Below are 72,089 nucleotides of genomic sequence, written 5' to 3' on the forward strand. Positions count from 1 at the left end.
TTATTTCAGGAAGATGATTGAAGGCAGTTGCAATTGCAATATTTATATATTGATGCGATACTCGAAGTGACACATCAGTGGTCTCAGATAGCAATTTTTAATACACGAATACTAATTTATTTGAAACAGAATAGGCGATTTGAATTTAACATATAGATATTATATATGTAAAATTGTATAATGATGAACATCTGTATAATTTGGACTATTTACTTCCAATATTCCTTGTAATTCAAGAAAATGTTGAAATGACGAGAAGCTTCCTGTGTTGTAAATGTACTAAAAAATCTAATTATTTTTAATGATTTCGTACAATTCATTCGTTAATTATAATATTTTCCCACATATTATACATATTATACTAATAATAGAGCAGTCTAGTGTACAACTGTGTAATAATTGTCTGCATTGGAGCCCGCATGCGCGTGCGCATGACCACTTGCGAAATCTGTCAGTGTCACTGCGCACAGCACGTGTTTAATCTGTGTGGTGCAAGTCACAGGATTACGTCACTGTTTGTAAATATTGCTCCATTTCGTAAAATAGTTTGAAATCAATTTTGTTACGTTATTATGTAGGACAGCGATACATTTCAAAGCGATTTGCAAGTGATTTCTCTGTTTCTACTAATGGTTATTTTGGAGAGAATGCTTTTAGCATAAATGTCGCCATTCGTTTTTATAGAATGTACGCTTTTTTTTACATTTGGCAAATAAGTTTGAATTACCTTTATTTATACATATTTTTTTTCAATTTTTTTTCTCAGGCAAGATAATCCCAGAGCCCTACCTTGTCTATATTTGACACTAATATTTTGAACCAGTGGTATTTTCCGTAACTTTTACGCTATATTAAAAAAAAACATTTTTATGGTCGTTAAATCTTTCTTTTTGTATGTACTAGTGACAATTTTCATGGGATTTCCGTACGCGGCGATATATGGATGCTCGCTCATTTTAATAAATCTTTCGTGTCGTATTTTCATGAACTCGCAAACAATAGGATGATAATATTCATCGTTAAATCGTGCGCAAAATCCATATCCGATACTATCTTCTAACTTGCACCAATCTCTACTCGACCTTATCCATTGAAGTTAATAACTTATTAATTATCCGAGATTCTTTGTGATTATTTGTTTACATTTTTTTATATCTTTACAAATAAATATTTATAGATCTTGATACACGTTGCTATGCATCCACAGATGTAAATATTCAACAAATTGTTTTGATTGTAATATAAAGTGTAGATTCATATGTATAGAGAGGACGACCTCGGTGGCGCAGTGGTAAAGTTCTTGCCACTGAACCGAGAGGTCCCGGGTTCGACCCCCGGTCGGGTCATGATGGAAAATGATCTTTTTCTAATTGGCTCGGGTCTTGAATGTTTATCTATATATGTATTTGTTATAAAATATAGTATCGTTGAGTTAGTATCCCATAACACAAGTTTTGAACTTACTTTGGGGCTATCTCAATCTGTGTGATTTGTCCCAATATAAATAAATATCGGTCAAACTCTAACTAAAGTTAGACTTCGTACCTAATAAAGTATTGATAAGCTTTTAATTAAAGAGAAAACCGACTTCCAACATTCTCTCGCCAAAGCGATATCGAGGAATGTTTCTAGGAATACAAAGCTGTTATTTTTATATTCCGTGGTACTTTTTATCCCGATATTAAACCAGGACGCAGCCAATGTTATACATGTGTTGTTATAACATAACAGATGATACGTGTACATTATCATACCATTTTGTGTATGGAATGTTTGTTAAAAGATAACAAAACACAATCGTATCGTCGAATGAATGACATTTGTAACGAACTTTTGATTACCAAAATATTAGTGTATTCTATATCGCGACCATCTTAACTTTAAGGTAAACAGTTATGCGCTGCGGTTTTGCAATGGGAATTTTGGAAATCAGTCCACAATTGACAGAGAAATCCTTGAACATACAACTTTTATTATAAGTGCGAAAGTTTGTGTAAATGTGTGTAATCAGACTGAAAAAGTATATTTTCTATAGTTTAGCTGAACTATTATGACTTCTTCAGGTGTTCCAGATCTTCGAATTTTATATCTCAACTGAAAATGCTCATCAGACTGAACAACTTTAATTAGAGCTTCATTTCTATATTCCCTATAGTTTAGCTGCACCATCATAGGTCTACATCAGGTGTTCCAGATCTTCGATTTTTATATCTCAACAGAAAATGCTCATTTGGCTGAATAACTTTTGTTAAGGCGTCATTTCAATATATCCTATAATTTAGCTGTACCATCATTGTTCTCCATCAGGTGTTCCAGTTTTCAAAATAATTTATAACCTATATGTTGCCCAGGCTTAATAGCTATATAACAAAAAAGTTTCATTCAAATCCGTCCAGTAGTTCCGAAGATTAGCGTGCACAAACAGACAAACAGACAGACATACAGACAAACAGACAGAATTTTTACTTACTCTGTTGCTACTCTATCGCCTAATTTTATTTTTATGTAAATTTATTCAATGTACAGGATTTTTTTTCTACTGTTTTATTATATGTATATGAATGATTGACGCGAAAGACTAACTTTCGCGTCAAAACGCGCGAACAACGAATTAAGGTGGTTTTTGGAGAGTGTCATAGGCTAAGTACTTCTTGTCGCGGGCCGTGCCGCGGGCAACAGCTAGTATTTTAACCTCAGTATAAGTAGTAAGTACTATTAGAATAAAATTCCGGTGGCTTGATAAGGGATTTCCCCTGCTTATTAAGGTTGTTCACTAGTTGGTAGTGTGAAGAACAAACGTGGTTTACAATTAGATTTTTATGTTTGAAATGTGTTGATGTATGTCTCATAACAGCTATCATACGAATTAACCTATTCTAATATTGTCTACCGAGAATGTCGCGATAAAGATTACGTTAAAGGCTATTTAATAAATTTAAACTTGTTTTTTTTATTTGGATTAAAGCGAGTACATACGGAATACTACAATTTAGGGATCTTCAAGGCAAGCAAGAGTGAATCTAGGCATTTTTTGAGCTTGCGTCCCTGCCCTCAACTTCGCTTCCCGTCAGGCTATAGATTGTGATCAAACCCACCCAAATTCCCTCTAATCTGAGCGTTATCCCAGTAGTTTCCAGCCGTCGAGCGTCGGAGCCCAGAGTTCGCTAAACACACTCAAATTATTAACAATAATAATATAAATAATAATACCGCAGGGCAGCTTGTGAGGCCCCTGTTCCTCACCTCCGCCTTCCTTCCCCAAGGTCGGAGTGGAAATCGAGAGGTAACAGGACCCCTACCTCTGGCTTGCCTTCACCGGCCGGCCAGAGTGGAGTCGCGAGAGCTATATGCTCGAAGGGTGGAAGTGTAAAATGTCATAACGCCGGGGGCGTCTGACTGGATCACCACGATTTCGCGCCCCGCAGACTCACCTCTCTACACCCTTAGCCGCCCACGTCAATGTTGCCCCTTTGTCGCCAATCACGGCGACTGATTTGAGGGGCCCATCCAGTGAGCGGCGAGTCACCACCTGCCACTGAATAGTCAGTTATCATGATTATGGCAGGTGACCGCACTCTTTGCAATAGCCCATTCTCAGTTCATCCAAATTTCATTCTATAGATCAGTACTTCTATCCATTATTCTGCAATAGTTCACACTCCCGCCGAGACCGGCTCATGGGCATATCATTTCATTGGTCCGGGAGCGGGTCTTGGCGGGAGACCTACACAACATCAAAATTCTCCAAAGGGCCTCTACGTGTTGGATCCATATCCCCACGCAAGCCTCTCAAAGGACCGGACTATGTGCCGTGAATCCCAAAAGGAGATACAAATAAATAATAATAAAAACTTACCTAGTGTGTGACGACCATTTGCGGATTAGCACGGAACAGCAACATGACATAATCCTTCGTTGTCAAGTGGACTTGAGCCATTGTCGGCCGGCGGCTACTGGCGTCATTATGATTAAGTATACTGATTATATGCTTAGCACTTTAGATATTGTCTTATATACATCACCATTTTCCTAATTTTCTTTTCCAAATGTCAACAAATTCTTTATATCGTATCACTCCATATTAAATTGCATATTACAAGACAAAAAATAAAATTAAAGACACATTAAATACGACCGCCGATTGCTTCTAATGTTGTGTTTCAGCACGAGGCGGTCGGTGCGCGAAGACCAGTTCGCCGAATATGGCGGATTCGTCGTATATTGATGGTTTTTCATTGCAGTAAATAAAAGCATTTAAACAAACTACGTAATGTTTATGCATTCGCGTCGGCGTCTATCCGAGTTAGTATACTGTTCCACATAGGTACGCTGCTGTAGGACGCGGTCATTTTCGGTTCTATCGCGTGAAAGCCGAAAAATAATCCCAATTGAAATAAAATATTGTTCCAGAGGAGCCACTTCAGACAGACAGCGGTGGGTGGATAGATACGAAACTCGAAATAGCCTGGATTATTCCACGTTTAAGAGACAAGACTGATATTTCACTATTATTTTTGCTTCATTTTTATAGACAATTCTTAAGAATTCTTGGTAAGTATGCCTATTTCTATTTCATGCTATTAGCTGGGATTCCCAAGAACTTGTACTTCACTCATTGAATAGTTAAATTATGAACACAACAATAAAAAAGTATAATTCATCTAATTCTGATTTACACTTCTATACGGAATCATACACACGCAAGTTTTACGCTTTGCCCAAGCTTGATAATTTTCGCACAGGATTAAAATATTATAATGCGTACGAACTAGTGGTATTTAGGTTAATCCCTATCGCATTATTATACCGTGATTCGTCTAATAAATCAAGGTTTTGTTGATAATGTGTCAGCACTTAAGAGGAACTTCTACCGGCCACGATTAAGATTAAGATTTATCTGACAAAATTATAACGGCCTATTCGCTTGTAATTATAAAAATCATTGGTTTTTGTTAAAGCGATACCTACAATAGAATATAATATATCAAAACCAAAGAAATTTGTCATGGCTTAATTAATGAAAACCATTTTCACCAGAAACGCAAATTTAATCAAAAAATAACTATCTATCAAGTGACGTGTGTTTTTTCTAAATAAATATTTCTTAAATGTTCATCGACAGACTCTAGTCTTAAATTTTTATCCTTAGCAACGGATATTTTTTTATTATTAGGCACAGAAAATTAAACATTATAAATGGTATATTGACTTTGCTTGGTTCTTGGAAATAAATTGATCGTTAAAACTAATTTTATAAACAAACACGTTTTCATACTTTTTTTATTACTAGGTACTTAGAATAATTACGGAGAAGGATGACATGGAGAAATATTGATGGGATAAAACTACATAGCATACATATAATTTAAATTTTATGTAATCATTTTAATAGTTGTTAGTCATATTTTATTTAAAATATGAAAAGAGACAAAATATGAAAATATATTCACATATTCTTCTCACAGGGTCAACAATATCATTTTCAGAATCTCGATTCCACCAGATTTACACTTAAAAGTGTTTATTAAAGTTTTAGTTATAAATAAAATGTTAACCTAATCTTAACTTAAGCATACATATGTATACCAAACTTCATTTATATATTTATATTAAAAAATAATCTTATAAATAAACTACATTAAAAATATAAACTTTTAATAAACTTTTACGAATAAGACGATTTATTATAGTGCTCAATGTGGCATTTGTCGTGTATTTGCAGTTGCCTTGGATGGAATGCACTGCTTAAAAAAATTACAGGTGACTGTCCTTCGAGTTTCGAGTACCTTCGCGGGTTGAACAAGGCACAGACCAAAGTATTATCAGACACGGGGATTACCTTATCAGGTCATAAATCTGTGAATCACTGGCATTAACTTCGCATGCTTTGGCGAATACTACAAACAATCCGTTTTGCTAACGTCCGGATTTTTCTGGAAAATTTTCATTTGAAAACATAAAAAATTGTATATACCACTTTGTTATTTTTTATATTTTTTGATAAACAACTGTCTTTTATATATATTATTATTATTACACTTTGTATTTTTAACAGATTTCATTGCAATTACTTTTTCTCTACAGAAATTGTATTTTTCGTAATTTTGTTTTTTTTTTAAAATGCCATCCTAAGTTGTTTAGAGAATTTCAGTAAACAAAGATATAAAGAAAATAATTCTTAATTGTAGATAAATAAAAAAAAGGTACGCGGGGGTGACCGCTATCATGAAATGGTTTATAGAAATTATTTATAGGAAAAATGAATTATTTAATTTATGAAACTCATTTATTTATGTCAAGGCTGAGTAAGTAGACAAAAAATAATATCCTTTGTCCTAAAAACGGAAAAGAATAACTTTACTTTTAACCTTTTTCAAGTACACAGGTCCATCATTGAGTAAAATTAAAATTTCCTTTGTTAGACAGCCTAAACAAATCCAAAGGATTTTTTTTATTATTTTACTTTCCCCTTCATGCCCTTTTTAAATAAAAAGTACCCTTCACGGTAGGCCTTGGCCACCTTTTTCAAATTATGAATGAGGTTATGTAGGCGGGAAAAATTGTTACTAGGTACTTAACCGAGATTTTGAAAATTGACATCGAGATTAGGATCGAGTGAACTTTATAAATAACTAGCTTAATTAACTATAACCTAACCGTCTTGGATAGACAGACAAAAAAATCTGAAATCGAGCGGGAATTGAACGCACGCCGTTCAATTCCCGCTCGATTTCATTCTTTCGCGGGTATAACAGAGAAGTATATTATGTAGCTCTCGAACCCACTAAAACACCTAAATCCACGACTGCAGGTACGACAGGGGAACTAATGCTTGTTTACCCGGGTAACAAACACTGAACACAAACAAAATCGAAATTCCCAGCTACTCAAATTTCAAAATAAATCCTCTGAATCCCAAAATGCCGAGAGCAAGACACGTGAGAGCCGCCGGAGGCTGACAACAGTCCACGTGTTGACTTGGCGACCTTTTTACGACAGACCTATTTCTACATAGGAATGTTCTAGAAAATCATGTGTTTTAGGTTTCGGTAGGATCGCAATCTCAAAAATTATGACGAAAGGAAAATAAAGAAATAACTTTGGAAACTGCGAGTGTTGTAATATCGCCTACACATGATCACAGTACAGTTTGCTAAACTTTGCCGGATTCAGTATAGATGGCTGGTTTTTCATGGTGGTAAACAAAAGCTCTTATACCAACAGCGTTATTCGCATTCGCGTCGGCGGCGTCTGTCCAAGTTCGGCGATGGTGTGTAGCCGGAATAGCAACCATAATGGCAGTGATTCCACTGAAGGAAAACGTTGAGAGAGTTTTATGCCGGCTCCACACTGTCGTCGAACAGTTTGCCAGACTTTGGTGGATTCGATATACATTGCTGATTTTGAATGTTCATTCGCGTCGGAGTTCGGCGGCAGTGGGACAGCTAGCATTAAACTCTGCTCGCAATTTACCGGTTTTTAATTGCTAATATTAAGATATGTTAATGAAAATGCTTTTAGAATTAGATTAATTTGTTTATAAATAACATCAAATACTCGACCTACAAGTAATTATTAATGTTTTTAGAAAATTGGTTGGTAATACAATCAATTACTACATGTAAGTAGGTATTTGTTTAATAAACAGAACTGCAACAATAAACCAATAAAGAAATAGGTACTAATTATGAAAAAGGTTAATAGTTATAAGGAAAAAACATTGAGATTAAATTATCTTGTACTAGGTACTCATGGGAGCGAAGCCCCGGGGCGCACAAGGCTTCATCTCATCTTTCTGGTTTCTTCCTGAGCCGCTTGGCGTCGGAGCCCATAGTCCTCTTTCGCATAGTTGTCAGACAATTTTGTTACACCTGTATATTATTCAAATTGCGCAGACTATTAATTAGTGAAGTTCTAAGAACCCACTAAGGACCACAAAAACCAGTTATTTATATATAAATAACGTTTTTTTTATCTGTGGTATTTAAACTCAGAAATTTTATGGTTTCCGCATAAAACTGTTATGTGGTGTTACACGTTCTCTATATTTTAATGTTAATATTTATACTTAACATATAAATCCTATGAGTAGGTATGTAATAAATAATTACTCATCCCCGTTTTAACTATTATGAGTTTCACACGACTAAACTATAAAGAAAGCATTAGAAAATATATAACTTTACATTTATTTTAATAGTCAGATATAATAAAAAAAACAGAAATTGTGCAAATACATCAGACAAGTTTGTTAAATGATCTGTAAGCCTCAGTTGCACCAGTCAACTTTAATTTGCGCGCAGTCGATTAGATGAATTTAAAAAGAGTCAGAACATCACTGACATGAGCACACAATTTAAAAAACGATTCCACAATTTGCCTCGTTCGCATAGTGACACTAAGCTCAAATAACACATAATTACACTATATTTCAACTGTATATTATGCAAAAAATTAACTGTGTATAAATATTTTCGTGAGACGAAACAGTAGACTCGTTCGAATGTATATAAACAGTATCTCTCTCTCTCTCTCAACTTCACGCATTTCTGATTGAATTTATAAAAATTTTGGAGATTCGACTGTAATTTTATGAATAACAAATAATCTGTCAAGAATCATGTTTGATTTTTTCACGGTAAACGTAAAAACCGACATACTACTTCCGACAATAGGAATTCCAAAGCGTGAGTCACTGTTATCAGTGAACTATTATTTTAACTAAGTATAGTTATGATCTAAAAAAGTCTTCACTTAAAAAGTCTTAAAAAGTTTGTTACTCTTTCACGCAGAATTTACTGGACGGATTGTTATACAATTTGGTACACGCGTAGATGTAGGTAACCTGGAATATATAGGCTACTTTTTATCCCGACATTCCCACGGGAGCGAAGCCCCGGGGCTCAGATAGTATGGTATAAAAATGTATGTTATTTTTGACTTGTTTCACGTCTTGTTGCATCTTGCTTTGCTTGACACAGTCACCTACGCAGTTATACTTAAAATGTCTGTTTGATGATAATGATTCAATCATCGAGTGTTGGAATTTTAATGAACTTCACACATAACAATAATTTGGACTATTGACAGTGTTGATAAACATATGGCATTCTTTTCAGCTTTTGGTAATTCTAATTGATTTGTGTCAAAATTTTTATGAATTAACGAAAATATGTTAATAATATGCTAAAATCAAGATTTATGATTTCAAGATATGTATATGTTTTTTGATTAATTAAAGAGCTACGTAAAGATTATGGTACAAAGGTCATCATGTAATTTAAGAGGCTCTTGTCGGTGGAGTTCCACCATTGGTTCCTTCAGGTACATAGGTATATTCGTGAATTACTAAAATAATTTGGGTACTCATTTTTGTTACTATGAATAAGATTTTTAATTAAAGGAAATTTTTGACACAAGCTTTTTAAGATCGTTATCAGAGAAATCTGCATGCATCTAATGCATTCAATGCGTAGAAAATGTAATCCTTGAGCATAGTCGCATAAAGGAGTTATATGTATACATAAATTACACACATGTAAATTAAACCACAAAATTGTGTTGAAGATGGAAATCTTTCTGTGGGTGTTGTAAAAATTTCCACCGAACCAGATTAAATAAGTTTTTATGTATTCAGACAATTCAGAGAAAAAATTATATATAGAATTTAGTGGAATTATATATTGTTTTCAATAGTCCTTTGTGTATGTACTAAAATAATTTAAGTACTCATTTTAGTAACATACTATGAATAAGATTTCACTAGAGCTCTTTTAAGCGTTATCAGAGAGATCTTAATGCATTCAATACGTAAAAAATGTAATCCTTGAGTATAGTTGAATAAAGGAATTGTGTACGTACCTACTAAATACACATGTAAATTAGACCACAAATTGGTGTGGAGACGGAAATCTTTTTGTGGTTGTTGTAAAATTTTCCATCGAACCAGATATAGCAAATAAAGTTTATATGTATTTAGATAATTCAGAGAAAAAATTATATATAGAATTTAGTGGAATTATATATTGTTTTCAATGGTGGAAGGATAATGTCGAAATATATTATCTCGTATCCCGGCTGTATTTGCAGTCGGTGGAACCCTCCATTAACATGTTGGTGGGTCACGATCAAGGGCATTAGGCACCCTTTAGGCAGTTAGTGGGGATGTTAATGAATCGTATACATATGTATTTAAAATTAAAGCTTTTTCAATACCTTTATGAAAATAATCTTTATGAATCACCGTCAACGTTAACTTGCCAACAATTTATAGCACCAATGACATTGAAGAATTATATGGAATCTTTTTGATGATCAGGGTATACTCTTAAATTTCTTCAAAATTAAATGTTTTATGCTATTCTAATTAATAATGATTCGGTATATGTTTTAGACATATTGAGGGGAGGGGTGAAGGAGATCTCACCAGTTCCCGATATCATTCGGAGCTGTGACGCCTCAAAGCCCAGGGTTTGCGTAAAAAAATTGCCATTAAATTTGGAGGACTTGGCTATAATTTTACAACCGGCCGCCCGCTGACGTCAACCCTCTTTGGGAATGCTATCGTTGCGTATCAGCTGTTAAGGCTTTGTGTCCCTTAGTCGCCACCATGGCTCCTCCCGTGGATGTCGTACGAGGCGACTCTAAGGAGTGGTCCTATTTTAGGGCGGAACCACGCGCCGCAATGAAGGGATGAGGGAGATTAACGAAAGGTAGAGGTAGATTATGAAGCGGAGGTAGACGGAAGAGTAGTTCAGGAGCGACAATGACGAACGTGTCGCGACAATGGTTGCGGATCTCCTACGGTAGGGAGATATTAGAACCCATAGCCTAAGCGCATGCGTGTAGAGAGTGATGAGTATAGAGGAAGCAAGTGATTTATCGGGATTGTGGCGAGTGTAAATCCCCAGTCTCTGCCTGCACGCATGAAACAGGCGTGATAATAATTATTTATTAATTCAAAGTAAATCCTAGATCGTTCATTTAATATGGGTAACTCGCTAATACAATACCTATTACACATATAAACGTTATTAGGAAAGATTAAAGTCATATAAGAAATACCTCAAAAAGTCATATAGTAACGTAACATTCCTTAGACAATGCGTTTAGTTCACGTCATGATGTATATGTTATTCACGTCACTGGCTGATGATTGTCTTGAGTGATATTTCCCGTTTTGTCGTAATAACATAAATTACGCAGCGTCACATACCGGTACTGCAAATTACGCTAAAAATTTACTCTGACCCAATCTCAGTCGTATGATATGTTAAATTGTTACAATGATATCTAAGTGGCCAATAAATGTCACATTCAAGGTATCAATTATTTAATAAATACGTAAATACGTCCTTCCGAAGACCATAAATCTGATTAAAATAAACAATGATAAAATATTCCGTTCGGTCGTTCATTAATATAATTTTAAATGATAAGTTTTAAATATAATATACGACTATTTAAAATTAAGAAAATTGATAAGTTAAAAAATCAAATCAATCAGATTTAAATTTCAAAACGCACCGGTCCCAAGATCGGATCACTTTTAGCTGACCACAAAGCCAAAAGTACACCAACACACACCGTTTATACATTAGGTATATATATGGAATTGGATTTATGAAACAAATTAATTAGAAGTTTACAATTACAATTGAAGATAGAGTCTTAGAAATATGCACTTATTTCTATCCATCCATTAAGCAAATTGAACGCTACAAGTACATTCTCTGTAAAGCGTTACATTTATGTCTTCTATGAATAGGGGAATACCTATTTATTTTATATCTATTGCGTGATTTCGTGTCACGTCCCTTCTTTTGTTAAGACGATAATTCAGTAGGAAGTAGTCATTGTAGAAGTACGTAGGTATGAGCTTCAACTTTGAATCGAGCAATACCTAGTTATAATATCTAAATTTAAAAGTTGTGTAAATGTTATGAAATCCGTGATAATATATTTGAGTGTTTCGTGATTTGCATAAAATGTAAAGTGAGATAAGGTAAATAAACAAAACATCAGCCGAATCATTGACGGAGCTCTAGTAGAGCATCGTGAAATGAATGGACTCGACTCGAGCGAATCGAGTTTAGCGTTCGTAGTAAAACCAGTCGGAGGTGGGGCGAAGCGAAACGAGACGCGGCTGGCAACGAACGGTCAGCCGTTCAGTTGTCATTCGACAGCCCTACGAGAAAGACGCGGTCTCCAAGCCTGCGTGTTCTCTTAAACTTTACGCGACTAACAACTGCAGTGATTCGGAATTTGAACTGAGAGTGTTAAGTTGCAAGTGTCAAGTTTAGTGATGACTTTAGAATGGAGCAGTCTACTTTCGTGCCTCCTGGACAAACGTTGATGTCAGAGGGAATGGAAACGAGGGACCGGCTCGCCAAGGAGATAGTGCTCCTCGTGCTCTTCTTAGTGTCGACGGCGGCCAACTCGCTGGCGTTACTGGTTTTCTGCCGACGGCCTGGCCTAAGGACAATTTCTAATAGGTAAGCTCTTTGCACTTTATGTTCGCCTAGTACTCCTAAGAAAGTTTTCGCTTGTTTAGAAATTCTAACCAGGGTTCTGAGATACACTCTAAACTATACTGGGGACGGAAGTTCGGTATACAAAATTAAAATATTTATACACATACAAGAATACTTTTGCTTTTGGTAATTTATGACATCTTTTTACATGGAACTGCATTCGTCTTTATAATTGTGAAAAAAATCTTCCAATCAGATTGCAATTAATGTTGATTTATGCGTTGAAACACAATAGAAAAGATAAAGGTCTCTATGGAAATATTCCACAGCACCATAAAGGAGAACGTTCAATAATGATTGCAAATAAGAATTCAAAACATGAGCGAAGGAACAAAACGTTTCAAAATCCGGTTGTAAAATTTTAAAAGTTCCTTTTTTGTTGGGCACCATCCCTAACTTGGGTTGGAGCCAACACGCATTGTATTATTAGACCATCGGACGTGGTTAGGCCGTCTACCTGGGATCTTTATGTTGAAGTAGTAGTCAATTCTAGATTTACGACACCAACATGTTTACGACAACTTTTTTATTTACATTGCATTTACTTATTGAAGAGGTTTCTTTGAGGAAGTCCTATCAAATCAAAGAATGCAGATACAGTTGTATTTTCGCAATCAAATTTTTCGAGTTAGCTCGACGAAGAAAGTCGTCGATATTACATTCAACTTTGCCATAACAACGCTAAGCATCGTCATAACGGTTTTTATATCACGCGAAATTGGCGCAACTAGTAGGTATGTAAACTTTTTAGATCCATCAAATCTTTTATTTTCATTTAATACTACTTTTCTGAAACCTTGGAGGAACCCTATACATTTTAAACTCTCTCATTTCTTTGGCATAAATTATCAGCTAATTTTCAGTAATTAAGTGATTTCTATACGAATTCCCCAAACAAATTTAAAAATAATTTAAATCTAGAACAGTTAATTTATTTACAAATATTTAGCACTCGGTTGACTGCAATCGTAAATTACTACTGCAGAAATTCCACGCATTAAGTGTTGGAAAGTTACACGAGTCAATTACTTGTGGTTTAAAGTTAAAAGAAGTTCAAATGGACAAGTTAATAAATAATGCCAAAACTACGTCGTAAACAATAAAACAGCCACTTTAGCCAGAACCATTTAAAAGATTACTGATTTCTTTAGAATCCATTGACCAGTTTGTTTATCTCTCCTGTCATTCTTCTAGTTCACTGATTACATCATTAACTACCATAGAATTCTTTTGTCTTTTGGACAATACATTCGACCAGTTTCTATTTCTTAAACGTTATAAAGTTTTGTGTTAGTAAACATAATGTTATTTTTATCATATTTCTCCGGTAGTAATTTGACCTATTTAACGGCCGATACGATGTTTTAAAATATAGTTTCCTAGTGGTATTCTCCGTTTGATAACTCCGGCGCGCGAGCGTGACTCATTGGATTTTGACCCCAAATAATTTGCGCCCGACCAATTTGTGTGATGTGGTAGACTTCCTTTTGCAACTGATCATTTAGAACTATTCGTGGGATATGAATTTCGAATGTTTTTTTTTATTAGTCGTATCTTATCTTAATTAGGATTTATTAAAGTTGAGATTAAGATGTCTGTCATTTTAATTTGTTCCTTTATTAGGTATTTCAAAGAATGCGGCTTGAATGACGCTTCTTATGTCGCCTAAGTCAAGTATAGCCTCTTATTTCAATTGATAATGGTTAGGTATATCTTGTATGACTGGTACGAATGATTTCTTTGTAGGTAATTTATATGAAATTACATTTTTTACCAACAGAGTAATCACGTTATATTATTATGTTTTAAAATATGACGTGTCTTTCGTATTTGCTTGTAATTATTTTGTAATAAATATAAAATATTTATATTGTTGGTTCTTGATATAATAAAATTGAATTTACAATACAATCGTCTATTAAATTTACATTAACTTGAACTGCAAGAAACTAGTTCTTTTCATTGTCGTCGAGAAAAATAATAATGATAAAAAGAAACGAGCTATTGAAAGATCAACAAGATTTTTTTTTAATAAACAGTAATTGCAATGAGTATTGAACACTGAGCAAATAGTACGCGGGACCAAATTTTTTTGACAGATACAGATAGAGGGGTATATAGTGAGACGGAAACGTCTTTCAACTATTAGTGATGTGACTGTGAAGTGTTGAAGCGCCATATGCGTTTCTAATTCCAATAATATACACGTTTATTATGTAATGTCTTGTAGTCAATCATTGATATCATCAAAACACTTGCATAGTATCATGTGGAATAATACAAGAACCTTCATAAATTCTCGTTGCATGATACAGTCAATATGAACGACGATTTTTATCATACTACACAAACACATCTGCATTAATTCGGTACTTAAAATAACAGAAATCGATAAATTAGCTGATGCAATTTACCCAATAGCTATTGATAATCCTTAGGTCAATGTTAACGGAATAAATTTAGTAGTCATCACACTTAAATTATTTAAAAAGAAACACAATAACAAATTTCCCAAATGCCAAAGTAAAATTAATATGTATTAATGTTATAATGTTAATTGATTATTGTGTCGATTATCGCACTGGCTCGAGTGGAAGAAACCACAGTCTGTTCTTTTATCAGTCAGGTAATGAGGGCTTTGACTTTGGTCACACGTCCAGCTACTGTTAATCCCTCGACTGTAGACTAATCTCAGATGAAATTAACAAATAAAATTCTATTTTTTTAACCAAGTAACGAAAGATAAAGATAAAAAATTATGACATGATTAATAAATAGTTTAAGCACTTAGTTAACAACGAATTAATGAGAAACATCGTTTTTAGATAAATCACCTATATTTTAGAACACTAACAATGAAGTCAAATATATTGATTGAATAGTTAAAGTAACATCATTATGATTACTGTTAAATTCGAGTGTTTCTTGAACAAAGACTACCGCTGACCTTGGCTGTATCCGTTGTAATAACAACAGTATCTGCTACTTTTATTTGCTCAAATCGAATATAGTAGTATATAACCTCCAAATTGATTTCTAAATATTACACTAATTATTAATTTTAAACTGAAGAATTAACAATCTAATACACAATGTAAATCTTAGTAACCAATAAAAACAAACTGGCTGACTTGAAGCCTCTGATTCATCTTCTTTGATAATAATAAAGAAAAATATGATATATGTTTTGCTAGCTGGTGTTGTGTGACAAGGTAAAACAATGTCGTGTGGCTAATGTTTAATTTAAATGTGCTCAATAGGACCTAATCCATAATAAATATTTTATTTCAATAAAATATTTCATTTCAAATCATTGTGTTGGATACACAATATTCGCCCATCTCATCGGCAAAACCAAACGGATTCAGGACATCAAATCATCGTTAAAATTTATCATTTTAATTGGTACGAGACTAATGCTGATTGCTTCAACGATTCCACTGTTAATTCTTTAATAATTATTTTTTTACGAACCATGTCTGGAAGAATATTATTTATTTCTTTATCCATTTAATTTTCAACATACAACTATTTTCCCAAATTCTATTTTATTATATTTGCGTCACAAGCATGGCATCATTCAGGCAAATGTATGGCGTCTTTGCCTTTTTCGTAACATTTGTTGGGTTTCTCGTCACTATAATAGCTTTCACTATAATAGATCCAATTTCTTATTTAAAATAACTGACACTATTGTATGAATGATGGAACCAAAAGATTAAAAGGCTTCTTCTGTCGGTATCAGTTTAGAGACATGTGGGCAGGAATGTAGCAATGTGGTGTCAGTTTTCTATTAATTCACAGCGGCGACAAAGTAAAATGGACCTTAAAAACCAGTTTAACAACGAAATTTAATACGCATTTTGCTTAAAGTAACCGTGTATTATGACAACAAATTGGGAGGTCATACTGCCATATTATTGAAATCGCATAAACTAGGTATACGTTACACGCCTTTGTATGATATATTTTCATAATCGTGACAGTCGGAAATCAATGCCAAAAACATTAAAATATTTGCAAAAATTTTGACGTCTTAATATTCTCACATCCTGTTACAAAAAAATGTTAAATACATATAGAATGTAATTTAAATAATCAACTTACCAGAATTATTTTAAAATTAATAAATTAAGCTTTTTTTTACCGCAAAAAAGCCAACTCCTAAGCCACTTGTGAATCACGCGATCACAGCGTGGGAAGTGAACATGCTAGAAAAAAAGCATAAAATCTTTGATATACTAATTGTCAAGTCAACATAAAAGATGATAATAATAACTGAAATATTTAACTATCATATATTTAAAAGGAACTAACGTGATCGTATTAGAAAATTTTGATATTTAGTAAATTTATGAAAATGCAAATAACAATCTGTTGTGTTTGATACGCGAAGTTGCTAGATTCACGTGTTAATTCATTTATTCATTCACTTATTCTTTGTAACACACTTAACGTAATAATTATCTCATTTTTATTTGGAAAGTCAGCAAGCTTACAAACCTTCAATATAGTATAACCTAGCTGCAACAAAACTTGGAATCTATACAGGTATTGTTAAAAATCTTTAGTCTATTATCGATTGTGGAAATAGAACATGATTTAAATAATTTACCCGATCTTAATTCGTTATTATTATAACGATATTAATTTAACATCCTTCACAATTACATAGTTCAGCTCGGCGATCTATGTCAAGAGCTACATTTGGTTCAAACACTTTGTATCTGGTATTGAATTTTCTTGTGTTCAATTAGCTGGAATTATGTAATAGAGTGATCGTTTTAGTGTTTAAAAGATCATACATCGATTCAGATTGCTGTTTCAATAACCACTTCATTATTATTGTATACGCTACATAGTTACTTTCTTGTAAAACGGTTGGAACCGCCGCAGATAGTTTTTGATTCACAAAATATCTAATGAGTTTTGGAAAACAATCTTGTGAATTACGTAACATGTACGCAATGTTATCGTAAACCTTATCATCGTGTGAATTTTGATTAAACATATCGCAGTTATCAATGGAAATACCAACTATTATTTTGAATAGTTGCAATTTGTTTCTTTTAAATTTTTTTATAAATCTGATTTGTTAATTAAAATTTAAACTACTTAAGTATAAAATAATCGGTCATATGCGGATACGAAAAGACACGAATCAATCTATAAATAGCCCAAATATGTCATGAAGTAACTTACGTTCTGGATATATTTTGTAATGAACCCATTGAGTTACCTAAGATTGTTTATTGTATAAGGGCGCCTACACACTAGCTAGAAAGGGTTGACCTCCAATAGGCTCTATGTGTATTAATTATATTGTGGTTAAGCACAACTAGACAAGTGATTAATCCCAGAAAATTAGACACAGGTGGTTGTATGCCCGCTTCGAGATTTTCTAACATCCTTTTTTTATAGAACGTCTAAACATGATTTGCTTATAGACGATTTATTTTTATATCCCATGAATTAATCCGATTGTATATTTATTTAATCTAGATTAGTGTCTACAGCTTTATTTTTAAGGCCTATTTAAGCAGCGTAATCAATCGCTTCAGTGGTTTGTAAAATAACTTACTCATGATCAAGCAACTGTGCCAACAAAATCTTAATAGGTTTAATGTTGTGTGACAAAAACACTGCTGCTCATAAACTAATGTAAAGTCAACAACTATGTAACTTCTTGGAAATTGGTCTAAATATTGGTGGATTTGTAGGGTTTGACATAAACCTAGTTATACGCAATATCCAAATGTGTGTCGGCTTAAGATTGTAACTAGAAAATCAACCGATGTTGTGAGTTAGAAAAAAATTAAATTCATTTGTTTTACGATGCAAATGAAAACACTTTATGCTGCGCTCAGCTCTTCTGCACCACTAAATAAATCAGGATATTTGATTAAAGTTTGAGATTACAAACCAACACCAATAAAATATTTTATATTCTTGATAATAAGCAGAAAGCTGTCATCTGAAGAATTTCTCGTATTAATTTCAAATGCTAATAGTATGGATTCCGTGAAATGTTCAAATTTTTTGTGCGCCCGCTACGTTGAGCAATTCGAGGTCCATATCAGCCACTTTCTACATTTCACGTTTCGACTATCTAAATGTGTAGAACACTCTAAAAGTATTATGTCAGTTCATTTTAAGTACAATTCTTTTAAAAGTGGAACCTCAGTTTGTCGCAATTTAAATGACTTTGAGATAAATCCAAATTTGTTGTCGCCCTATTTGGTGTTCCGCCGCCATTTTGGCTCGAAACTGGTGCTATTTCAATACATTTTACTGGGTGTGTAATTGTTTAAGGGATACTGTGATTTGAAATCGTCATTCCTGGTAATGTGGGCGATGAGTTCGAGAAAACGAAACTGCTGTGTAGTCATACGCATCTACGCTATCAAAAGTACATTTGAATCACATTAATAAAGTCCATACGTTCTAATAATACATCTTCAATGTATTTTGAAATAATATTTTGCAAACGGATCCTTGAATCAAAAATAACACAACAAAAACCATAATAAATTACAAATAGATCTGCAAGATTTATACTATGAACTTCTAAAGGGCCACAAAAATACCATGAAAATAAGAGGTAGGTATCACATACCTAACCATATAAAGAAATATCTAAACAATAACAATTTATATACCAGCAGATAAAATCCGTAAGGACTCTTGGACAAATGACTGACAGTCATTACTTTCCTTGGCGACGGTGTCCATGCGACAACTTTCTTCAGTACTCGTTTTATTCCACGGAGCCACATCACGATTAATGATATAGTCACGACCACGACAACGTATCAATACTTTTATTATTACGCAATTTCAAACAGGATTTTAAATTTAATAGAAAAAATAATCTTTCAATTTTATCAATGCAGTTTTTATCATGTATTGTAGTTATAATTAAAAAATAAGCTAAATTCAGATATTTACATGAACACCTACTTGTATTGGTTCAATTACCTCGAATGACGATTTAAATTGTTAACATATTGACACTTGACACGGAACTAAATTAGTTGTGTAAATAGTTCATTTCAATCTTGTTTCTTTGCTATGAAATTAAAACAAGCGAAAACGCGAATTTTGTTTGAAAATAATTGTTCTTTGCAGGTTAAAGTTGAAGCTGGCGCGTCTTTAAATATACAAACTCTAAATATTACTGATTCAATTGGGTTCTATTTCTTTTACACTACGCGTTTGAAAGGAAATTAATTGTATAACATACTGAGAACTAATCCACACGAGTCATCCGTATAAGAAAACAAAGAGCAATTTTGAATCAAAAAGTATGTACGCTACTTTTTAAAAACGCAAGCGCACTTATTTGGTTTCAATTTAACGACGGCTGCTAACAGTTTCATTTCTTAAATAAAATATCATTGGACCGCGAACAATAGAATGTGATGCAGGACGCATTGTTTATCTAAAAGCGGAAATGACTTAACGTTCTCAAATCACCAGCTCAATTCCGAATATACTCGTACCTATGCTATAAACATAGATCGCTATTCGCTAATGAAATATTTTGCCTTTAGCTTCAGTTTATGTTAGGCCATAGGTAAATTAAGATGGCCGACGTGGTTTTAGCCTTTCTTCAAAATAAATTGACTGATCTATAAAGTAATATTGAAAAGTAATACTTTGAATGCACTACTTTTTGCCTAATTTTTTGGAAAAGGCAATGACTTAAATTTATTTATAGTTAGGTTAGGTTAGGTTTACATCTATACATACATCAATTTCATCTAAGAATATTTACTTTTTAAGTAAATTATTTAAGTACATGAGAAATTATAGTGTAGACTAATATCAATTGTATAATTGAGATTAGTCTACACTATAATTTTTTTTGGGTATTATGTATATAAAACCCATTTAAAAATAATAATTAAAACAAACAAAGCCCCTCTATTGGAAAAAAATCTTGTTGCTTATTACCTAGTAGCAAGATTATTTTCCAAGCGTGGGTCTGTGTCTGGGATTTTTGGCATACAAAAACTTGTATGTGATTCACCGAATTTGATTAAAGTATGGCGCGTTTTTTCTTAATTTTATTCATCACCAACATTTAAAATGTCGTGCCAGTATTATACCTGTTTAATAAATATGTTTTGTGCTACAGAAAAACATTTGAAAGTAGGTGAAACTTTCAAATTCTATACTTGTAAAGTAAATAAATACCAAAAATATATTTAACACTATTTATTTTTAGATATTAACTCCACTCCACTGAAAAGAGTCTCGCTCTTAAATTACATGATGATCATGAAACAATATTTTACATTGTCAGAAACACTTTTCAATAACAGAGAATTATTCATTAACAACAAAATTAATGCTGACGTTTTTGGCATGTTAAAATATTTTAATCTTGGTAGCAGATATAACCTCTAAACATAAATTGATATTCCTTGATAACATAATGATTAGAGAACATTTGTCGAGAAATTATCATTTATATTGTAACGGCCTTTAAAGGAATACCAATAGGCCTCGTGGTTAGTAACCTTACACATAAGTGTAGTTTAATCAAGAAAATTATTCGTAATTAAAGGTTAATTAATGTAGATATCTATCGCAACATAATCATAAGGTTGGCGCTACAGAAGTAAACAATAATCAGGATTACCGGGGGCTACGCTATCGCGGGAATTTTGGGATAGGTATCTCTTATGTTCTTCAGTTTTCGTTCTATTTATCAAAGTTTCATTTCAACTTGTTCAATAGTTTATGCGTGATGGAGTAACGTAGAAATAAGATTTATATGTTTAATTTTTCTTTCTACAATACCGATAAAATAAGTATGTGTCTTTGAAACCAGTAATTAATATCAGTTTAGTCAGAAATATTTTTGTTTTCTTATTTACTTCATTCATTAGTCTATTATCTGGATTTGAAGGTACAAAAATACTTTTCTCACTTTCAAAGGTGCATGAAAGTATTTACATTCGTCATACCACTTTCCCTTCGTCCACATGCATAGAATATATTTAACGGTTGTAAATTCATACATGCTTCTATTGAAAAAAGTTTCAGAACGAAGCAGCATTTATATTTATTAATAGAATAATATAGAGACACAATACATGAAAGTTAAAAAAAGATCAATAAAATAAAAAATAATAACAAATGTTTTATCAATAATACTGGCCAGTAATGTCTTCAAAAAAAATATATTATACGTCAAAGAAAAAGTGACAGAATACGGCAAATTTAAATTCATATTTCAAAATCACAATTCACCGAGGCCTTTCGCCAGGTGAATCTAGTTTCACCTTGATGCACTGCATTTTGTGCCAACATTGACCTAATTCTCTACTGTAGCGTTTGTTTATTACCTCAAAAGGATTATTATTGTTTTGTGCCTGCTTCGCCATTTTCTAATAAAATATCGTATTGTAATCTGACAGATAAAACTAACTGCTAGATCAAGCTACCTGATGTGATTTCCCAGTAATATCCTAAACTTGTAAAACACAACTTTTAACGCTGTGTTCCTTAACTTATATGGACAATCAGATGCTTTATAACAGGCTCTAGTTTAATGAACTATTCTCATAAAATTTTATGGGAAAATTATAACTAGTGATATGTGTATTATAATTATAATTATAATTATAATAGGAAGAAAATCAGGTCAAGATGGCTGATCACTTGAACAAGTACAGCTATTTGCGTTTTCAGGTGAAGGTAATTTAAAATGGCTGATATAATTCATTCGTTGCTGCTAGAACAAAAATAAAAACTTTCTTTGATGTCTGTGTTTCTTTGATTGTTTGTGATCTTGTGATTATTTGATTAATCTTTTTGCTATCATTTAGAGATGGTAACGATTTATAATTGTATTATTTTAGTCTTGTGTTCGTACTAAATAATTAACTAAAATATAAGAAGAAAGAATGAACTAAATTATATCATAAGTAGGTAAAACCGGTAATCTATTACTACAGTACTAAAAAGTATAGTATAAGTCAGTTAATTAGCTGCTAGTAGATAGTAAGTCCCCGAATAAGTCTAAAATTATATAAAACATACAACTTGCACATAAATTGTATTCCTAACGAAAGCGTAAATAAAAATTGCGTTGATTATTTGCTGCCTGTGAGCTTAGAAACTAGTCGTAGTAATTTCTCAATATATTTAAATCTAGCGGCCCGTACCAGCTTTATTCGGGTAAATCTATAATAAATGATACACTTAAACCTTCAGAAATCACTATCTATTAAAAAACCTACATCAAATTCCGTTGCATAGTTTAAAAGATCTAAGCATACACAGGGACAGACAGACGGCGACTTTGTTAACTATGTATTGATGTTGCTACATTGTTACACGTTATTTAGATTTTTGTACACGTGTTTCTACAATTTCTTTCGCCTCATTTGAAATCACCACGACGTGAAACGCGAACGCGTTGTAACGTTATGTTTTAGCAATAAAACTATTAACTTCATTGTAGATCGACAGAAAGTTTTCATGTAAGCCTCGAACAATGAGGGACAATACCTCACACTGCACTCTTATTGTTATGACAAACGTAATAGCAACACTTGGTTCTTTCTGCCATTGTTTCAGCCAGGGGTGTAGCTAGAGAGCCATTGGCCCGGGTACAAAAAACATTTGACGAACCGCTTGTTGAAGTTTTGACGCGAAATGGTTGGTTTGGAGTGAATGCTCATAAAGTTTACATGTACGTTTGTTCCCATTGAAACACACTTCTAAACATAAATAGATATGTTTATCTCGTATATCGTGGATGATAAATGATAAAACTTGGTGCGCAAAAGTACTGGGACTTAACCTCAAGTAATCTGTTAAGTTTTATTAAAATATAAAGGATTAGTGTTCGATATTTTTTTCTTAAGGTTTAGGGAGGGGTGATTGGGTAAATGCCCTGGTAAACGCCTTCTTGTCCTTATGCAGATACGCCACTGGTTTCAGCTTATCCCAGCCACATTGTACTGTCTAAATCAAAATCACTTTATGCCTTTTCTTAACTTTTGACATTCCTTTATTTGGCATTAGGTAACTTTTTTGCGTATACCTAAATTTCTGTAACTCAAAGATTGATAGACAATATTTTAACATTAAGCTAATCTATTTCTATTTACACATAGCTACGCGAATTAATAATGTGTTTCAAGCCTACATTATGTAGGCTTTTTAAAAATATATCATGCACAATATACATATTTTAAATATTATGTAAGTACATGGTTTGTTCGTATATAATTAAAAAAATATTTATATACTGTGCACAGATTGAGTTAGCCCCAAAGTAAGTCAGATAATTATACATAGTAAACACCGGCTGAATTCACACAATATGTTCTATTGCGAGTTACTTACATAGAATTATATCAACCTAGAAAAATGTGTAAAAAATACATAATATTTCCACTTCCCATGATACGTCAATTACGTCATAAAAATGTAAATATATTTTATCAATATTAATATGGAAATATGGATATATCTTAAATTTGTGTGGACAAAATGAGTACAGTCGAACGAACTAATGTTATATTCCTTTCACTATAAAATACCAGCCTTTTTAATTACCTTGGACTATGTCCGTGTCTTTGCAGATTTTAATTTTCTTCCGTAACTGTAATTGCTAAAGTACAGTTCAACAGCCGTTTTACAACCAATAATATATATTAGCCAACAGGAATTAAATATGTACTTAAATTGTTTTGCACTGTGTTAATAATATAAATACGTAAATACCCATATATTATATTACAATGCAATAATTTGACGTTTGATGTATGTTTCTGTAATGCGAGTTGTGTGTCGTATTATTGACTCACTTTTTTTACTAGTTCTGGCAAATCGTGTACTTTTATGAGAAACGTAGTAAACTGAATTATTATTAAATATAGATTATATTTTTAGGATTCTAAAAACGATTTCGTAAATAGGTACTTACAGTAACATAAGTTCAGCATTGAGTAATGCTGATAATAATACCAGGAAAACTGTGGCCCAAAATTCAAATGGGATTTTACGATACGATCACCATTGTCGCGTTTTTCTACGTGTCATGACTTCGACTCACATAATGTCATCTTAAAAAAAAAACTTCGTCTATCATTAAATACTACAGAATGACAAAGATTAAAAAAAATTGAAGTAAAAAAATATCATATTCTTGTCAAATTTGTTCAACAGCAGCGACCGTATCATTGGGTCATTGGGTCTTATACCAGTTTACATATCTGTGTAAACTCACAAAATCGTACCGAAATACAGAACAAAATATGGTAAAAAAAAGACATTTAAAAATACGCAATTTGTCATAGAGATATTTTTTTTTATCTAGCTTATTGTCCAAATGTAAAATAGAAGGAAACGAATTGTAAAGTAAATAAAAGCTTTGTCTTGATGTACTGAAGTAATAATTATTCAACAATGAAACTATCGAAGGCCAGTCTACTGCATTAACTGTACGAACAGACAGAATTTGGTATTCAGTGCAGGCGGTACACTCGGCGCCGTTAGCTGAGAAAACAAAATGGCTGCTTACTTACAAAAATAAATGTATTTTTTATAATCTTTTTTTATATATTTGCGGCTTTGTTAATTTTGTGACTTTTTAGAAAAATAAAAACAATTTTGTTTTTATATTTTTTTGCAATAAATTCCGGAGCGGTATGACCAAGAAAATAAATTAATGTTGTACCAAAAGTGGTAGTTCCAAAATTAAATTTATGTTACTAATGTAAGTTAATCTACTGCTAGTATCAGTTTTTTTTTTTATTAAAAAAGAGTTATATACTACTCGTATGTACGTAAATCATGTCTAATGCCGCTGCTATTTGGCCTGACTGTACCAACGAGACGTACCTTGAAGAAGACAAAGACAATTGTATAAATGTAAATTGACAACCAACAATGGACTAAAATAATGATATTTAATCGTTACGTTTGAAAAAACCTAGTAGTTCGGTATATTTTTTGCTCTATTTATTTATATTCGTTCTATGTACCTTGTGCGTGATTTATATGTTGCAACGATAATTGCTTGATTTTTATCTTGTGCCAATTCGGTATTCCAATATGTATGGCATTAAATAACAGTTTTTATAATGCGATGAAAAAACGTTGCACTGATTTCATAGCGAATATTAATGTTGATTTTTTGAAACTGTAATATATATATATATATACATTATTATATATATATATATATAATAATGTATATATATATATATATATATATATATATATATATATATATATATATATACTTATATTATATACTTCATTTATATATCGATAAAAAAAGAAAACTTTTGTTTCTGGTTTCAACATCATAAGATGATAAAGGATTTCTAAGTAACTTAGAATCGAAGTACAGGTGAATATAACCATTAATTACGAAGTTTTCGGTGTTTTTGTGAGCAAATGTGGAAACATTTCGTGATAACGTCTTGCCCTGAGTGTCCGAGGGCACTGACTTCGATGAACTGCAATAAAATTTGATTTATCAAGAGGGGGATGGAGAACATTGCTAATGTACTTCTTTATTTATTTATTCACTAGCTTTTGCCCGGGGCTTCGCCCTCGTAAATTTCTCACTGGGGCTGTATTTTTTATAGGATGAAAGATACCCTATGTCCTTCTCCATACTTCAAACTACATGTGTGCAATATTTCAAGAAGATTGGTTGAGTAGATAGGGCGTGGAGAGGTAACAAACAAACTTATTGCATATTTATGATATTAGTTAGCATTAAAATTTTACTTAATAAACTGGTTACAGCCATTACATTACACAAATAAGGCAATTGAAAATATGATGATTAAATTTACTGCAGATTTCAAGTAAAACTTAAAAAAAAGCTACATAAATATATCAGTTTCATTTTTTTAGCTCATATTGTGTTTTTTTAACATCACTTCCTTGGGAGTTTTTGGGAGTAGCTTATTGTTTATAGTTATTTATTGAAATGATGCCGTCGTATTAAGTTTCGGTACAAAATTGCACGTGTTCAATATAACATAAACATTGTCGATATTACAGAAATTAATAAGAAAGTAGGAAATAAGATAATTTATTTGACATTATTTTGTTTATCGATCACAAAATATAATTAAATTAATAGTTCTCCAATGAGTTCTGCGCTTACGCATTTCCTTTGTAGAAATGGTCCGCGTCAAGCGAAAAAGTTCAATGTCTTTCGGAAGGTATCAATTTGTAATTTTAAATGACACCAGCGGAACTAGTTAAATGTATAATGAGGTAAATATTGTATTATTAACGTTTTACGTCAATTATTACCATTTTCCATCAGGTGTAAAGTCAAGGGTATATATAAAAAAAATGTCGTCTTTCAAGAAATGGTGAAAAATTGAGAAATATCTGTAAAACGATAAATATTTTTAAAATTTTTATTAATTAATACTAATGATTCCATGTTACATGACCGGGTTTTAAAAAATATCGAAATAAAAACTCGGAAAAGCGATAAATCAAAAATAATATTTACAAACATCAATTTTCGAATAACCGACTCATACAAAGGCAAAGTAAAGAATAATTTATGTTTGGAAGGTACATATTTATAATCATTAATCCTTTTAACAATGGCTACAATATTTAACACGTGCCTATTGATTGTAATTAATCATTCAAATCAATCAATTGCATATTTACCGCCCAATAAAGTAACTTTAATCACTTCACAGCCTTGATAGATTCTGATGAAACATGGTGACAGCAGTACGGTTTACTGAATGGCAAATGTGCGTTGTTCAATGCCAATTCGCCTTTATATCTATCGTTCAGGGTGTTTTTGAAGAGACTAGATGAATTTCCACAATTTCCTACACGGTTTCTATAATCAATTTTGTAATTTTTGCTATTAATTTCTTATTTTTGCTTATTCCTGCCTCTGATATGCGACTGCTGTTTTAAATAAGATAACAATATTATCAATTCAAGAACAATAGGCCTCAAAAAAACCTCTGTAACACTTTTATTTGTATTTAGAGTACCGCTATGCGACAAAATTGGTATTCCATAACTTTTATCTCACAAACCGTTAACTTGAAACCATTTCGGACCTTATCTGTTAGATTTAATAGCTTTTTAAACTATAGTTTAAGCTTTTAAGTTTACAGTTTATTATCTTATAGTATGCTAAAACCTTTGATTGTGTATTTGTATTAGCCTTCACCCGCAGCTTCGCCCGCGCTCATCCATTTAGGAATGGGATCTCAAAAAACCATTTCTTTAATTAATTTACCTGGCAAATTTCATGTTACGTGGCGTTGTAGTTTTAGAGATATTGTGGTGAGTGAGTTGATGTTTTTCACTTTTATAAATATAGATTTAGCTAGATATAGGGCAACACTGCAGTTTACGCCCGGGAAATATTTCAAATATTAGCCAACAGTTGCCATCTAATTCGAGAAAATATCCCTAATCGAATACTTAAAACCTGTCGAAATATGAAATATTTTAATTCCAGTCGTTTCAAACACATACTGATGCATGTAAACCAGATGAATGCGGATGTTCCTTCAAATAGGAAAATCCTTTAGGTACTCCCACCTGTGCAATGTGGTCCTATTAATTACTAAGCTGATCCTATTGTTTCTTGAACACTTTAATTAATACCATAAAATATTAAATTACTTCCTGTCGTCCTAGTACTCAATACTACGCAAATTTATATTTAAATTTGTTCTTATATTTTTTATTTTCAATTTTTTTTCTAAAGTCTCCAGTATGGTTTGCCTTTATTCAAGTGTACTGTTATCGATAAGTTTAAAAATAGAATTGTCATCTGTTATGTTTTTTTCTCGATGGCCAGTAGGAGTTGCGAATGCAGTTATGCAAGGTCACATATTACGTGTTAAACGTTAGAAAAACTAAAAGTAGAAAGTTAGCTAATATTAATTATATCACGATTTCTTTTAATAGACACGTAGGGTTTAGCCGATAGGCTCGATAGACTACATTATTACTTCATAAAATAGATAATATGATCAGTCAAAGAAAGTACCTTTGATGCGTTATGTATTTCTTTTCATTCCATATTTAAAATGTTTTTTTTTTTTTAAATAATGAATGATACAAAAACGATGAACAAAAAGCTCCCAATATGAAATACTTTATCGAAGGCATATTTTATTATTGTGTTTCATTGAAAACATGATCATAAACTGGTTTTCAATGATATCAACCGTGGGGGTTTCCCCAACCTTGAGACAGCGTTCAAATCAAACGAAAAAAAAGATTATATCGATCATATCGTGAATTTTTTGTAAAGTAAGTAATATGCGTAGGTATATCATTAAATAATTTAAAAAAATCCTTAATGACGTGTCTCTTTATTCTAAAGAAAAATATTAAATACCATACAAGTTCCAAGATAAAAAAAAATCGTGCAAATTCTTTGAATGTAGCCAAAAAGAACGAAAATTATGTTCTTGTTCCTTCTTATAATTATGAGGCTAAAAATTAGGCCAAGGCAACAGTGACGTAGAAAACTGGAATGTTAAGAATAAAGCGGTTAATTTCGAAACGAATGAGGATATAAAGAGTTCTTTTAATAGTCGTTTTAAAACTGAATTCGATGAAAATGATCTAAACAATTAAGGTCTTCTTGCATAAGGGCAACCTTCAGACCGACATTGCGTTACCCACGTATAAACATATCTGGAATGGTTACAAAAAATAAACAATTTGTCTAAATTGAACACGTTGACATGTAAATGAAATTTGTGTGATTTTAGTGTAATCTTTCAGGAAAGACTCATCAAGCTACGAAACGTAACCAACCATGCACTAATAATTGGAACAACATTCAGTTAAAAAATTACGGATTACTAATTGTTCTTGAAGTTTTAAGCTCGAATAGAAAAAACATAAAATTGATTACAATTCAATCACATTTTTTACAAGAATATTACTTCAGTTGAAATCATTAGATTAAAACTGGTCTACAGCAAGATATGATAAAGTTTAGTTCATCTACTCGTACATGAACTTTGCTAAAAATTCTTAGTAAACTTAAAGAAAACTCGTCATTACCTAAAATTTTAACAATCAAAGAAGAAAACAGTATGGCGTAAAACACGAAAAACAAATTATTTTGCAAATATATGTCTTACATGTGAGCACAATGATGTCAGTATCCACGTCACCAGAGTAATGTAACATTGTTGTAAAATATCTTATTTCGCATAACTTAGTCCCCATAGAAACGAATATACCTATAATGTTTCAAAGCATACAGCGTGGTAACAGCTTCTTGGATCAAATTAAACTTTAATGACAATGCGCATAATTCATCTTTTAAAATCTCGCTCAGTTGAATCAGATATAAGAATTTTCTTTACACATCATAAAACAATGTCATCTCCGCCACTCTCCGAATTAAAATGGCATTGGCGTTGAAAATTGATGTTTAAATGTGTATGTAACTGTCGTAAAAATACTATAAAAAAACTTTATGACCATCGGTTGGAATATTATTATATGTGAGTGAAATATTATTCAGCAGTTTTTAGAATTACATTTTTTTTTAAATAAAATTGTCGACGTGTTCATGTTTCTTTTTATCTGCGGCCAGAAGATTTTATCTTTTTTACGAATTGTTAACAGATTTGTTCGAAAGTTGATTTACAAAAATTTTGGTTTATATTTTTGTTGCTTCCATGTTGGCACTAGTGTAGTAACTTTAGCTAGCTAATTTCCAAAGTCCACGGAAGTTTACAGTAGTTTAAAAAACAGAGGTCAGCCGAGCGTCGCTCTCGTGGGCCGTGGGCATATGTTATGGTCATAATCAACCTCGACCCACTTGCCAAACGATTGCCATTGTTCACCATTTTCATTTAAATTACCAATGTTAATTGCAATTGCTTAAAATGCAGTCGTTCTTACGAGGTAAGTAACCATTCTATTGACAAGAATCAAAGCTAGTTCAGTCAAGTTATGTATTGTGATTACCAAATGTCGACAAGTCAACATCTTTCAGTATTTTAAGTTTGTATAATGAAAATATTGGTTTTACGACTGTCATTTCTTGACATTTCTCCGCCTAGATCGATTATGATAGATATCATTTATAAGACCTCACCTCTGAGGAACTAAATGAAAAAATAAATGTAGTCATTTATACTAACGATAATCAAATGAATAACATCCTTGTACATTTCATCCATAAATTCATGGAAATTGCAAAAAACGATTCCGCCTCTGGAGAAAAATGCATACAGAGCATGCATACAATATCAATCAGCTATTTGATTTTCAAATGCCAATCTGCGATGCCTGAAGGTCGGCAGACAATGTCACAGATTATATATATTCAAGGCCATTGATTATCATTAATGCTGATCCGGGAACATTCTGGACTTCACAAAGGTCTCTTGTTATGGTTGCAGACTTAAAAAGAACACCATGATCCATAAATAAAGATCAACTCTGATTGAATGTAGTAATATATAATGCTATTGTTTTGCCTCGAGCTACATAACGTTTTATGACAGCGAAAGTCTATTCCAAGAAATGATTCTTTGGGTAATTTCATTTGAGAAACACAAAACAATATTAGGAGTTAATTAACGGACCTAATTACCTTCAAAGATAATGAATTTGTTATTGAAAGTTAACAACAACATTTTAATTGGTGATTGTAAAGTTCATGAAACGTTTCTATCTTCACCATTAAGGTTACAAATATTTTCTTCACACATTATGAACAACCTTCCCTTGAGGTCGATAAAACTAATAAAAGATCCCGTGGTTCCGTAACTCAATGATTCTTATTCTTGGCCAAATGTTCAATAACTAAATAAAATACACAGTCTTTGAAATCGGAGCACTCAATTACATCAACGGAAAATTATAAAGTATCTTTTGAAATGACAAAAAATAAAGAAACCGTTTTACGAGGAATTAGTACGAAGTCCGTCGTCTGTTGACGATACTCGTGAAGGCAGAAAATAAATAAAAATCAATGAGTCGTTTTAAGAGTATTGCCTTAGATTATTCCGTGTTTGTTTTTCTCATAAGCTTCATGAATGTACGTTGATTATTCCATAATAATGGAACTATAGGTAAACAAACAGACACCCTTGGATGCGTCAGTAATATCCCACATAACGCGTAGTTGACAATAACAATGTTTTTTCGGACAAATCCGGAGGTCAAGATTGAGTAATTGACGTCAATATAGGAAGCAGTTAATAGGAAGTAGCAGTAACTAGGTATAAGGCAAAAGACAGATAATAGTTCAAACTAAAGATATCAATTTTAATTACGAAGAGACTGATTCATCTCTGGCACTAAACGATCGTTGGAAAATGCGATGTCACTCGGTCACGGTTTATTCCGTTTGGAGAGCAAATATCCAACCCTGTAATGGCTTGGACCTAAAAGCACGTCTGTTGCGAACAGGGTTAATTGAAGTGCAAAGAAACGGGGTAATGCTCGTCTTGTGGAACTTGCCGACAATTAGACACAAGTGGAAATTGGGGCAGATTTAGTACCTGTGTGTAAACGCAAACAGGCTTCTTTGATGGCTAATTCACAAGCCTGGTTTTGTACTATGGCCCGAGTAAGGAGAACAGCGATAAGTGGAGCGATGTTGTTCACTTTTACTGTCGTTATAGGTTTTATTAGGTTTAGTGATATTTTTTCCTGGTAATACAGACTTGACATTGAGCAATGAATTTTAATGTTATCAATTTATTTATTGAATTGAATAATGAATTACTTAATGTATCTTAATCCTTTTAATTTATCTTAGGTATTCTATGTCGCATGGTATTTCCAGGCACAGATTTACTTGATCAAGTCACGATTTTATCGAGAATATCCTATAGCGGAAAATATGTGATATGTAATCGGTTACGTGAACCAAACAGTAATTAGATGTTGTCTAAGCCACGTTTTATTGATCTATGTCAAATTATATGTGCTTGCGATATTACATATGAACAATTTCACATTTATGATATAGGTACTTTATTCATAATTTGAATATTTTTCCCCTACATATTAAAATGTTATCCAACTACAATGTATATGTAGTTAAAATATAATAGGTAGTTTCGAAGAATAACTACTCAATTGTTTGATGATTAAGCCAGCAAGTGATGACTAGTAGATGCTTCCAGAAAAATCCATTTTAACCAACTCTATTTTTGATGCAAATGGAAATGTTGATTTAGGACTAGCCTCAGATGTTTTGTAAACTTAACAATGCTTACACGATCAATTTCGTACTCCTGTCGAAATATAAAATGAATCAACGTGAAATTGGATCGTCGCAACGTAAACACACATACTGCTTATACGAACGAAAGTGCATTCAAACATAGCGAATAGTTTGATGTATGTTTAACCTTGTGTAACTATAAGAACGCACCTGAGGACATGTCAACACGATCGAGTCGGTCCTCGGTCGGCAAACATGGCGGTACGTGCACTCCACTAATGTGTTTTTCTATTGTTTCAGGTTCGTCATCAACCTCCTGGCGACGAATTTGTTGACTACCTCCCTGCTTGCGCCCGCGCTGTTCGGCGAGCATTCCGCCAGGGAGGACGCTGCCTCCTGGATCGAGGCGGGAGACGCGGCAGCCTCCGCCTGCAGCCTCGCCGCTCTGCTCGCCATCTTGCTCATTGCGCTCGACCAACACCACGCAGTGACTGATCCTCTACGCTGCCATACCAGACTTCTCCAGCGGCGTCCGGCCGCTCTTTGCGCCGCTACTTGGCTCGCAGCTGCCATCGCGGCGCTCGTCCGCGCTGCCGTCGCCGTCTTCCGCCACTTCTACCCGCTCGAGCCTATCGTCCAAGGAGTCGAGCTTGCCTACTACGTCGTGTACTTAATGCTTGGAGTCCTAGTGCCTGCTGCTGTAGTCTGCGTCATGTATGCGAGGATATACAAAGCGGCGCGCTCGTCCGGACTTCGAGCGAGAGCGCACGGTGCCAGTGCTCTTCAGCTTCATGAGCCTCCAGCGAATCTACCAGACCTAATTGAAGAAGGCGAAGGACTCACACTGAGAATAGATGTTCCTGATTCATCTGACAATGCTGCGTCGGCTGAGAGTGATCGTAAATACGGTCCATTCTTGCTTCCTCCAGAACGCCCGCTTCGGTGCCCCTCTGTCGCTAGCCTTCGAAACTCGCGAAAAGAGGGAAAGTCGAATGAAGATCTGAGGAGAGGACTGCCCGCCGTCAGCTCAGCGCCGTCTCTGGCTGCTCCACTCCTTGCTGTGCAGCCACGTACACCGCAGCCCGCAAGCAGTACTTCAAGAATAACATCTATCCGGTGTCGAATTTCGAACGCTTCATTGTTTCGTTATAGGGAAGAATCTCGTGCGGCTCGTGTTGGACTATTAACTGGTGCATTAGTGATGTTACACATCCCGCACGCGGTATCTGCGGTCGTGTCGGCCGCCGTGCCGGGACTCGCTGCGAGTGCGCGCACCCCAGCGTTAGCTTTGTTGTTGCTGTCCTCTGCGGTGTCACCGTTCCTATTCGCGTTGCGATCGCGGCGCGTGCAGCGGGAGGCCCGTCGCTTGCTGCTGCCGGAGAAGAGCGCTTGGGACAGAAATAACAGCGCTGCAGCGGCTGCCGTAGCTGACGGGCAGCGGGCACGCGCTGCTTTGGAATTGCTGAGGACTCTGTCGCCCGGTAGCGGTGGTGGCGAAGCTGCGCCGTCGGGAAACGGCTCAGAAGGGGGCGCGTGCCGTGGGTCCTTCAGCTCGGGCGGTAGTACCCAGCTGTCGTCCGCGTCGGACGAGTGACCGCCCCCTCCCCGCGTGCCCCCGCACGCAACCCCGCGGGTCCACTTCGCCCCGCGGCCCACCGCTATCCTCATCTGTGATACTAGGCTAAGCCACTCCGCGCTCGGCGCGACCGTTAGACTGATTTAGTATTAAGATAATTTATTGTGTCCATGTACCTTTCCGCTGAGCGGACAATTTTTATTACCTGATATAAATGTATGAAAAGATTAAAAACTTATCGAATTGACATATGATTTTGATTTATAACTCATGACCTAGTGACCTGAATTTGTCAGCCTCAGTATTCACGAGTAAATGCTGGAAATAGTGAAGGTTGACACAAAATGGAGCAAGCATGAAATGGCTATATTACGAAAACTGTTTCGTAAACATATTCACCACAGTTACAAACGTGAGATTCTTGAAATAGACATGAACGCGATAAAAGGCATACCTACTTACCAAATGCTGTATATTAGTATTAAAACTTACATTACATTACTACTACATTATATACCTACTTGAGAAAAGAAAGTTTCCTTCGAAAGGGTTCGATTCCTCTAAAGGATTTTCACCATTGGAATAATAAGTCAGTGCTTATATTTTCTATTTTTCGCCCACCTTTACAGGATAATTTTTTGAAATATCTGACTGAAAGATAACATCAAAACTAAAATGTTGATACTTATAATTGAAATAAGCATTGGTGGATAATTAAATAGCAAGACAGAAATGGAAAATACTCCACCGAATAGAAGAAAGCTTTTGATGCTTTACATACATTATAATACAAGTTTATTTGTTAGACAAATCAAAAAAACCCCGACTTTCAATATTCATTTCGCTACAACTTTTGAACGGCTGAACAGATTTTCATGAAACATAGCTAAGAACACTCGGGATAAAATTATCTGTGACAAAAAAAAACTAAACGAAAATCGGTTCATCCGTTTGGAAGCTACGATCCACAGACAAACACGTTAAACTTATAACACCCCTTTTTTGCGTCGAGGGTTAAAACAAGGTCCTCTGCCGTGTCTGTCTGTCCGTGATAAACTCAATTTTCATGAACGGATTTTTATGTGATTTTCACAAATAGATAGTGTGATTCCCGAGGAATGTTTAGGTGAAGTAATGTGGTAATGTTTTTACCCGAGCGAAGCCGGGACGGACCGCTAGTATTCCTATTTAATTCTAATAGGATTGTCTCCCAACTAACCGTTAGGACAAACAGAAAAAGAAATTATGCGGCGCCAAACAGTAACTCAATATACAAGTACTTAAATATAATAGTAACCAAATAAGCAATAAATTTTTATCTACATTTATATTCTATATAGTTGATACATAAATATACATTACATATAACAAATTCAGATGATAATTTATGAGAAAAAAAAACGAAACTATTAAGAGAGAGTGTCCAACAGAAGAGCGCTTAATAATACTTAGACTCCATACGTACGGAGTACGGCCAAAAAGTAAAAATAATTAGAGAACAGAAGGCTGGCTGTGCCGCTTCCCCTGGTCCTAGAAGGGGCAAACCCAAGAAGTGCTGGCTTAATGTTGTTGAGGTGAGGATAAAATGTGTTGCAGTCTAACAACTAAGGAAGTGGAAGTAGTAAAGAGGGCCCTGGCTTCCATCGCTCTATGGCTGTGGAAGAAACCGGGATGGCACTTTGAACGAAAGAGAGAGAGAAACCTATTTCCATTTTCTGTTTGGTCCTAATATTTGACTGCCAGAGAATCCTTTACGACATTAAAAGTTAACGTCAAAGTTGACTAGTGCAACCGGGTGAATTTCACGAGCGTACGAATTCCGCCGCGTGCTGTCATTAGTGTTTATTAAATTGGATCATATATTGTAATCAATTTAATTATCCTATTTTATAAATAAGTAGAGTACTTGTACAATGTTAATTTAATAAATGTTTAATTTAAAAAAAATGATTCTTTGTTCAAAAAAATGTCGCACACTAATGAAACGCTACTACGTCGCGTTCAAACGTTCGTCCAACCCACTCTTAGTGTGGGTTGCACCAATCAACTTTGACTTTAACCTGACGTTATAAAGAAAATAACACAGATATTAAGCTATCAACACACGAAGACGTGCGTCCTATAAAAACGCATTGTCTTTGTATTGAATAATTAAAAAATATAGGTAACCCCGTTGCTTTAAAATTTGAATACAAACAAAACCCAATAAAGTCGGAATACAGAATATATTGAACCTAGATTGTTTTATATGGCGCATAGTGTAATTAAATGCATTATGTCATAAAACATAACCCACTGCTACATGGTATCTAGTACATTATATAAGCTGATAATCATCAATATAACAATGTAACCATAAAACGGAGAAATATGTCATCAAACAATAAATCATCAATATATATAAAACACAACTGAGTGACTGACTGACTGACAGGCAACGTACAGTCGAAACTACTGGACGTAGGAAGCCAAAATTTGGTATGTAGGTTTATGTGGAGTGTATGTAGGTGAGCACTAATAGAGATTTTTGGAAATTCTACCGCGAAGGGGGTGAAAGGGATGAAAAACTTATATATGAAAGTTCTACACCGTTGATTTTAGTTTTTTACAACAAATTAATGAATTCGTATTTCAGTTTTTTCTGGAAATTAACCCTCAACCCCTTCAAAAGGGGGGTGAAAGACTGTATGGAACTTAATATAAATTTTCAAAATAAAAAGCTTTTTCATAAAGAATTACCGAGATTTTACTATGAAATTCACGTGGGCGAAGCCTCGGGCAAAAGCTAGTGTAAATATAGATGGAAAAGCCACTTTAGATTTTAAGGAAACTTACATCCCATGTAGTAAATTCCCAAAGTAATTCAATGTAAGGTGGCTTCTCAACCTAAACATCTGGTCTGAGCAGCGAACTAGATCTCAGAAAGTAGGTAGGAACTTGATGAATATTGTTAAAAATGGTACATCATTTTGTGCCTGTTTTATGTAGTCGCGACTGAGTAGTCTGATTCTGGTTCTGTTTATAGGTATTCCAGAATGAACAAAAAACAAACATACATCCATTGCTACTCTGGAGTTTCGGGTTCGATTCCTGGTCAGGTCAAGATGGAAAATGATCTTTTTCAGATTAAATAAATAATAAATAAATATATTAGGAAACATCACACTGATTGAGCTAGCCCCAAAGTAAGTTTGAGACTTCTGTTATGAGATACTACAACGATACTATATTTTATAACAAACACATATATAGATAAACATCCAAGACGCGGACCAATCAGAAAAAGATCATTTTCCATCATGACTCGACCGGGGATCAAATCCGGAACCTCTCGGTTCAGGTACCTTTACCACTGCGCCACCGAGGTCGTTAATCGAGGATGAGATTGACCTAGGTAAATTTTGGATGTTTATCTATATTATTTTATAAAATCTATTATCGTTGAATTAGCATCCCATAACACAAGTATCGAACTTACTATAGGGTCAACTCAATCTGTGTGATTGTACCGGTATCGTTAACATGGCATGGCCCTTTTCCGTCCATTAAGACATTAAAAACGTGTGAACAATATACCTTTAGGAGATAAAGTCGTAGTTTGTTAACTGCGCCAAAAGTTACTAACGATCAAACCGAATGTAAATAAACCATTAGAGCGAAACGATTGCGCCATTACGAGTCCATTACAAGACATTACTTAGCACCATTTTATCTATAGCATTCTACATACCTACATATATTTTGGAGAAAAACTAATTGACAGTACTTACATTGAAATAAGGAAGCAGCAACAGTGAATTCAAAAATGTAACTCTCGTTCACTTTTATTATAGTCATAGAGATTATTGCATTCAACACGTAAAAAAAATCAATCCGTGCAATAAACCGTTGTCCATTCCCACCTTGTGAGCCGTTCCTGAGTTTAACCATCATGTTTACTATGTTACTTACTTTTACATTACCGATTATTTCCACTGACAGCTGTCAACTGTTAGTTTGATGATTAATTACATCAATTTTTAAAAAGTTACTAGGCCGGCCATCATATATTATCTGTGTACAAGCGAGGCGCCAATTTTTACGTTGCATTGTTGAAAGAGAAGTACTTACATAATAATTGTAATATTTTAAAGGAAAATCTGTAAGTAAATGATAATGTTATTGATAAAGTGATGTGAACACTTTTGATCCGATGCTAACAATAATGCATGTCATGGGAAGCGACGTGGAATATTTCAACTCTGTAAGACAAGTACCTATTGAAGCCAATGAAGAATATCATTTCAGTACTTTCTTCATGCGTCTTCAGATAAAGGCCTTCTTCTTCTTCCTCCATGACTCCCTGTCTCCAGCATTCCTCGTCCAGTTATAACCAACATGCTTCGTTGTCCATCCTCTAGTGGACGACATCTTCTGGTGGTCTCTATAGGTCTCCAATCTATCACTCGTCTAATCTCGTACTCGGACGTCCATCGGTGTCCAAAGTGCAATTTTAAGTTTCGAATTCACGTAGGGAACCCAATGTCCTGCCCATCTCCTCTTGTAGCTTAAACACTCATTTTAATCCAGATAGGTATCTATGGTACTTAGATTTTGCAATACGTCCAAAAATTATAGTCTACTACAGAAATAGTTGTTTTATCATATCAATTCTAATTACATGTCAAGGGCTGGCTGTTATAACAAATATATATATATGTTTCGCCACAACCATGAACTTGGCAAAAGACTTCGTTACCTACTTGGCAGACTGTGAAGGGTGACGCGTATAAATGTAGCCAAAATCAAGCTAACCTGTCATCTTCTATTCTTCTCATTCAGATAAGTTTACTCATACTTGTTGCAATTTCACACACATTACTAACAAAAGAAAAGCTAACAAAATAAATACAGTACTTAAACTTAACAATAACTTTGGATATAGTGATAATACGAGTACCAGTTGTCAATACATTGCAGGGGGCTTACCGTCATCTTTTAACGCGATCCACTTTACGACTTAAACTGACCTGCATCGCATATTCGTACCATCAAGATGATATAACGATCCATTATAGGTAGTGACCAAAACAATACGCCAATTAGATTTCATTCACTAATTTTGCATACATTTCCGTACCATGATGTGCATTGAGAACGTAAACTGGATCGCTTAGGTGTCGAAATTGGCGATTCAAAACAAGTTACTATTTCAGATAGGTTTCCACGAAAGAAGTCCCAAAGACGTGGCGCTACTGTCGCTGAAAACAACGATGTAGTCTATCTGTTATTGATAGTTCCTAATTTTGCCACGGAAACTCTTTCGTGGTACGGTTTGATGATATGACCGACAAATTTTTCTGTCTGCATAATATTGCATTTATTTTAATTTAAATATTTTATTTTATTGTGTTTTGTATTTACTATAGTCATGTGACAGCAAGATAATAATATATATTTTAATTTTAAGTAACATACAAAAAAGTGCACATTGTTTGCCCAAAATGGTAAGAATTTGATATCGGAACGCAACTCTTGAAACGAGATAAAATATATCGACATCGACAGAAAGCCTTATCTCTTTCTTACATTTGGCTACTGTCACTGGGGTTTTTTATTTTTTTAATTGATTTCATTCACTCCTTACGATTCAAATGCGACTTTGTTAAGATTAGTTGGTGGTACCAAATAACGTGATTCATTTTAGGTTCCTAATTCCGAACTGCCCTACAATTGAATCGTTTTGTAATAGTTGATGGTAGGCCCCCCCCAGATCTACCCTCTGATTCATAAAAAAGTTAAGCATTATGTTAAAGTATGTTTTGTCACTATCGCACATTATAATTGTAACGCGACAAAACATTTAACTCTATGAATAAGTGGGTTCGGATATCTAGGATGTTAAACGTCATTGAGGGTACTTTTTATCCCAATTTTCCCACGGGACTTGGGGCGCAGGCGCGGATTGTGTAACTTTTTTATTTCAATAGTTAGAAAGCAAATTTCTTGGAACATGTATGGTATAGAAACAGAAAGTTAATTCTGGTAACTTGTCGGAACAATTGAGGTATATCGCCCACGCGATTTTTTATATGTAATTTAGCACACTATACCTACTTTTCTATTAGGTCATGACGATGGTTAAGTCTGTGTTACAGAATGTCGTTTGTTTCTTTACTAGCGACCCAGCCCGGCTTCGCACGAGGTCTATAAACCTTCGGGTATAAATCGTCAAAACGAAAACTGCAAAAATGGATGAAAACATTCTGGAATCGAGCGGGAATTGAACCCGCGTCCCTGTCTACTTATTTGGGACAGTGTTCTTGGACAAGGGCGTGCGTTCAATTCCCGCCCGATTCTAGAATTTTTTCATGTCATTAGTATTATTTTCTAAATTAAGTTAAAAACATGTGTGATATGTATGACAAATCCATTTAAACCAATTAAAAATTATATGAATCATACTTGGTAAGCCCCCTATCCACAATCCACAATATGACTACATTCTGTGACAATCTAGTAATAACCATACTTTAGCTGTATTGCAGGTTTTAAATGTATGTAAATAGGCGTTAGTATTAGCCGTAAGTTGTCAGCATTTGAACTTTCCTCAATCAGGGTTCTTTCCCGCTAGCAGTTAAGGACTTCACTTAAGGTAATTTTACTTGATGTTTGTAATAAATTTTAGCATTTTGGAACCGACGTTATAAACTCAAAATATATAAATATATATTTTCAGTGCATAAACAAATACTCGAGCACAACAAATGTCTATGAAAATAATTCATACTTCCATACTAATAATAAGAAAGTATGTTTGTTTGTCCTTTTTTTCATATAAAAATTGATTGATTGTTTGCCGCAGGCGGAGCCTTGGGTTTCACATTTTATTTAAATATAAAAGTGTGTTTGTTTGTCTTTCTTTTTTGGCATGGAAATAGTTGTTAGTCTAGGGTGTTGTGACATAGGCTGATTTTAAACGCGGGCAGAGCCGCAGGCAACAGCTAATAAAAGATGAAATACTTTGACGTCAACCAGCTCTGCCACAAGCCAAAGTTTCAATCAATAAATTATAATGTGGTCAATATATCATGCGTAATTTACTCGTTAAAATTCAAACAACGGTTTTATTGCAAATTTATAGAGCTAAAACAATACAAAGGCTGTGAGTTGTATATTGTGGTCGTAATAGTAATGTACTTACGACAGCACCAAGGGTGGGTTGCACCGTCAATCTTTGCACAGAAATTCGCTATTTTGTCTAATCGTCGGTTAAAATCAACGCCAAAGTGACTTTAACGTCGCAGAAAAACGCAAAGTACGCTATTTTGTACAATTTAAAGTCAACGCTAAAGTAACTGGTGCAAATCACCCCATATCATACAAAAACATAGCGAACTATCTTCTAAATCGTTTAGAAGATCCATACTTCCAGACCAGAATGCTGTCACATACAAAATAAAAATAAAAACCCTGTCTTAGGAAACAACCAGGAGAGGCTTATCAGAGCAAAAAAAAAATTAAGCACAAAAATAGGTAATTAATGAATAATAAAACCAAATTTTAACATTTTTAAAGTAAACTAGGTATAACAATCCATGAAAATTCTTTTATAACTCATTTGAAGACGTAAAAAAATGACCTTCGACCGTGACAGGACTCGAACCTGCAATCTTCGGATCCGAAGTCCGACGCCTTATCCATTAGGCCACACGGTCTGTTCAAATAATGCCGAAATAGGTCATGTTATCCTCCCAGTTGAGCCTTCGCGCGCCACGTCATCTATGACGTCATCCGGTCGTTCACCCGCCTCGCAGCGAGTTTTCTTCATTTTCACGTAAAATACATCAACAAAATATTAGAGTCTGTTTATCAACAGAGTGGCCATCATTATATAAGTCTGGTGGCCATGTTATGAGCAATGTCAAAGGGCATCATGAAAACTTATCTAAATTACGGTATCGCAATAAAAAGCAATTATTGCGATAATAATTCAAAATTGAATTAATTTCATTTTTGACGCGAACCCAGGGCTTCGGGGCGTCAAAGCTCCGAATGTGACAATAATACGCGAGGGAATATACGCGATATACATACATATATATATATATATATATATATATATATATATATATATATATATATATATATATATACATATTTATACAAATCACACAGGTTGAGCTAGCCCTAAAGTAAGAGACTTGTGTTATGGGATACTAACTTAACGATACTATATTCTATAACATATACACATATAGATAAACATCCAAGACCCAGGTCAATCTGAAAAAGATCATTTTCCACGTTGCCCTGACCGGGGGTTCGAACCCGGGACCTCCAGTGTAGCAGTCCGGCGTGATGACCCTTAGGACATGGAGGAAATAATAAGCAATTATTTTTACATTTGTTTATTCATTTATATATTTTAAAAAAAGTCTTCATAAGTAACTAATTGTGAGGTTAATAGACCAACAGAAATATATTTTTATCTATATAGCATCCCACTAGATAGAGCTATCCCACTACTGGGCAAAAGTTCCTTTTTTAAATTTGATTTTCAAAATTGTTTATAAACGTCTTAATATATTTTGTTTCAGTTTAAACTTAACAACTTAAAAACTTTTTCGCAAAAGTATAAATTCAGTTCACCAAACTCGAATAAGTAAACAATAATTTAGGTAACACGGTTCATGCTAAACTGACAAACAACCAAACACACTTGACAGAGATGTCACACTGGCCGTTAAATAATTAGCATAATATCAATTATAATAAATACTGTAAGTAACAATAAAACATTCCACTGATTCATACTAAATTGTGTACTAAATTCACAGACAAATATTGTTTCTCATAATCTTTCTTTTCTAGTGTTTTAATTATTATCAGATTTTTCGCCTTAAGGCATCTGACATGTAATAATTTCTGTTCCTTGTTTGCATGCATTTAACTTACCTACAAAACCTAAAGACTAAAAAAACCATATGCCTGTATAACCATAGAATATTATGTTTATACAGGCATATGGTTTTTTGGGCAAAACTGCAGGCAGCAGCTAGTAAATAAAAGTTTTATCTATCCATCTCCGCGACTTAGAGTCAATTTGAAAAGTCTAATTCAAGAGAAAAACTTTCTAGTGTTACAAGATGACGGGAGTGAAACCTCGAGGCACGCCTATCGTAATCCTAACTGATATTATAAATGTGACTGTAACTTTATTTGTTTGTGCTCTCACGCGCTATCTACTCAACCAATCTTCTTGAAAATTTGTACACATGCAGTTTGAAGTATGGTGAAGGAATAAGGGTAGCTTTTAATCCCGGAAAAATAACTGTCTTCCGAGCGAAAATTACGCGAGCGAAGCCAAGCTAATTTCTTTATAAGCCTGCTATAAAGGATCTAGACGTTTTGTTCAGTTATTCTACTAGTCCTCACCTTTTATACGGTAAAATTAAACAATATTTATGTTTGGTTCGAGTAACGTGTGAGGAACCTATTGGATTTTCTAGATTAGATCCAAGAGCGTTAACTAAAAATTGGACTTTATTCTCTCTCTCTCACCTCCGCATGTTCCCGGTTGCGTTCGGGGCTGTGAAGCTGCGAAGCCCGGCCTCATCGAAAAAAATTTTGAAGAATAGGCTGCGATTTTACAACCGGCTGCATGCCTGACGTCTACCCTCCTTGGGAATGCTATAGTTGCCTATCAATTGCGTAGGCTATATGTCCTTTAGTCACCTCGTACGACATCCACGGGTGCATATAAGCACACGCGAACATGAAAATTGGACTTCCTTCACAGGGTAACTTCCAAGAAAATTAGACTTACAAGATTGGGCCCTATATTACTGAAGGTTCAGTATGCAAAATTTTAATGGGAAGTCGACCTCAAGTCAGAATCACAGATTATATAATGCTTCCAGTAACAGAACAGAGTAAAAAATGCCGAATTATGGAGGTCCAATCGGCCGAACACAGATTTAATACAGACACAATAACTTAAAACCTTGGCTATATTTAAAAATCAACTTCCTATTGTCACATAATGTAATATTATGTATACGGGTGGTGCATACCACACGTTGATACAAACGAACAAAAGAACTGTAAATTAAACAACAACATTTTATTTTCACAGGGCATAGTTTATAGGTACACAATTATTTTCTTGGAACTATAACTTGTATTATTTTTACATGTGCAGTTTGTTTCTAATTTTATATTAGGGCAAGTAAGTTTTCTATTTATTAGATTCACTTTATCGCACTATAATGCTATCTCTGTTTGGTCTTATGGTTGAGAAGTCGACTATTTGTACAATTTTATTAACTAGTTGCACGCCGCAAACAACAAATTTTTACGAAATTGTGAATATTTCAAAAACGACTTGACCGATTTTGTTGGCCCACGAACTTAAAAATTCTATTCATAGATCATCCTTCCTTTTGAAATTTCATCAAAGTCAGACCAACGGTTCGAAAGTTATCGTGACAAAGGTACAAAAAATGTATTTTTGCCCAAGTTGATTTGTAGAGCTCGCTCGGTCAAATATACAAATATAATGCTATCAACGTTTAAATTTAAGAAATAAACTATATCTTCTATATAATAAGTATAAAGACCACGGCGGTAGTCTTATCCCATGAATTTATGTATGAATGTATCGGTGTCATATTTCTTGAAGTCGATAGATACCTGGTTTTAGTCGTTCATATAAAAAAATATTTTATTTTTGACAAAATGAGAACGTAAACAATAATTAATTAGGTATTTTACCTAGAGGTCATTTTTGTAGTAGTAACTAGGGTTAAGTAATAACTTCGGGACTTTCCCGTTTTATAATTCAAATACATTTAACTATTATTTTTGATGTTATTACATCATTTCGATATTTGTCGCTACTGACAAACGTTGGTAGATTTCTGTTTGATGAGACTATTGGTTTAGAATCTGTAAAATGTGTAGATTAGTGATTACATTGAGTTTGTAAATATAACAATATTTGGATAACACTACGATAAATTTGTAGATTGTGTAGAAATTTAAAGGGGAAGAACCATGAAAGGAATTTATGCAAAATCTGAGGGCTGCGTGGTTCTCAGAGCGTTTCAACCGCTGCGGCCGCGCTGTCATTACGATCAGTCCATTATTTTCTTGAGAAAGAAAACATTCCAAAATCAATCATTCATAAAATTGACATGGTGTAAAAAAAAGAGAGAACGTGTGGACGCAATGACGTGCTACGGGTTTTATGTTTCATGGTAGCCTCACAGACCCAATCATTTAAATAAATAAACAATATATTAGGACAAATCACACAGATTGAGCTAGACTCAAAGTAAGTTTGACACTTGCATATATAGATAAACATCGAAGACCCGCGCCAATCAGAATAAGATCATTTTCCATCATGACCCGACCGGGGATCGAGCCCGACCTCTCGTTTCAAAGGCAAGCACTTTAGGTACCACTGCGCCACTGAGGTCGTCATTTGAAGTTGTAAAAGATTTTTTGTAATTTATGTTTTATCCTACTAATATTAAACATGCAAAAGTTTGTGAGGATGTATGTGTGTATATATGTCTGTTACTCTTGACGGATTGTTATGATAATAATAATAATATTATATTATGTTATAATAACATATTATGTTCATGTTACTTAAATAAAAGTTATATACAATAGATCTAAATTAAGATTTGAAATAAAATGGATGATGATATTTGGTTCAAGGGTAGAATATAACCTGGAATAACACATAGGGCACTTTTTATCCTGAAATTCCCACGGGAGCGAATCTCCGGGACGCAGCTAGTTTTACAATAAATATAACACTTATTTCTAAGAAAAAATACTGTAGTCTTATTTCTTTTTGCGTGCTTTAGGAACAGACTTTTCCAATTAATATTTCCATGATCAGGTGAAATGGATGACACCTGATACTCATAGTTTCAATGAATTGTAGCAGTCATTTTAAATTAATCTTAAAATTAGATAATAAATTAAACGGAGGTATTTTTTTTGCGCTTTGTTCGATTTGTTATAATAGTGCAATGTCTGAAAATAAATGATTTTTGTTTTCTTTATTATGATAATACAAATATGTAAATACTATAACGATGCAAGATATATAGCCATGTTGCTTCTGAAATAAAATTAATCCAATAAATAATATGTATGTTCATTTAGGAAAACTCGGGATTCGGTGCGTCATGGCTGCGAATGAAAAGCGAAGCAAAAATTTTGGAAAACTAATAAAACAAATGCGCATTTGTTTTCTACCGATTAAAACCGGAAGTTGATAACTACCGTCAAGTTCCGGAATCGGTCCACGGATTTAACAACCCGTATCCCGACCCTCTTTATACCGGATAGTACTAGGATCCCAGAATATTGAAAGAGATTGCGCACTCATGCAGTCCCCTCCCCTTCTATCGAACGCTTCCCGGCGAACCCTATTTCTAAAAAAATAATGCCTAAATTCCTGTAAAATTGAAGGCTCAGACATCACACGTGCAAAGTCCTAACTGGTTCAGTAACCCGTAGTACCTTGTAATAAAAGCTATATCTACACGCAGATCTCCCATTGTATTCAAAGCATATAATAAAGATGCAGTGGCGGGCGGGTGAGGCAACTTCGACACGTTCATAGATCGCTTTGAATTTATGCTACCCTAGTACTTCGGTCATGTATTTTCGTTCCGTAACCGTCACGGAACGGATCTTTGCCACAAAAACCGAATGTGTTGAAAAACTTTGTATTTCGTCTTCTCTAACAGATTTGTATGTGCACTAACAAAAATCTGTTCAATTTTATATAAACTAAATTTTCCATTTCACCGAAATATTAACAGATAACATTTTATAAACGTGAAAGTGTGATTATCTTTCTTTTACGTCGAAATTGAGAGTAATTAATTAATGTGATGTTTTGTGTGGAGATAGTTGAAAGAGTGAAAAAGTAACATTATGCTTCTTTTTGACAAAGGAGCCCGAGGCAACAGCTAGTAATATACATATAGGAACCATTTTGACCTAAATAATACAAAATAAGATATATTGAGATCATCTTATTTGCGTACCGAACGTGAACGGAACGTGCCCAGTTGGAGTCGCCTTCGTAAAGGCCGATCATAAGTTTTAATGTCCAGAAAACCTTGTAGCCAAGATCATCCCCCTACGTTGATAAAATGACAAACACATACAGTGTATGTTAGGGAAATGTAGGATTTATAATGGATATATAATATTCATATTGGGAGCCCGATATTGGTTCTTAGATATACTTTGGAATACCGAACTTCGTTCGTTTTTGCCAAAACTCTGTTCCATTTTGAAGGACTAAAACTGCCTTGTCCTTGTTGACGCATAAATTCTTCATAAAATATTAATATGGACTTAATATCTTATTATAGTTTTATAGACGCTTGTAATAAGTAGCTTAACTCCTGAAGGAAGGTCGCTGTTTGATGAGTGGCGAACGATCCCTACCCAATGTTAATATGGAGAGCATTTACACCAAACAGGAACCTGATTCTCATACAGTCGAAAAACTTCACATTGTATTCATCAATGGCGTATTTTTTTTTCAGAGGTTTTGGATTTAGACAGATCTCATTTTAAGGCGTACATTCGTAACCTCTTTTTTTCATGAAATAATAGAAAGTTACATTGTTTTCGTATAATTTTGATAATTCCATTACACATTTATAAATTCTTAATATTTAAAAAAATACTGAGACTTTACGTGAATTTCTGAAAGTAATTTATAGGATTGTTTTTAAAAATGCTTACTCTATATATATATATATATATATATATATATATATATATATATATATATATATATATATATATATATATATATAGAGATATATATAGATATATATGTTCACGTTCTATATATATATATATATATATATATAGAGTAAGCATTTTTAAAAACAATATATATATATATATATATATATATATATATATATATATATATATATATATATATAATTTTTTGAATTTCTTCTTTATTATTTGTCTAACTAATGTCCGCGACTTTGTTCACTGTTGTATGTTGACTATTGACTCCGGCGATTAACCACAATGAAAACAGCGTACCTAAGGAAATCTGTATTGTGGTTAGTAATCAACTTCTGTTATTAGATGGCAGTAGTCGTAAAAATAAAGTGAGATAAATCTGACACCATTTTTACAAGCTCTTATTTATTAGTTTCACCTGTCCCGATGTCTACATGTAATTAAATCTTGCAAGTTAAATTTCACTTATTTCAGCTTGTCATACAGAGTTGAAATTTTCCACGTCGCTTCAGTTTCCATTTCAGTGCATTATGATAAGCATGACCTGATGGTGCACCCAGGATCGGCTGTCGCTCTCTGTCTGTATATATATATATATATATGCGCCATTTTGTCTGAACAACAGCGGTGCGCAGGTTAAAGTCTACATCTACTTTAGAATTTTTCTAGAAAATTCTAAATTCTGTACGCGAAAGTTGACTGGTGCAACATATACCCTAATGTAGCGATAAGTAAAATAGTGAAATACAATATGCAACACTTTTCTCCGAACACCTTGAATGTGTCGAGCAGAGTTCGACCCCCGTCGACAACGAGGTCGGCGTGTTTATGATGGGAAGTCAATAATAATATTGAGTTGTAGCCATCTGTGGGATGAATTTACACCGAAGCGCAACATCTACCTGTGATTATTCATGGAACAAACTTTTTCAGTATAAGAAAGCTGGTCAATGGGTGGCTGGCTGGACATGCTCAGATTCTGAGACTCAGTGCGCTTTTTGCACTACTTTTTAATGTTATATCTATGGATTTTGCTATTTCTTCGAGTTGATTGTGTGAACTTTTCACCTCTCTTTCACTCTCTGATGAGATGCAATCGGGATTGACACAGCCTATGCGACATCCACACGAGGTTATTTTTTATTTTTGGTTTTCTTTTAGATACAAAATTCTAATAACTAGAGTTATGGTCATTGGTCATCCATTGGTCCAAGGAACATCGGATGTCATTATTTGCGCAATTTATTTATGTCGTTCCAAGAACCAATTTGTTCAAAATAAATAGACACAGTATTAACTGGTTGACATGTTTATCGGCGCTAATAGTGTACTCCGACACAGATTATATAATACTTTCAGTAACTCTGAGGAGCCTTAGGGCACCGTAAAACATATGTTGGAGCTCCACGAAAGAAAGTACCTACTATAGTAGGTACTACCTAGTAGCTTTATGACATGAAAAACTTGTTTGATAAAAGATTTTTATATTATTTTATACTGTAATTAATTTTACAGTCGTAATTTATAATCAACGTCAAATTTGACGATGAAGCTTGCCCTTAGAGATCATTTGATTTATTTCCAAGTTACAAATTAATATGATCAAAACATTAGTTCAGAAATTAGACTTTCACAAAAGCACTTTTTCTCTTTAAATTTAATATAATAAATAGTGATTTCTTAAAAAGTGACAAACTACTGGCATTTCGGAACCGCCACTCCGCGAAGAAATGTCGAAAGAAACTTATTTAAACAGTGTTGGATATCATGCACTGTCCCGCCAATCTCAACGACTTGCAAAACTTGACTATAGTTTACTGGATTTAGTTCCTCAGCTGTTACATATCATCTGTACAAATAAGTTTTAATTTTACTAGTATTCATTCAGAGCTCCTTAAAAAAAAAAACAAATTGAAAAGGAACATAACTAAATAATTCCTCAAATAGCATATGAAAAATATCACAATTTCCTCTTAGATCAACCCTGGTCTGGTCTGGTTGTTTCACTAGGAATTAGCTTTTCGAATACAACCTAATAAAATAGTCACAGAAAGGTGAATTTCAAGACCGTTTGAAGGCGGCGTGTAGCGTTTCACATTTTTTTTAAATAAAGAATTTTCTTGTAAATTAAACATTTATAAAATAACCTTGTACCTCATTTATAAAACAGAATAATTAAATTGATTATTGTGTATGGTACAATTTAATAAACACTAATGAGAGACCGCGGCGGAGTTCAAAACGATCGTGAAATTCACCCAGAAAGTATCGTGCAAGCATGCAAGGGCACCTGGAACACAGATTATGTAAACTGGCGCTAGTACTGAAGCAACACCGCTGTGTACACTTTATTATACTGTGGCTGTATTGTACTTCAGGGGATCTGATAAAACAAACAAGAGCATTGACTCCCAACACAGGGTTGTGATTAAAATCCGAATTAATTTTATGTAATCTAATTCTGTAAACACATTGGTAAACAGTAGTTAGTATTTAAAAATATTATCCTTCATTTTAAGGAAGTTATTAGCGTGAATGACATTTACTTTTTGTCACTTATATTTTCGCTATGGCGCATGCTTCCGCCTTATAAGAGGACCACTCCATATTCTCCCGTGGACGTCGCACGAGGCAAGTAATAAGTAATAATAACATTCCCAAGTAGGGTTAACGTCAAGCAAGTGGACGATTGTAAAAAATATCTGACTCTCCAAAATTGTCAGGTTATTATTTACGCTGATCATGGGCTTTGCGGCGTCACAGACTCGGACGCAACAACGTGTAGTGTTGAGAGAGAGACTTTTCATTCTTAGAGGATGTGTTAAAACCTTTGTCGCTTTGGAATAAGGCTATAATTTAAACGTATTAACGTCGATATACTTATATATGTATATATATGCAAGTCAGTACTTCGGATATGTATCCTATGCCGATTTCACACTATCGCAATGCATGAACATTGCGTAGTTTTTATGACTGCTTTCATTTACCACAATGAAAAACCAGCAATGTATACGGAATCCGCCAAAGTTTGGCGAACTGTTCGCGGATAGTGTGCAACCGGCATTAGATTAGGAAAATGAAACTAGAAACCGACAACTAGGTGTAATTGCGCGACCGTCCGTCTGTACGACTGAATGTTGCAAACTAGTTGCTACAACGAATAACAAAAGACAAGTGTCGCGCTTACGCGCAATGTTAATGTGAATATTTCACATTCGTTTCTTTAGATTTATAGAAGATTCAGGTCGAAAGTTGTAACTTTGATTGAAATTTAGTGAGAAGATAGCTCTTCTTCACAATTAATTTGCAAGTCATGTCCTTCGTGCGTTTTCAAATCTGACAGGGAAAGTGCTATTTGCATCAAGTACCCTTTCGTTCCATTGGCCTCAATGTTGGCCCAACATTGGAGCCAACGGCTCTAAATAGTATTGCATTGTTGGTTACGTTGATTTGATTATTAGTATGTGGCTTAATGACTAAGCTCACCAAATCGGTAATGGTGCCTACATAACAAACCTTAATACAAATATTTTTAAGCTTTAGTATTTTCTAACATTATAATATTGATTATTTGGGCTTTTCAGATTAATAATACTAGTACAGCCGACAACTCTACCCAAATGAATTGCCAACATCCATTAAGAGTAATTTGACGCGCGGTCGACTGTACAGTCTCTGTTTTTAAGACATTCCAAAGATATAAATCAGAATGTCCAATCATTATATTAATAAAGAATAACCTCCTGTTAGCAGAGAAAGCAAAACTCAATCACTCAATGAAATATTGATATCAAAGCTAAATTTTGATAGAACAATGGAATCATTTATACCTAAGTCGCGTCGCAATCGCAACAGATTCGCTCTAAAAACATAAAATAAGATGAAAATCTAAAAGCGCCAGATCGATTCGCGTCGTGAACGTTCGCGAACACCGCGAAACACTGAAATAAATAATAGAAACAAAGAACAAGAAGTTCACAAAGTAACAGGTATTTATTGACGAAAATTGGTAAACTTAAAAAACTTTCAAGTGATTTCTTGTCAAAATAGTTCAACAGCAGCGACGCCCTCACCCTGACCGGATAAGTTTGACAACCTGTGGACTGTATAAGTAGTTTTAAATGGGTGCTTTTCAAAATAGGGTAATTGTCATTTTGCCTCTTTTTTTAAATATTAAAAGTTTTCCTATTTATTCCATTACTAAGATCTGTAGATTATACAATTTATTTAGCGACCAATTTTTTTCTATCTCTCTGCGTTCCATCGTTCTGAGTTAATTAATTAATTTTCTAGTTAGGCCTTTGTATAATCTAACCTAGGCAGACATATCATATAGTGAAACTTACATATTAGCACAATTTGACACGTTCGCTTTAGTTCGCGGCGCGAGTCTATTTGGGGTTTAAGATGTATATCTAGGTGGTCTGGATTTATACAATTCTCCAGTTCACTGGACTCGTTCCACTGATTTATGTTTTGTTTTTGACAAAAAACGGTTATACGGTTTGCATGAAACATTCATAAGAATATGGTTTATAGTTCACATTAACATGTGTAATAGTAACCGGGAAAACTATATGATACTTTTATAAAAGCTAGTCTCTCCTTAGGTATAACACAGGATCTTTAAAACTTTAACTCATATCATTCAAATAGCGTTAACAATTGTATTTTGTAAGGGTGGCTTGCACCGATTACTTGACGTTTACTTTAACTTGCATAGAGAAACGCAAAGTACGCCATTTTGTCTAAACATCAGGGGCACGCCGTTAAAATCATCGTCAAATTTGACGGAGCAAATCGCCCTGAAGTGTTCTATACTGTAACTGGCCAGTCACATCAGAGATTTATATAGAAGTTAGCTTATCTGTAAGTATACAATACAGTATTTTATAAGTGTTCAAACACGCCTTTAAGTTTTCTTAGAAATATTCAGGACACGAGCTTCCCCTGCCTGCTGATATTATTACGTAGGATGCATCGCACTTTAACCTTAAAATATTTATAATATCCACTTTACAGTATCGTCAAACAGTTTGCCAAACTTTGGCGGATTCGGTATACATTGCTGGTTTTTCATTGCGGTAAATAAAAGCACTCATACCAACTACGCAATGTTCACGCATTCACGTCGGCATGTGTCCGAGTTCGGCGACAGTGTGGAGCTGGAATTACAATGTTTTCAAACATTACTCATAGCAAGTTTGTTTTGATGCAGTAATTTACTGGAATGTGTTTTTCCGCTTCCTTCAGTACAATGACACATCCCACTAATATTATGAAGGCGATAGTTTGTGAGTATGTTTGATAATTCTTCACGCTGAAACGGCTGGGCCAATTTTTATGAAATTTTGTATTGAAGTAACTAATACTTTGGATTAACACATAGGATACTTATTCTGAAAGTATCTACGCGATTCCCGTCGGATTTGGTCAAAATGTCTGAAAACCAATGGCGTTTTATTGATTTTATTGGTTGTAAATGGCGCTATTGTGCAAAATTACATTTTTTTTCCAATACGCTGGTGACACCGCGGCAGCTAATAAACTATCTTTACAAAACGAAAATATAAAAAAAATATATAATAAAATATTTGGAAAACGCTGAGCGATCCAATTTAATCTGTTCGACATGACTCGCCGATAATATCACATTAATTGAGACCTTCAGCAAAACAATTGAAAACCTATGCTAAAATATTTTTCTGCCTCTACAGGTCCTATAAAATTGAATATGTATTTTCTAAATTGAATCTCAAATATTATTTATTTTCCCCAATGTATGTAACAGTATGTGTATGTATGTTATATATCTCCTACGTACTCGTACTGACCATGTGTTAGGTTATGATTACCGATACTAGATAATGCACGTTAAGTTATAGTTGCATGGAAAATGTTCTTAGTGTTAAAGGGAAGGCATTCATCATATGTTTGTTTATAAATTTATTGCACAGAATTACAAAAAATATGTATAAACTGGACATAATGCCATTATGGCCTTCTCTAGGTACTACTCTAGTCAATCGCCAGACCAAACGGATATAGCAAACGGCGCCATTAAGTGCATATAAAAATATATACGTGGGTACCTATATTATTTTTTATTATCGGGTATGTTAATAACACCTGGTATCAGGTTTTAATCTAAAGGCCTAAAGGTATTTGACATGACTTTTACGACACCGCCATCTAGTGGCAAGTAATCGCATACCAATGAATGTCATTTTCGTTCATTTTATTGTCGTCAGAGAGACCATGTATTATGGAACGTTTGACAAAAAATTGTGTTAGTGCAGTAAACCAATGATGAGTTCCCTTGTTGGAGCCAAACCTGGTCTTGTTCATAAACAATAATACATTGATATCGGAATTAAAGCCATGTGTAAAATTCCCGTTTAAATCTTGTAAAATAGCACGCGCACGCGCACACAATATGCAGTCCTGCGTATAGCGGACTTCTCAATGACCACCGCTACAAAATATGGTAAAATGTAACCAGTTTTGTAAAACTCAGATACATCTCCTTAAACTCAGAAAGTCTACCCTAATGAAAGGGTTTACCCTACAATTTGATATGCGCAGCTCATCTAGAATTTTCCGTTGTTGACATTCTTATAATCAGCAACGTCCAAGGACATCTTATTAAATTAGATATAATTTGTGTTACCGCATTGGCTAACCTAGGTCCTAGGTGGATGACAAAGGCGGTAAAGCAGCGCGACGATATATCAATGAATGAATTTCTCTGCCTCAGTCCCGTGAATCGTGACATCGTACACATATTTTTTGTTAAATAAATGGCAATAAGGCGCCTCCTCTTTGAATCGTATTCGTGTCATATGAGTTTGTATACCAATCGACACATATGTAGTCGTTTTCATCTACAACTACTTGCTTCTGGTGGAAGAAAACATCATGATAAATTCAAATTCTAATTCCAGTAAATTACTGCATCAAAACAAACTTGCTATGAGTAATGTTTGAAAACATTGTAATGCCAGCTCCACACTGTCGCCGAACTCGGACACATCGCCGACGCGAATGCGTGAACATTGCGTAGTTGGTATGAGTGCTAATATGGATGACAATTGATGAACAGTTCAGTTCACTCATGTCTATGCGACTACCTGCCACTAGATGGCGGTAAGTAGTCGTAAAAGTTATGTCAGATGCTCTTAGGAGATTTGAATAAAATCTGGCACCAGTGTTAGCAATAACACACTCGATATGAATGAACATGCATAGCGTCGCATAACGTGACGTCGCTCACTTAGGACGCCGGATAAGTGTCGCTATGTATTACAACACGTGCTGGCGGAAAATCATTTCTTAAGTGAAGTTAGTGGATTTCTACTCGCAATACCGAAGCTTACCTATGCTTCTTCTTTTAAGAGCCATCTAGCACATCCACATTCACCATCTCTGTCGTTCAGATTTGGTTATTTGACCTTCTCACCACCATTTGTGGCGTGTAGTGCAGTTATATTTCTATTTAACGGAAAATCACAGCTCAATTATTTACAGTAATCCAAAAGGATTTAAAGAAGTAATTCAGCTGTGATTTTCCGACTGGCCGCCTATCCAACGTCAATTTTCTTTAGGAATGCTATTGTCCTAACATCTATTAAGGCTTTTTATCATTTAGTCTTCTCGTTTGAAATCCTGGAGTGGTCCTATTTCAGACGGGACTCTGTATTCGATACTTGTATACGACTTCTAGGTCTATGCTAATAAAGTTAAAGCATACTTTAAGTCAAAATATGTTTTGTCTCATTATTATAGTAAAACTAGCTGCGCCCCGGGGCTTCCTCTATTCCTGATACCGAAAGAAACTCATTTAAACAGTGTTTTAGGTGGATTACACGAGCGTTTCGAACTCTTCCGTGGGCTGTCATTCGTGTTTATTAAATTGTACCATACACAGTAATCAATTTAATTATCCTATTTTATAAATAAGTAAAGTGCGATGTTAATTTTATAAATGTATAATAATAAAAAAAGATTCCTTATTTAAAAAAATATCGGACACTAATGAAACGCTACACGCCGCGTTCAAACGCTCGTGAAATCTGCTGTCAGTGTCAACAGAAAGGCTTAACATTTTTTAAATATACATTTGAATCTGTTTTTTTCTCGGTAATATAATTTAAAAAAGTTTGTTACACAAGAAAAAAGGTTTAAAAAATCTAATTTAATACAAATACATCTTCCACAAATGACCTACACCAAACTCGACAAAAATTGGCTTACGTAACATTACAGGTGAAGAATTACATACAAGATTAGTTCAGCAATCTTAAAAAAATTGACCCAATATGAGAAACTGTGTTACACGCGTCTACAAACAGCTGAGTGGAGGAATGCTTCGATAGTTTGCAATCAATTGTTACTAGCCAGCTTTGTTTATTATAAAGGCTATTTTACACAGAAGTTGTATGAGGAGATCACTATCTCTCGTTTCATTCGCGGCTGTAAAGACGCGAAGCCAATAAAATGTTTGGCCTAAACACGGTGCAGCATCCTCATAATTATTTATTTATTAATCATTTAGTTGTATTTTTCTTTTTTGACAATTTTCCATAATTAGTTGAATCATCAATTTTTTTGACATTTATTATGACATACATTCGTCCATTTAAATATAATATTAATAAGGATTCACATTTGTTAATTGACGTCCTTGGAGAAAAGGCTGCGGTGAAGTTTAATGCGCCACATCTTCTTCACCTGCGTTTTGGACCTAAGTCTTTTGATGTCATATATATGTATGGTGTATATTAAGTAGATATTTTGAATTTGAGACCTCGAATCTGGTCGCTAGTTAGGTTAATGCAATGAAAGCTAACGCGGGTGACTTCGCTGTTTCACCAGCGTCAGGACAAAGAACTATCCATATGACTTATATAAGTACAGATAACTTATTTCATCGGTAAAGGCTTTTTATTGCTATGTGTAATTATTTTTCCTCATGAGGAAATGTTTAAGTTATTGCGACTATGAGGAAATATTAATAACATAATGTATACGACCTTTACAGTAAGTAGTACGCTGGAAAAAATATTTCAAATAACTTAATTTAGATTCTATTTTAAGATATTGAGCTATTATTAACTTGGTTTCTTTTAATTTGTTGATTTATAGAATATTATAAATGCGAAAGTTGAATCTTTACTGCTGCATTTATTGCTTACTAGCTTTTGCCTGCAAAAAATAAAAGAAATTTAATATTGGCTCTGATATTATAAGCACTTAAACAGTTAAATACAAAATAGAAATATTACATATACTTAGATATTATTATATAAATAAGTCCACAGTCGTATTTGTCCGTACGAATGCGATAAACTCAACGGATTTGTATTGTAACCAATAGACAATAGAAAAGTGTGAAACCTGATGAAGACTTACATTTTTAATTTTATATAATTTATTCAGAAATTAGACATACACAGGCACTTCTCAGGCCAAATTTTATATTACATAGTAATTTCTCAAAAAGCTACAAACTACAGGAAATTTCAGGACAACCACTGCTGAGAAGAAATGCCGAAAGAAATTCATGTATTTAATACCTAGATCACACTATAAGGGCTTACATATTGTTTTTGTAATATTGTAACATAGTACAGTCAATAGCACATTAAGTTACCCTGCATGGCGCGGTAATAGCGGCGAGTTTGCATTGAATTTGGGAGGTTGAAGTGCTGTTAACTGTACATAAGTGTATGACCAAAAAATATACAAGTGTTATAAATTATAAATAGCCGAGTGGATACGTTGAGCAGAAGTAGAAGCATTATTATGTAGTATGGATAAGTAGTTTTCAACTGTGGTTTTGTCCGCGTCAATTTCCCGCGAGATGATACTTTTTCCTGGAACGAAAAATAGCCTAAGTCCTTCTCCATACTCTTAATACATGTAAGCATGAGAAATTTGAAGAAGATTGGTTGAGTAAGTATCAAATTAAAACGTGAATTGGTAACAAACTTACTTTCGAATTTCTAATATTATTTGGTAATATCCACATTCTAATCTAATGAGTACAAGCTTTTTTTAACTGACCGAGATTATTAATCTGGCAAAAGGGGAGGGTTCATCCCCTGGTTTCCCTCAATCACTCAGTTTGACTCTGAGAACAGAAGGTATTTATCTAGAGATCCAACTAAACTTTAGTATCCAATTATCATATAAAAAAATTGTTATGTTATGGTTATAAAAATATTCAACAAGATTCTAAAATTCATACATTCATAATCTGATGTCATTTTATAATTTTTTTAAATATGCATGCTGTTGTTAACGGCTAAATAGGCTTGTTCTAAATCATTGTGTGGATAATACCTACCCTATTTAAGCAAATAATATGATTTGATTGGATTATTGACAAAATACTAATTGGGATTACATATTCTCTGATAGTAAATAAGGAAAAATCGATAAACATGTAAAAAGGTTAGTGACTCGCATGACCGGCCGACGCTGGCGCCGCCGCGTGATCGGACATGTGCAGTATCGATACATCGATCGCTCGAGTATCGAATAACTGCGCGTCACCTGCTGCGATGTTTCAGCAATCGTATGCCCTTTAAGCATTTTTTTTCTAATTTCGTCAACAAAAAAATTACGATTCGTTTTGAATGATAATTATATCAGGTAGGTAACCGTTAGGTTCTTGTTCCGCGATGCACTTGAATTTTAAAATTTGTTTAAAAAATCTCTTGATTAAATCCACTTTCAAATAAAAAACTAGATCGAAATCGGTTTAGCCGTTTGGTTGTTACGATGTTACGGAAAAACATACAGAAACAAAAACGTTAAATTTATACTTCCCCTCTGTCGTCGGGGGTTTAAAATAATAATGTTTTTACATCATCTATTATTAATAATATCGAGTATAAATATTTATAATATATACTCAGACAAGATCTTCCAATCTTTCTATTTTAAAGTTTACTAGCTGCGCCCCGGTGCTTCTCTCCCGTGGAAATTTCGGGATAAAAAGTACCCTATATATTATTCCAGGTTATATTGTACCCATACCTTACATATTATTAAATTTCATAACAATCGGTCCAGTAGATTTTGCGTCAAAAAGTAACACACATACATGTGTATGTATGTGCCCTAACTCTTACATACATCCTCACAAACTCTCGCATTTATAATATTGGTAGGATTGCACTAAAAATACATTTAATAAATGGGCGCGTGTCTAATAATTGCAGGTTTACCATCAACTTTTCCGGAACGTTTCAAATGCAACGCAGTTCAATTTAGGAATCTGAAATGAATCACATTAGTATTAATTGATCATTTTGATGGTGCGAATTTGCGATGCAGATCAGTTTAGGTCCTCAACTGGATCGCATTAAGAGTTGATAGTAAGCACCCTGTGGATGCTTTAACACCTGCAGCTGACTTGATTTCAGCTTATCATTGATTTTCCGGGATGAAACCGTTGTTTTTCCGGGATGAAACGTACCCTATATATGCTTCTGCATACTTCAAACTACATACGTATACAAAATTTCTAGAATGGTTTATTTGTTAGTATGAAGAGGTAACAAACAAACAAACAAACTTATTTTCGAATTTATAATATTAGTGCGATTGGGATTAGGATAACCGACCCTTAAACCGCAGGCCGTACAAGCAAAAAGTAACGTTTACAGTCAGAGTTTCAAGCCACGATTCAAATGTTTATCAACGAAATTTGCCACAATTTGTTTATACAATACGAGCGGCGCACGGGTCTTCGCGCCCGTGGGAATTTTGGGATAAAAAGTAGGTACCCCACGTGTTATTCCAGGTTATATTCTGCCTGTGTACTAAATTTCATAACAATCCGTCCAGTAGATTTCGCGTGAAATGGTACAAACATTCACGAAAATACATCCTCACAAACTTTCCCATTTTAATTATTAGTAAGATGGTAGTAAAATCCATCTGAAACTGCGGGTAAATATTATACCTTATTCCATCTAGATACTTGTTACTAAAATTGACTTCTTTGTTTAAAAAAAAAAACAAATTTTGAGGGTCAAATTTGCATGGTGATTATTGTCAATATTTACGAAAATGGGTCAACAGGATCAGGTAACACTGTAGACACGTGACGTCATGGTGCGGTGACACTGCTGGCAACACTACAGTGTAACTCGAGTCACGTTTTCGCAATTAAAATTTGAAATTATTTCATTTTGTCCATCCTTATAGACCTGGGGCTAGACGTGTTCAGTCATGATTTTAAAAGTATCTATTGCCTATTGCCTATACGTTTTTGAGGTTTGAATTTCGTTTGTTTTTCATAAATTTTCAATTGGCTTATCACTTCTTTTTAAGGGCCTCAAACGATTTCATGACAATAATGCGATTGTGTTAAGTTAATTTCCATTTATTCAAATTCAGACAATATTGTGTTTGAACCTTTGAACAGAATACAAAAAATACATAATTATAATATAATCAGCATAAACAAAACACTGTCAGGAATGCGATTGTAAAGTTAATTTTCATGAATTCGTATTCATAACATAAAAAAAAAAATCATCATCATTATCATTACTTACATAAAACAAAGACGGTTACCGCTGTCTGTCCTTATGTACCTATGTATTTCAAACTACGCAGTGGATTTTGATGCGGCTTTTTTTAATAGATAGAGTGATTAAAGAAGTAGGTTTATACATAACATTTATTTATATATATATATATATGTATATAATGTAGCAGTCATGATGATCATTAGGCTACATTATATACTTATATATACATATAAATGTTATATAAAATTAGAATTGCTTAGGTAGGGTTGTAGCTACAATATTAATATTAGGTACATATAACTAAAAAATGAGTTAAGGAGTAAAATCGTCTTCAAAAAGGGTCTAAGTAAGTACTATTAAACTGAAACTGTAGTCGACTTTTCTATCGACTATCGTACGTGAGTGACGCATATTTCTTTAAATATGATTTCAGAGGCAAAAATTTCGATATTCAGTCATAGTTTTATCTAAGTAAATGTTGGACATTATATTATTTAATAAGTAGATGTGTAAACGAGATTGATGTAATGACGATGTCGTCAAATCTTTAGAAAAATGTTCCCAAGCTCCTGGACTATTGTCCCGGGCGCACCCGACTCCAAAACGTGCTCGCTCACACGTGAATGTGTGAAATTACAAACAAAACGTTTTCCCGGTAATTAAAACAATAAAAAAGTGTTTGTCGTGGATATATGAGATCCTCGGCCGATTTGTTCGCGGTTGTGTCGGCCGATATGGTACTTGCGAAATTACAGTTAAAAAAACTAGGTCAGTACCCTTACATCTTAGTATATCTAGGTGAACCCACAGGCACTTTTAGATGCATGTATAATGCCCTATCGTCGAACTCAAGACAGATGCCGATTCGAATGCACAAAGAATACGTAGTTTGTATGAGTGCTTTTATTTACCGCAATAAAAAACCGGCAATGTTTGCCGAATGCGTCAAAGTTCGGCAAAATGTTCCGCGATAGTGTGGAGCCGGCAACATACACATGCGGCACGCTCGGCTAATGACTATAAGTAAATGGCGGAGATACATTGTGTATCCTACTAATATGATAAATGCGAAAGTTGTGAGTATGTTTGTTACTCTTTGAGGCAAAATGTACTGAACGGATTGTTATGAAATTTAGTACACAGATAGAATTGTTTTCATCCATTTTTCCGTTGACGATAATCACAATGTAGAGACGATATAACTAAAAAAATATTCTAGTTGATATTAAGTATAAGTACTTGTTTGTTATCTAACTTCTTAATTGCCATGTAATTACCCTCATGATAAGCTATTGTTTTAATATCCTGTAATTAATTGGGGCTTCCTTGACTTCCGTTGGTGTGGATTACAAAACATACGGAAATGCTATTGTCAACCGCATGAGACTTAATCTTTATTAGAACCTTATATTTCTTTTATCTATGATTAGAACACTAATGGCGCGTCTTGGCTTCGCTCGGGTGGTACCTATAAAAATGGACAAATGAAATGTCAACGAAATCGGACAGATTCGAATCGTTACCGAGTAGTATGGCAACACTGTGACACGACATTTTTATATATATCCAGGGCGTTGGGGCGTCACGTCACATACTCGAACGAAATTTACCCATAATTTCAAACACTTTTATTACCTAGGGACGAGCGCGACGACAGATTTTATCAGTTGTCGACCAAATAATTGTCCAAAAAATAAATCCCAACCAATGATAAATATAAGGTATAGGTACTAGGGCAAATTGAACACATACTGAATTAGCCCCAGGTCGATCTGAAATGAGATCACTTTCCATCATGACCTGACCGAAAATCGAACATGGGACCTCCAGTGTAGCAGTCACGGTGACCATTAGGCTTATCGTCAATGGATACAGGTGATGTATAATACTAGTGAAAGGCGGAGACGTGTACAAAAAATATATTTTATACAAAGCGCATAAATATCGTAGGTTATTTTTGCCTGAACAAAAGAGATGCTCAAGGTTAAGTATCGACAATCACTGTGGTCCAAGTGAGCTATAAATCAAGCTAAAATGATCCCTCATTTAGTATTGTATTAATATTTTATGAAAATAAAAGGCTATAATAAGAATGTTTGTATTGGTGTTGTTGTTTAAAATTTGGTATACGAGTGGAAGTTAAATATTGAATAATACATAAACATACATGTTAGGGTAAACAGAGCTGAGTTGCTAAACTCGAAAGTAACATTTTTGATGGAATTAAGATGACAGATTACTAGTCTATCGCATAAGAGAAGAATCTCAAGTTTATAGCCCTTACCCTTGGCTGTCTTTTACAATTATTATTTATTATTATTATTATGTTTCTCCTCTTTTGGAATTCACGGCACTAAGTCCGGTCCTTTGAGAGGCTTGCGTGGGGATATGGATCCAACACGTAGAGGCCCTTTGGAGAGTTTTGATGTTGTGTAGGTCTCCCGCCAAAACCCGCTCGCGGATATATCAATAAAATGATATGCCCATGAGCAGGTCTCGGCGGGAGTGTGAACTATTGCAGAATAATGGATAGAAGTACTGGTCTATAGAATGAAATTTGGATGAACTAAGAATGGGCTATTGCAAAGAGTTCGGTCACCTGCCATAATCATGATAACTGACTATTCAGTGGCAGGTGGTGACTCGCCGCTCACTGGATGGGCCCCTCAAATCAGTCGCCGCGATTGGCGACAAAGGGGCAACATTGGCGTGGGCGGCTAAGGGTGTAGAGAGGTGAGTCTGCGGGGCGCGAAATCATGGTGATCCAGTCAGACGCCCCCGGCGTTATGACATTTTACACTTCCACCCTTCGAGCATATAGCTCTCGCGACTCCACTCTGGCCGGCCGGTGAAGGCAAGCCAGAGGTAGGGGTCCTGTTACCTCTCGGTTTCCACTCCGACCTTGGGGAAGGAAGGCGGAGGTGAGGAACAGGGGCCTCCCCTGGGAGCACTCAGGTCCGTGGGGTCGCTACTCCCCAACAGCTCGCCACAAGCTGCCCTGCGGGCTTATTATTATTATTATTATTTGTATCTCCTTTTGGGATTCACGGCACATAGTCCGGTCCTTTGAGAGGCTTGCGTGGGGATATGGATCCAACACGTAGAGGCCCTTTGGAGAATGTTGATGTTGTGTAGGTCTCCCGCCTAGACCTGCTCCCGGATATACCAATGAAATGATATGACCATGAGCAGGTCTCGGCGGGAGTGTGAACTATTGCAGAATAATGGATAGAAGTACTGGTCTATAGAATGAAATTTGGATGGACTGAGAATGGGCTATTGCAAAGAGTGCGGTCACCTGCCATAATCATGATAACTGACTATTCAGTGGCAGGTGGTGACTCGCCGCTCACTGGATGGGCCCCTCAAATCAGTCGCCGTGATTGGCGACAAAGGGGCAACATTGACGTGGGCGGCTAAGGGTGTAGAGAGGTGAGTCTGCGGGGCGCGAAATCGTGGTGATCCAGTCAGACACCCCCGGCGTTATGACATTTTACACTTCCACCCTTCGAGCATATAGCTCTCGCGACTCCACTCTGGCCGGCCGATGAAGGCAAGCCAGAGGTAGGGGTCCTGTTACCTCTCGGTTTCCACTCCGACCTTGGGGAAGGAAGGCGGAGGTGAGGAACAGGGGCCTCCCCTGGGAGCACTCAGGTCCGTGGGGTCGCTACTCCCCAACAGCTCGCCACAAGCTGCCCTGCGGGCTTATTATTATTATTATTAATTATTACCTAAAACGCAAGGACGAAGCCGCGGGACAGAGATAGCATAATATTTTATAAAGAAGTATCCACTCATATTACCGCAACCGCTTGGGCCAGGGAGGGAAACGGGATAGATTTATGAATACATTTTTTATTTGTTTCAGTGGTTTTTCCATTATTATAATATACCTAGTAATAAATCGTGTGTCCGCTTATTCCCATGTATAGTTGACAGCAAATCTAGTTACCCTGGATGGATTTTTGTATTTATTTGATTATAGGTTGTACTCATAAATATTTAGAAATATAAAAAGGATATGTAGTTTTTTGTATAATTTCGTGAATGTCTCCCAGATGTTTCATGTTTTAATTAATATTGTGTATATATAATAGTGAGCATCGTAATTAATTGTATCTGGTCCACGTTTTGAAAATTCAGCCAACTGTGCGTCGCTCTAGCCTATCATCAATTCATATGATTTTTTTTTAAATACAAAAATGCGCCATTGACTATTATTAGAGTTTTTGACCAAATCCTGCCTACATACCTATGCATCGTACCTACTTTCTGGACAAAAAGTACCCTATATGTTAATCCAAGGTATCAAGGTATCAAGACCAAGCGCGTCAAGAAGTAACGAACAACATTTCGCCACTATAATATTAGTGGGATTTCCTTAATGCGGCCCTGTTTTCCACGAAGGCTGCATGTAGGCTCTCTTAATGGATATTAATACACAGATAATTGTTCCCGTCCTCGCGCCCACACGCAATGAAATTGTGAGAATAATGTCCATTGTTCAGAGATGTCAATTTCTTTGTTTTAGATGTGAAACACGAGTAAACAGATTAGTAGAGGGTTGTCTGATAGCTTGATGTTTTTTTTTTTTTCTTAGCAATTTAACTCTGTGCAATATTCAAATTCGCTACTTTTTACACAAAGTTACGAGTATTTAGATATTCAAACATTTCTTTTACATACGAGTATTATAAAGTCAGAGTTCAAATAGGCCGCACCTATCTTTCTGGTCGCGAAACTTCTGCATGGTTTTTCAGATGGTTTTCACCAATAGATAGTGTGATTCCTAAGGTAGGTTTAGGTGTATAATTTATTATCCCGACGGGCCGTTGGTAACTATTGTAACCACTCCACATCCTCAGGCTGATAATATAAGTTCGTTTTGGGTTTCGGGGCCTAGGATTATGCCGGACACGTGACAGGTACCTTAATGGCTTAGATTTTTTCATAATTATTCTAAAACACCGTATCAAATGTAGGTACGTAAAAACCCCATTGTTTTAAAACTCATTGCTTGGAACTTCGCAGTGAATTTCAAAAGTATTTTTAGTTTTAGTTACTGAATATGCATGTCATCATTATTGGAAGTAACAAATACCATTATTCTCTCGACCTTGCCATATTTATCTCTTAAAAATAAATCTATCTTTGAATAATAAAAATTATAACAAACGTATTCATACATTTTGATTTTTGTCTGAAAATAAGTGATACTTACAATGTATATTTGTCTCAAAAAAAAATTATTCTATAGCAATACCAAAAACGAATCCTTTTATCTAAATAAAAACAATAATTTGTTACTTATAATTACATAGGTACTTCAGACGTGTGATTTTATAAGTATCTAAAAGAAGACGGCAAAAATCATTCGGCAATCATCAATCATAAATCAGGTAAGTTTTATCATAAAATTTATTTATTTGTAAATATAAATTTTTATTGATCATTACCATTCGTGTGAATCATTCATAAATAAATATTAAGAAATAAATATATTAGGACAAATCACACAGATTGAGTTAGCCCTAAAGTAAGTTCGAGACTTGTGTTATGGGATTAGTATCCCATAACACAAGTCTCGAACTTACTACGTTGAGTTAGTACTCAACGGTACTATATTTTATAACAAATGCTTATATAGATAAACATCCAAGACCCGGGCCAATATGAAAAAGATTTTCCATCATGACCCGACCGGGGATCGAACCCGGGACCTCTCGGTTCAGTGGCAAGAACCTTACCACCGCGCCACCGAGGTCGTCCATTCATGTTATTGATAAATTAAAGTGACATTAAAATTTTGTATTTGGTATTTATACATTCTTTTTTATTACTACTTATTTAATTTTTTTAAAGAGCCGGTAATTTAAAGGTAGAATAAGAGTATTTATAAAAACATTTTATAAAAACAATAGATATTGTCCGCAGTTTCGCCCGCGGGAACATTTATTTTTACGGGAAACATCACGGAAAAATAACGACATCCTATGTCCTTCTCCACACTTCAAAGTACACGTGATTTTTTTGAGCAACTAAACCGTGAAGAGGTAACAAACGAACAAACTTACTTTGGCATTTATAATATTAGTTAGGATAGAATAAAACTCATTTTGTATAGTTCCATGTTAGTAGGTAACACACCTAGTATTAAAAATAGCAGATTCAGGTGTGTGTTCTGGTTCTTGACGTCTTCAGTCAGCCCACACGATTGAAAGTCATTTGATTTATTATTGAATCGTAAAACAGACGATACTGAAGTGCTATTTTTGATTAACCAAGTGGCTCACTCACTCTGAGATTATTTTCAAGTTACAATTCGAAGATTGGGTATTGTGTTGCCGCTCGATAGTCAACTATCGATTGCATTTCGATTGACTATCGATAGTTTGAAGAAAAGCACCCGGGAGACCTCCGATTCTCGTAATCCCTGGTACTATCCACCCCAGAATCGAAAAGTCGTGATATATTCATCACTTTAACAAAGTAATTTCTCGATAAAAAAAAAGTACCCAATCTTGTAATCATCGAAAAGTGATCTCGACTAATATAGTCAAATTAGCACAGATATAAAAATATTACATTCAAATTAGGTACATTAATATTACAAGATTATTTTGTGTAATCAGTAATTCTTTCAGACGATTACAAAAGTTTTACTTACTTACTACTTAGTTACAAAATGTAATCGCAGTCCTTAATCGTAATCCAATTAATGTTGCCCATCTTTACAAATAAGTACTTATGAAAACCTAAAAAAAAAACCACTTACGCAACATTTTTCAGCAGACATTTCCTTATTTTTTATTGCATTTATGTTATATCCTCGCGCTCGTAAACTCGCCTATTGATATTTATTGCTCGTTAATATGATAGGAAAGGTATTACACTCAGACAGGTATTACATTACATTCCTTTGTTTGTTTCTATTATTTGTACACAATTTGAAGCGCAGACGCCGCCAATCAAGGCAGGATATATGCACAGGATATAAATTATTCTGATTCATATAAGAAATCACAATTCATTACAAACTTAACACTATGAGCTAAACGTACAGTCAACAGCACATCAACCTACACAAATTCATTGCAGCGCCATATAGAGCTTCATCCAAGGTAAATTGATGTGCTGTTGAGTGTACATATGATTGGGGCCTTATGCCAGCTCCACACTCTCGCCGAACTCAGACACACGCCGACGCGAATGCGTGAACATTGCGTAGTCAGTATGAGTGCGTTTATTTGCCGCAATAAAATACCAGCAATGTATCGAATCCGAATCCGCCAAAGTTTGGCAAACTGTACGACGACAGTGTGAGTATAATAATAAGTTGTAATTACTGATAGGTAGATGCTTTTTTTGTTGATAATAATTCATTTTAATGACTTAAAATTATAGGTATATATATTTATATATTGTGCTAATATGATATCACAGGTTTTACGCTAAACGCACATTATATATGGTAGGTATTCAACTTAGGTGTTAGGACTTTAGCCCTTTGATATGTAATCGAGTGACATGTCACATTTTGCGAATTATCGTCTTGCGAAATAAACGTGGCGCCCACGTTTTTAGTGTTTACATGTTGTTTAGCACAAGTTTTCAGAAGCCATAGCATAACATATGATAAGATTAGAATGATAACAATAATGGTTATGGTAATACTATAAATAACTCTCTCTATCTAATCATCACGTGTTCCATTCGTAGCTGTGACGCCCCAAAACTCAATGCAAGGCATGTGTGCCTTAGTCGCCTTGTACGACATCCACGGGACGATTTGGAGTCACTGGTCATATACTAGGGACCACACGCCACGATAATCCCACAAATAACACACTGACACAATTTTTGTAATAGGTATATTTGTCACCATAAATTTTTAGAAAAGTGGTATCTGTCAGTGGAGAAGGGCTTATTTGAAACAAGTTTATTTGTTAGACAAATTAAAAAACCACCGACATTCAATATTCATTTCAACGGTTGAACACAAGTACAACTTTTGAACGGCTGAACAGATTTTCATGAAACATGGCTAAGAACACTCGGGATAAAATTAACTATGACACAAAAAAAACTAAACGAAATTCGGTTCATCCGTTTGGGAGCTACGATACCACACGTGTCTATCTGTGTATCTGTACTTATACACAGATAGACGCGTTAAACTTATAACACCCCTCTTTTTGCATAAAGATAGATTAAAGATTGATTCTTATAAATCTTTCATTAATTAATTCATTTATTGCAGCTCTTATTTCATTCGTCTTCGGACATAAGTCTTCTCGCCTTACGCCTACGTGGCTCCCTTTCTCTAACGTAAAGAACATGATCAAGTTTCTATTATTATCTTTGGGCGAAAATCGACAGTAGGATCCAAGCAAGAGCCACGCCTCATTGCTCCGTTGTGCTCCGCCGTCCTCTGACACGTCACTGGAAGTATTATGTAATCTGTTGTCACGTCGACGTCCATTGGGGGATCAACGCAGAACAACATAGAATATTTCGATGTCAAAACCATATAGAAAACAAGCACTACTGAGCTGCACCGTACTGCGCCGTCGCAACGGAACACGAATGGCGCTCTAAATGGGTCGGTCCAGGTCGGTGCTATTATCACTATATTTTGTTATATATATGCGATTGTAATATTTCTAATGATTAAAATGAAACGCATTTGCAACAGCAAGGTTGGGTTTTGTAATCGGAAACCTAAGAAGATCTGTGGGTTGCCACAGGAATGAAACAAAGAGACAGGTATAATAATATCAGTTGTTGTATTCTGATCTCAAGTCAGTCGATAATCTGGCAATGTATATTTGAGTTAATAAAATAAATATTATACTAGTTGTTCGCCGCGAACCTAGACCTCGCGAACACAAAACATTTTTACAAAATTGTGAATATTTCAAAAACTACTTATTAATCGATTTTATTGCCTCACGAACTTGAAAATTCTATACATATAGATAGATCCCACATACCTTTAAGTTTCATCGAAATCGAGACCAACAATGGTTCGAAAGTTATCGCGTTACAAACATATATAAATACACATAAAAATGTATTTTTGCCCCAAGTCGATTTGAAGACCTCGCGGAATTGTTTTAGGTGACTGAATTGAAACCTATTAATAGAAACGGACTTGTTAAAATAAATATCTATCTATCTGCGTCTGGTTGCCGTGCGTTAAGGGTACTAAATATTCCTATCACGTGATAGGAATAAATAAATAAATATAAATATATTAGGATAAATCACACAGATTGAGCTAGCCCCAAAATAAGTTCGAGATTTGTGTTATGGGATACTAACATATATAGGATAAACATCCAAAACCCGGGCCAATCTGAAAAAGATCTTTTTCCATCATGACCCGACCGGAGATCGAACCCGGGACCTCTCGGTTCAGAGGCAAGCACTTTACCACTGCGCCACCGAGGTTGTCAAGGAATGTTTTGTACTAGGCAACTAAAGTGGGGATAAAAAACATTCAAGCATTCTTATAGAGGTTAGACATAAGGCAGGTCGATCGTAAAATCTGAAATGAAAAAAAAAAAAATGAAAACGGCGTGGAATCGAGGCGTCCCAGCCGCGAATAAAATCACGTCTAATATAAATCCGTGTCAATATTTAAATAACGTTTCGTCATCAGACGTTACTACGATATTTGCACCTCTGTTATCAATGGATGACGTATGCGACACGCCTCTCAGACAGCGTGTATTTTTAGTTTCGTATGAAACTTTCCGATGTATTTGACCTAAGCATTGACCTGTTATTTTAGTATGGACTGGACTATTTATAAGGTCCAATGTCTACTGGAATTTAAATATTTGAACATTTAGTCATTTAGTCTAATTATGAAGAGTAAGATATATTTTATTTAATTTTAAATATTATTTATTGCGGATCCTGCGCTCCGACGCTTTACGCCTGAGGCAATCGGGAAATCGCTCAGTAAATTCTATAAAATAAGTTTGTTTGTTAGTCAAATTAAAAAACCCTCGACATTTCATTTCGCAAAAAAATTTAAATGGCTGAACAGATTTTCATGAAACATGGCTAAGAACACACAATAAAACTAAACGAAAATCGGTTCATCCGTTTGGGAGTTTGCCACAGACAGATACACAGACAGGCACGTTAAATTTATAACACAGGTGTTATAAGTTTTTGAGTTGGGGGTTAACAAATCTATTAATTCGCTATACCTATATCTTTGTTCTGGCCTAATAGTAATACATTTGACGTATTGACGTTATCATAGGAACAAAAGACAATTATAATTCATTGACCTCATCACTATGCGAATATCGCAAAATATTTTACTGTGGGATGTAAATAAGACCAGAAATTCGAAAAGTCTTGAATCAGACTTTTGTCATGACGTGTGCCTTTAAATTGGGCTCATGACCTGGAATACAACAATTCCTTATTTTCCTGTGGATGTCGTACGAGAGGAATGGGACACAGCAATGGTAGCTATTTTTTATAGTACCAAGCAGGCAAACAGGCATGCGGTCCAACTGATGGCAAGTGGTCACCGCATCCATCGCATGGCTGGTTGTAAACACACAGCCGAATCTCGTAGGACATCCACACAAGATATGGAGTTCTAGGTTCTAGGTTCTATTCTAGGAGTCAAATGTCACAAAATATTTAGTGGTTCTCAAAAATTTCAACAGCTGCGGCCGCGCTGTCGTCGTCACAATTTTTCAATTTTCAAGAAAGTCAGGAATTAGTTTTAGTTTTACTATATGACTTTAAAATAATTAATCTGTACTGTGCTAATTTCAATTTTATGAATCACTGGTTTTGGAAATGATTTCTTTCTCGAGAAAATTGACGGATCGTAACACAGATAATAGAAAAATCGCAATGACAGCGCGGCCGCAGCGGTCAAAACTCTCTGAGAACCACCTATTTACTGTACGAAGCTAAATTTAATTTATATTAATCACAAAAACAACCCCTTCCTGTACTATTTAACCACATAATATATCACCGCCTACGACAATATTTTGGCCGCAGGTAATAAACATAGGAAATAGATTTACGCATATGATTTCAGAGTTATATTTAGGCCGTTGACAAGTTAATCTGCGGGTAAATAAACTTGCGCAGTTATGTAGGTACTTACCTGGTATCGAATTTAAATGCCAAAGTTGATTAACACTCACTGAGTAAAGTTAAGTATGTAAATATTTTACACTCAAGTTAACACTTATATACTGTCAACATTTTCTCAATAATAGGGTAGATGACAATTTTTTATTTTGATGACGAACGATTCTATTCGAAGGCCTTTTATTATTAGAAACACCTGTGGAAAAAAATATGTGATAATGTCAATGCTTTCAAAGATATGACAAAAATAAAATCACACATTTTTTGAATCGTCCAAACGCTCCATACTAAATGATACTCCA

General features: G+C 34.6%; 1 protein-coding gene and 1 non-coding gene across 2 annotated transcripts; one reads left to right on the forward strand and one right to left on the reverse strand.

The window, feature by feature from the left end:
- Positions 1–12,151: 12,151 nt before the first annotated feature.
- On the forward strand, positions 12,152–34,547 carry LOC128679319 (uncharacterized protein). The gene is made up of 2 exons (XM_053761459.2): positions 12,152–12,494; positions 33,031–34,547. The coding sequence occupies exons 1-2, from the start codon at positions 12,316–12,318 to the stop codon at positions 34,322–34,324; spliced, it is 1,473 nt and encodes a 490-aa protein (XP_053617434.1). The 5' UTR covers positions 12,152–12,315; the 3' UTR covers positions 34,325–34,547.
- Positions 34,548–41,930: 7,383 nt separating this feature from the next.
- On the reverse strand, positions 41,931–42,003 carry TRNAR-UCG (transfer RNA arginine (anticodon UCG)). Its single transcript has one exon. It is a non-coding gene; the product is annotated as a tRNA-Arg (tRNA).
- Positions 42,004–72,089: the final 30,086 nt, after the last annotated feature.

Source organism: Plodia interpunctella, chromosome 21, assembly GCF_027563975.2.
Source record: "Plodia interpunctella isolate USDA-ARS_2022_Savannah chromosome 21, ilPloInte3.2, whole genome shotgun sequence".
Lineage (NCBI taxonomy): Eukaryota > Metazoa > Arthropoda > Insecta > Lepidoptera > Pyralidae > Plodia > Plodia interpunctella.

Coding starts and splice junctions, on each gene's coding strand:
- LOC128679319 (XM_053761459.2), top strand. CDS start 12,316: ATGGAGCAGTCTACTTTCGTGCCTCCTGGACAAACGTTGATGTCAGAG. Junction 12,495..33,030: donor CTAAGGACAATTTCTAATAG/GTAAGCTCTTTG, acceptor CTATTGTTTCAG/GTTCGTCATCAACCTCCTGG.